This window comes from Mytilus californianus, unplaced genomic scaffold (genome assembly GCF_021869535.1).
Source record: "Mytilus californianus isolate M0D057914Y unplaced genomic scaffold, xbMytCali1.0.p SCAF_2, whole genome shotgun sequence".
In the NCBI taxonomy this organism is placed as follows: Eukaryota; Metazoa; Mollusca; class Bivalvia; order Mytilida; family Mytilidae; genus Mytilus; species Mytilus californianus.
Window position 1 is genome coordinate 18042865 of NW_026262668.1, and position 59389 is coordinate 18102253.

General features: G+C 32.9%; 3 protein-coding genes across 6 annotated transcripts; 2 read left to right on the forward strand and 1 right to left on the reverse strand.

Moving 5' to 3' along the window:
* Nucleotides 1-1307: 1307 nt before the first annotated feature.
* LOC127729395 (E3 ubiquitin-protein ligase CCNB1IP1-like) lies at nucleotides 1308-16617 on the reverse strand. Its single transcript, XM_052237219.1, has 11 exons — nucleotides 16547-16617; nucleotides 15614-15629; nucleotides 15114-15173; nucleotides 14622-14692; nucleotides 13937-14011; nucleotides 13490-13604; nucleotides 5779-5799; nucleotides 4815-4906; nucleotides 2951-3062; nucleotides 2435-2491; nucleotides 1308-1589 (listed from the first exon to the last, which is right to left on the reverse strand). Exons 1-11 carry the CDS (start codon nucleotides 16607-16609, stop codon nucleotides 1504-1506), a joined length of 768 nt encoding a protein of 255 aa, XP_052093179.1. The 5' UTR covers nucleotides 16610-16617; the 3' UTR covers nucleotides 1308-1503.
* Nucleotides 9492-33569, forward strand: LOC127729394 (RAB6-interacting golgin-like). Of its 2 annotated transcripts, XM_052237217.1 has the most exons (7): nucleotides 9492-9585; nucleotides 12319-12938; nucleotides 14135-14221; nucleotides 25734-26001; nucleotides 27588-27689; nucleotides 29080-29220; nucleotides 32198-33569. In XM_052237217.1, exons 2-7 carry the CDS (start codon nucleotides 12326-12328, stop codon nucleotides 32970-32972), a joined length of 1986 nt encoding a protein of 661 aa, XP_052093177.1. In that variant the 5' UTR covers nucleotides 9492-9585; nucleotides 12319-12325; the 3' UTR covers nucleotides 32973-33569. The 2 variants fall into 2 exon arrangements, with proteins under 2 accessions (XP_052093177.1, XP_052093178.1); XM_052237218.1 differs by lacking the exons at nucleotides 9492-9585; nucleotides 12319-12938; nucleotides 14135-14221 and adding an exon at nucleotides 24008-24137.
* Nucleotides 33570-37675: 4106 nt separating this feature from the next.
* Nucleotides 37676-58359, forward strand: LOC127729396 (uncharacterized). Of its 3 annotated transcripts, XM_052237223.1 has the most exons (4): nucleotides 37676-37791; nucleotides 39931-39979; nucleotides 51002-51931; nucleotides 54672-58359. In XM_052237223.1, the coding sequence occupies exons 3-4, from the start codon at nucleotides 51026-51028 to the stop codon at nucleotides 56028-56030; spliced, it is 2265 nt and encodes a 754-aa protein (XP_052093183.1). In that variant the 5' UTR covers nucleotides 37676-37791; nucleotides 39931-39979; nucleotides 51002-51025; the 3' UTR covers nucleotides 56031-58359. The 3 variants fall into 3 exon arrangements, with proteins under 3 accessions (XP_052093183.1, XP_052093181.1, XP_052093182.1); XM_052237221.1 differs by lacking the exons at nucleotides 37676-37791; nucleotides 39931-39979 and having other exon boundaries at nucleotides 46272-51931; XM_052237222.1 differs by lacking the exons at nucleotides 37676-37791; nucleotides 39931-39979 and having other exon boundaries at nucleotides 46272-52157; nucleotides 54672-54825.
* The last annotated feature ends 1030 nt before the right edge of the window (nucleotides 58360-59389 follow it).

A 59389-nucleotide genomic window follows, 5' to 3' on the forward strand; every position in this document is an offset into this window, starting at 1 on the left:
GCAGAAGTACATTGAAGCAAATAAGTTCAAAGGGGCGTAACTCCTAGAAAAAAAATTGAATCATAATTTCCTGTCGATATGCACACCTACATAGTATGTCCTTATTATCTACAAAGTTTCATGAAATTCTGTTGTGTGGTTTCAGAGGAGTTGTGATGACAAACTGTTGCAGTAGTACATTGAAGCAAATAAGTTCATAGGGGCGTAACTCCTAGAAAAAAAATTGAACCGTAATTTCTTGTCGATATGCACATCTACATAGTATGTCCTTATTATCTAAAAGGTTTCATGAAATTCTGTTGTGTGGTATCAGAGGAGTTGCGATGACAAACTGTTGCAGTAGTACATTAAAGTAAATAAGTTCAAAGGGGCGTAACTCCTAGAAAAAAAATTGAATCGCAATTTCCTGTCGATATGCACATCTACATAGTATGTCCTTATTATCTAAAAAGGTTTCGTGAAATTCTGTTGTGTGGTTTGAGAGGAGTTGCGATGACAAGAAACAGGACTGACGGACGGACGGGTCAAAAACATTATACCCTCCGCAACTCATTGCGTGGGGTATAATTAGGAAGATGTCGATGATGGATAGCTGAAAAATAAGAAGATGTGGTATGATTGACAACTCTCCACAAGAGGCCAAGTGGCGGGGTTAAACATGTTAGCGGACGCCCAACCCTCCCCCTTACCTGGGACAGTAGTGTAAGACCGTTTTTTTATTGGACAAGGAGAAAGAAATGCACCTCCACATACAAAGGCCATTCATACGTCAGTTGAGTCCGCGCACTTAGTTAAATAACACTTTAAAAACAATTGGTACTGACAACCGATGCTCCCTTTACCGCATATTTATGAGTGAAACCAAATATCGAGTGCCGCCTATGGTCTGTTCTGCGTACAGGGACGAAGAAATCATTTACTTTTATTGGCATTTTTACACCTGTATCAAATGCGTTCCAATCCAAATGATATACTCGAATTATCACCCCGAAACAACACGACTAAGTGAGGACTATATGTTCCTATTTTTTTTTCTTTATATATCTGATATCTACAGTCGGAGCCCTCATGAACAGAAAAAAGACTTTTCGTTGGGCCAATCTGGCAACTCGGCTAACACATGCAAAAAAAAAACAAGATGTGCAGGTGAGTTCGTATACAATTAGTTTAAATATGTTTATTTTGCAAATGCTCGGAGCTAAAAACAAATAAATATATACCCTGATCGAGGAGTTAGAACTGAGAAGCAAGACATGAAACAAGTAATAATGAAATAAAACAAACAATAATGATTTGTTTTTCTTTCTTTTAGAATACTTTAATAAACAATTGACAGTAAAAAATCGTATCACATGTCTTGTCAAACTTCTAAAGTCATTGATATGACGTTAAACACCATGGCAACATCAACGACACGAGTTCTGTTTCAAATGTGCATATTATCTCCCTTGCGTGATATTCTTGAGGTTCAGAATTTAGCATCCCATTAGTTTTAGACACGCATTATTTAGTGGGCGTGCCGAGTGGCAGAGTAAATTTATTCTGTATCGCACGGTCTGGTGTTGCTCTTGGGAACATTACAAATTTTCCTGCAAGAAAAGTGCAGACAAACATGTAATACAATGTATAAAATCTTTGATGTCTTTTGGTTCTTTGTGTCATTAGTTTTGATCTTATTGACGTATATATGAGAACTACATTTATTCTGCCTCTACTACTCGGTGGAGCAGAGGGCAGTCCTAGCTTCGCCTATAGGGTAAGAATTAAACATAAAAACAACATTTTATAAATAGCATGCGTCCGAAGTGTTTTTCTTGATTTTCTTTCATGCGTTTTTCTGGATTTACCTTAATCAGGAACGTTCAATGCTGAAATTCAGTCAAATTACATGACCTGTGGTAGCAGATTTTTGTCTTTCCCTCAGAGGAATATGAATGTGACACCATCAGACGACAACCACGCCCAGATGCGGAAATAGGACTTTGAAAAAGGGGCTCCAAAACTAGGCAACACAGAAATCTATACATTAACCATAATACAGTTGGCCAGGATCCCCTGTTCCCCCTAATCCGCATCTGACGCCTGCGCTGTGTCAAACACTATTGACCACTCGGCCAAACTGGAGTATATTAAAATTTGGCTTTGTTAATTAAGTGATGCTTTTCGTCCTCGGCCTCATCTTCTGTTGTTACACGGTGACACGTAGATACAACACCTTGCATGTCAGCTGTTTCGTCAGTCAAAGAAAAGGATGAAAATAATCTATACTATGCATGTATATGCGTGTTGTGTGTGTTACTTCTTTTAAAGCATTGTAAGGGGACCCAATACCACACATTTCAATGTAGACATTGTCTTATATGGTGATAATGCGTCCAGTAAAAGGATCAAATGTTAAATTCATTTTTAAAAGAGTAAAATTGAAAGAACTCACGTTGAACTGGCGATGATGATCTACTGCTACTTCTGCTAGACTCCTTTTGTAGAAAGCCTAAATCAACCAAATAAACAGCTTACAAATGATAATGATTGAACAATGTAGGCCATAGATCAACCAAATAAAGAAATGTCAGTAATATCCGCCTGAAGTTATACAATTTGGTATCACGAAAAGTGTACAATAATAGGTTTCAAAACCTTACTGTTTACTATTTTGTCTTTTTTTTTTCTTTATTTCCTGCATTTTTGCTTCAAATTAAAACTTTGACTCTCCCATTTGCACTATCTGGATATTGTAGGCGTGCAGAAATATAACTCCGTAAAAAGGCATGAATTCTCTCGTTCGGCATGTATGTTGTATTGAACCCGAAGTGGAATACTAGTAATGGCGATTAATTGCGGAAATTTTTGTTCGGTAATGTGTCCTTTCTTTTATGATATTTTGGTTCAGCTCCTGAAATCAATACGAAAATAGAAAATGTAAATGAAATGCAGTGTGTTGGAAACTTACCATCGCCAGATGAAAGTGGTATTGTGAAGTTCTTTGGTACATCTTTGCCATTATCTCCAGCCTCGAATACTGACGCTGAGACACTTCGTCTTCTAAGTGATTCATAGTTAGTCTAAAAAAAAATCAACCGTTTCATATCTTTTTCTGCAATGTGTAAGCGAAAACATGTATTAATCTCTTAGAAAATTTTAAATGTCCAGTCTGTACATCATGTGGTAGGTAGTCAACGATCGTGCATTGCGTTGTAAATGATCGATATAAACTTGACCAGTAGATAAATGTATTCCTGTATTAGTCCCACGTGTAAATTTTAAGATTTGTTTCTCGAAATAAGCTTACTTATCTTACCTCCTATTGATTTCTGGGGATATGATTGGTTAAAGGACTACACGTTGTGACTACATAATTATATTTGATATAGGGTGTCCCAAGAAATATGGGGTTAGTAAGGAGTTACTTCCCTTTCAAAACAAAAAAAGAAATCTGAAAGGTTTCAACAGACGAAGAAATTGATAATGAACGATTGAAATAAACTCATAAAACAAATTTAAAGCTACTAAGTTGTTATTGATGGCATTTGTTTTTGTATAGACAAATGGAAGTAGGTTCTTAATACTAAGTATTGAAGACTTAATCACTTTGATAGGCCGCTAGTCTAAATACTACATGCGAAGATAGTCGGTAAGATAAATTCGTTACACGGTGTGCTAGTGACCTAATACGATATATATGGGGTCAGTAAATTCCATATGGGGATTCGCTCTCACCCCATATATCACTAACACACCATGTAACTAATAATATGTATTTATTTATATGAAGAAATTTATATTATTTGATTTTAGGGTAGTATTTTCACAAATACATTTTTGTGTAAAAACAATTTATACTTTTTGAAGGGGATGAAACTCTAATGATTTTATTTTACAATGCAGGTAAAAATGTACAATACACCAGTACGGTTGCCCAATTTTTCCATTTTTATTTTCTGGATTTATTTTAATCGTTATCTTCTCGTATAATATTTAAAACTCCATTTTTGTCAAGTCTAGCATCTTTATACACGGTATATTATAATTTTGCACATGTATCTTCAAAACAAAGTTATCCCAAGGGTGTCTGGGGAATGGCAATATAGTCACTCTTGGTCTTCTTCAGACCGGCAGTAAAACCCTTGCCAAAGTGGGGCGTCCGTTTGGCTGTGCGGTATGTACAAGTTCGCAGTCACGTCCGGAAAGAATGGGGACGTTAAATCCGATGCCATGTGTAAAGAGAGTGCCATGCTCTCTGCACGTTAAGAACCCTTGCAACAACTCTTTGAGGGTCCGTAGGTGGCCTGTTGCAAGACATAATTTCTGTCCCCATCTAATATATCCTCATTTCCCAGTGGCAGTCCAAATTTCCCCGACCTCCATCCTGGATGGACTCTATTACAGGACCTACCTATTTACTGTTAATTTGTTCTCGTCCTGAACCGTGATGCATGAAATATTTGGCACTTGACATCAAGCAACCAACAACAAACCAATCAACTAAAACAAAGTTTAATTGTTTGGTATCTTTTATTTTGGGAATAACAAAATAAACAAATTCTTTAAATTATAAAAATTATCATACTGCGGTAAATTAATAAATAGCATTCCAATCGGATTAAAATACATAGATCTGTGTCCACAATTTGCTTACCAATGAAGCTTTGACACAGGATCTGTATTTCAATAAGATTGCGGAAAAGTTAACCAGTTTGTAAAATTTCAGCTTGTGCATTAAAACTTGACGCATATATTTAGAAGGAAAACGAACTGATGTTCATGTTTTTTATAAGGTATTCCCGTAATCTTTCATGTTATAGCAGTACCTATACCTGTAACTTCTGGTACTGTCTGCTTTTCTGTATGAGCTTCTCTGACACTTCATGAAATTTCTTGCTTGTAGAATCTAAATTTTTCTTTGCATCTAAACAAAATTTTAACAATTGGTTATAGACTGTTTTTAAAATTCATGTCTCCTTCTCCGGTTTTATGCCAGGTTTTCTTGTATACCTTGAACCAATCATGTAGTTGTTGGGAACCGCTATGGCGTATCGATGGTTTGTAATCTTTACTTTACTGACCTAACTTAGACGGATTGTGGTGTTCGATGGATAGGAGTCCCTATGCGTGATTTGTACAAAAGTACACAAAAACACCTGTATCACTCAAAGTCATGAAAAGATTTTCACGAATTGTTCGTATTGAATAAAAGTACATAGACAAGTTATTGGTATTCAAATGGTAACTAACGTTGCTCTAGTTTAACACAAACTTGTTACTTAAATGTTAATTCGCTTGTTTGGAATGACGTCTCAGCTTTCAATGACACTTGTACGTTCATTTCAAAAACACGTCTAACAGTTTCAGGGCAACAGGACTTGAACTCTTTTTTGGAGACATAATAATCATTCACCAGTCTTTATATAAATTGAATAATCTGGTTTTCTCATCTTTCTTGACCTCGGATAGAAATAAGAATCACCGTTTTCATTACTTGGTCCTATTGTATTTGATAGTTTACATTATTATCTAATTGTTTTTCAAATAAAATTGTAATTCTTTGAACTACTGGTTCATGTATATATATATATATATATATATATATATATATATATAATGTTGTTTGTGCTGTAGTTAGACCCCTCTACCAAGAAATTTGTTTTGCATGCACACGTATAAAAATTGCGGTTTTTATCCAACGCAATCATAGGTTTGAACGTTGTTTTCAATTTAGACTTGTATATATATATATATATATACATATATTTACTACTACACTTACTGATTAATGCTTACCTGAGTAAAGCTTCTTTAATGCTGATTATTTGTTAAAGAAAATGATAAAGTTCACTTTAGATGTTACTAAAACTTCATGATAAAACTCTCTTAACCAAAAACTTCAACCTTATACAGAACGGACGGACAAACAGACCGGAAAACCATATGCCCTCTTACTGTTGTATGCGGGATATAAAATTGTTGCACTGACGGTATGCAAAACCTGTATTTAAAAGAAATTTGAAATGATAACATGAAGTACAAGAAACAGTTTAGCCTTTAGATAAAGATTAACCGTTGACATAAAATAAATTTCCATGCCCCACTAAAAACAATTATATGTTGTATATAACTGTTTTGTTACGTTTTTAGTGGTTACTATTTATGTTGACATAAAAAAACCACGATAATATAAAAGGGCTATACCGGGCACAGCATGGCGAATATAATAGAATGCGACCAAAGATTTCACCAAGAACAACCAAACGGTAATAAACTCATAAAAAAAAGATGAAAAAATAACTGATTGAATAAGATATTTATTAAAAAAGAGGGAAACATGGAAATAAATCAAATTCAAATTGGATGGATTTGGGAAAATAAAAAAAAGTGTCTATGTCGGCCACTTTTCTCCCTATCTATATCCAAAAATGCAGATATAAAAAATCTGAGTGAAACAAATACAGACAGAGAGCACGGTTATTTTTCTTTGATGGATCAGTGAAACGTAATAAAAAAGTTAGCTCACTTACAAATACGACAGCACCTATAAGTATATTATTACAATGACATAAAACAAATCTTTACATGTATAATAAGTCTTTAGTGGAAGCTAGGTCTACTTGTCAAATCGTGTAAAGTAAGCTACTTGAGAAAGTCAAGACTGGAAAACAATGCTAGTTGCAATTGAGAAAGACAAAAAAAAGCCGATGACAAGACTCTCAATTGCACTCGATTAGCTTTCGATTATCGACAGAATAATGTAACAGCCACTATGTTCCGTCAGTTACTTTGTTCCGGCGGAACTTTTCAACTAGTTATTTCGTTCCGATGGAACTTTCCAACTAGTTGTTTTATTCCGAGTGCAGTCGAAAAGTTCCGGAAAAAAGTAGCTAGTTGAAAAGTCCCGGAACAATGTAGCTAGTTGAATAGTTAACCGTAACCCTAACCCTAACCTAACCCTAACCCTAACCCTAACCCTAACATAACCCTAACCCTAACCTAACCCTAACCCGAACCCTAACCCTAACCCTAACAAAGAGGAACTTTGTGACTAGTTGATAAGTTCCGTTTGACTTTGTGGCTAGTATCTTTGTTCCCCTTTGAAAAGGTTCAAAGATAATATGTTGCACTTTTACAATTCTCCAAATGGAACTTTGTGACTGGTTGATAAGTTCCGGCGTTGGAACTTTTGGGCTAGTTTGTTAGTTCCGGTTTTGACTTATTTGCCAAAGAGGAACTTTGTGGCTAGTTGATAAGTTCCTTTTGACTTTTGTAATTTGTAATCAGTATCTTGGTTTCCCTTTGAAAAGGTTCAAATATAATATGTTGCGCTTTTACTTTGCATCAATATTCTCCAAATGGAACTTTCTGCCTGGTTGATAAGTTCCGTTGGAACTTTTGGGCTAGTTTGTTAGTTCCGGTTTTGACTAATTTGGCAAAAAGGAACTTTCTAACTAGTTGATATGTTCCGTTGGAACTTTTCAACTAGTCACTTTGTTCCGGTGGAACTTTTAAACCAGAGGAAGAACAAAGTAACTAGTTAATAAGTTTCTCCGGCTAGTTAGTTCTTTCCGCCCGGAACTTTCCAACGTCGGAACAAAAGAGCATTTACAATTACACGTATCGATGTTTGCTAATTCAAATTCCATATTCAACTTTCTTGCTTCACTCAAACAGCGCAATCATGTCTATACGGACTTTGGTATCGTGTACACATGGTTCCGAGAATTGTGTTCATTTGTAACATTGCAACAATAATGAATCGCATAGTTTTTTCCAATTTTTCTAGGTGTGATTATAATAAATAACGGGCTCGAGTTGCATTTTATAGTTGTTGCGGTATTATGGGAACTTCCATGGATCCCAAATTTTGTTTAGAATAGCAAGTTTTTCTTTATTGTTCGGATGACCAGACTAAAGAAAACAAACAACCTGTACAATGCATGCAAAAGCCACATCTTCGACATATACAAACAAGAGAATGTTATATCAAATAGTTTACAGCATCTTCGTATCTTTGAAAAATAAAATAACTTAAAAACATCTGAAAAATTGAGCGAATTTCCCGTACGGTAATGGAAGGCCCTCTTTGCAATGTAAAATATAGTTACATGCACGTCATTACAGGACTCTATTTGAACATAAACATGATACTACCATCAAGAACATGCCCCCCCCCCCCCCCCCCAAAAAAAATTTAAAAAAAAAACAAAAAGAAGAAACAGATGAATTGTCTCAACTCCGTATTCTTAACGGTTTTACTAAACGGTTTGAAGAGATGAATTTAAATGTATACAACTTTAGAAAAAAAACCATTTTCGGTCCATTGGTATATTGTAAACACAGTAGCAAATGTGATTTATGATCATTTATATATAATAATATATATAAACTTACAAACAGCAGATATAGAATATTAAACTAGAGAACTCCACACACGGGAATGGGCATCAAGAAGGTCCCTCTTTTATTCGGAAAAAATATTAAATATCAGTGAAGAAATCCAGGCTGAATCCGCCCTTTCAAGAGAGGCGAACGATGCCAAAGGGACATTCAAACTCATAAGTCGAAAATAAAACCGACAACGCCATGGCTAAACTGAAAGAAAAAGACCAGCAGACAAACAATAGTACACAAAACACAACATAGAAAACTAAAGACTGAGCAACACGAACCGCACCAAAACCAGGGGGTGATCTCATGTGCTCCGGAAACTGGGTAAGCAGTTCCTGCTCCACATGTCACGGGCACCTGCCGTTGCTCATGTTAGTACAAACCCCGGTAATAAGTCTTAATTCGGTAGGTAAATTCGGAAAAGGGGTCGGGATTGTAGTTACGACATTTGGAATATATCCGCTATCATCTGTGAAACGGATATTCCATAACGTCTAAGTGGCTTTTAATAATGTCTGGATAGATCTGCGTAAAATCTTACTATCCTTACCTTTTCCCAGGCACTTGTCTCTATATATACTTTATATGTAACATATTAAAGTATGTAGGTACTTTTTTAGAGACAATTAAGTGCTTGTGTTACTAATGTTTAGATGATTCACGGTTTGTAATGTAAGGTACAATAATACTGAACTGTACATTATATACTTCTGCATTCTATTTCAAGCCGTTATTTTTATTTTCCCCAGTTGTTGTAAATCAATACAACGTTCACTTGTCGTGTTAAACAACATTTCGTGTGGTTTTGGTTAACATTAGGCTTAGTGTGGTAAACATTATGTGACAGATCTATTTTTAACATCTGCCAACTTATCACATATCTCTGACAAGACCATGTGACTCAGTAAGGCACGGAAGAGGGTAACTACATATCATTGTACATGACTATACACATTATGAAGGTACTTAATGAATCAATCGATTTAAAATCAATTTTCTTTAATGCCATTGAATAATTTTCACAGGCACATGCATTTTTACAACAAAAAATACTATTCAAACTAAATATTTTGAGTTTTGGTATTGACATCTCCCCTTCAATACACTTCTTCTTTGTAGCACATAATATCAATTCACTTGTCAACATTGGAAATATGTTTAATTTTTATTAATTCTTTGTGTATATCGACGAAAAGGAATACAGAATAGGTAAGAAAAAGTTGTTTCAAAGAAATTAAAACTGATTAAAATCTGTTCTCTAATCCAACAGAAGTGATTGTTTATCACTTAGGCACGGTGCCACGGTGAAATCAACAAAAATATTAATGATGGCTGCTGTTTTTGATGCAGAAACCGTCTACGCTGATTAATATTAAACAAAATTTTACAATTTATGAGAAAACTTTAAAATAACAAATTATAGATACGATATGGTTAACAATGTATGCATTACAAATGACTCATTGAGTGACATAATAATTATCACAACTGTGCCAACTTCAAAGTAGCCAAAATCCAATCCAAACTAAACAAATGATGAAAGTAGATCTATGTTCATGATGTTATGTGAATTTCCCTATTGGCACATATATATATATATATATCTTTTATCCACTTATTAAGTTATTTTCTTACTCCATTTTACATTGATTAGCCATATTTTAAGAGTTATCTCCCATGTCAACATTGGTAAATATCAAAATGGGACACATTAATTGGAAAAAATACATTTTGATTGGAACACTTTTTTTAGTAAATGAAAATCAAATTACATTGAAGAGAAACATTTCAATTATTGCAATTGTGGAATAGAAATTACAAAGGTGGATTTAGGGAGGGGGGAATCAGACATCTAGGAAATAATTCACCAAATATTATGATAAGTCGTACGGTAGAATATTGTTCTTGTTTTAAAAGCTTTAGAATCAAATCATCAGGAAGCTAGTGTGAAGGATTTAGACAAATTCCAGTATATAAACAGTCTTGCCCCTTTTCAAAATCCTGGATCCTCATCAGAATTACAAATCAATAAATCATATACTACATTCATCATTTCAGCAAGGCAAGAAATTGTTACATTTTTATTATATGTTAGTAAAAGTTTTGATTGATATCCAAAGTTGGCATAATATTTGTATAAAAATGAGGTATGATTGCCAATACATTTTGCTTTAATGCACAAGTATCTATTATTAGTCCAAGATAAAAAAAAAGTTATATATAAAAACATGGCTAAAAAGGACATATCTTTCAATTTTAACAGAAAGTAAGTTATTTTGGCAGTAACCATGGTAACTAGTCATGCTAGTTTAAAATAACATTTCTCTCACAAAAATTTCATAATATAATTTTTTGGTGAAAAAGGTAGTCATGCTAGTTAAAAATAACATTTCTCTCACAAAAAAATCATAATATAATTATTTTGTGAAAAAAGGTAGTCATCCTATTATATCCATTGGTGAAAGAACCTTCTGAAACGGGAGATATATATATCTAAGTTTTTTCGGTGAAAAAAGAAAATATAATGGTTTGTGTAGATATAATTCCAATATCTGTGCTTATATTTCTTTTGACAACTGAAGACTATTTCAATATTTGTCCATACACTGCTTAGTAAATACATACAAAGAATAAAGTATATTGACAATTATGAATTTTTTATAGATTTATTTCTTTTAAACTCATTCTTACATCTGATTAAAAATTCATACATTTTTCAAACCAGATGTTATGGTGAGAGACTACTTTAAAAGAAACAGTACTACAATATTCTAGTTTAGAGTCTTGAGTAGTGCTGTATAATATAAAATATTTGTAAGAAACCAATTTTGTTGATTTACATGATTCATTAAATCCATGTAATTATATATAAACTAATCCATGAAAGAATGCAGCAAATGTCAAGATGAAGAGCAGCACTAAAAGTGCTATATGTACTTCAATGATATATTGGTTGTTTTCTACTAGTTCATAAGCAATTTTCATTACCTGCACATTTACCCAGCATCCTTTCCCAACAATAACCATGATAATAATTTCTATTTGTTTTCATTGGTTGTTTGCCTAACTTCCATTACAATGATAAGTTTAAAATTTCTACAGACGTTTGGTTGAATTAATGTGAATAAGTTTGGCAACATTTACAATAATTTAAAAAATGATCAAGTTCTCATGAAAATATTTATTTTGTACATAGTTTTTTAATGGTATGAGCTATTCAATTCATTGTTATAGATTATCATGCAACTTTGTTGGGAATTGTTGGTCAAGCTTTGTAATTTTAGAACTGGAAATTTGCCGTTTTCTTGAGGATTTTCACCAATTCTGCTAAATTCAACTGCATTAATATATCATCATGAGGTCAAAATACATGTAGCAAAATAAAGGCTAAATTAACCTCTTGAGCATGTTCAGATAAATCAGGTGACCAGGGTGACAATGCACAATTATTTCAAGGATTCATAAAATAAAATTGTTTATCATTCTCACAAAACACTCACTTATCATTCATGGTCCTTTAAAACAAACTTAAATTAGGAGCATAAACAAATTTCAACTGTTTAGGCTGTTGAGAAATTTGTTTTTTAAACAGAGTTATCTCCCATAGAGGCACACAGTACACTACAAACAAGGTGATTCATTGAATTTGCTTAGTATACATGAATACTGATGATTCTTGGTAACTTTGGTCTGTAATTGTCTTATCTGTGACTGTTTGGAACTTTACATACATGTATATGTTAACAGGTTTATATTGTTGTTAGTTATGGCCTAACCAATTTAAATAATAGGGCAAGTATATTTTCTCCCACATGTTCATGAATCAGGAGAATTTATTCAATAGTCCTGTAGTTTTAGATAGTAGAATGCAAGTGTTAAGTTCATAGTTTGTCTAGTAGAAAAACATGAAAGTAAGAAGCAATTTAATATTACTTTTTGTAGTAAGACGATGAATAAAAATCAAAACTTTACAGTAAAACAAGAAGGGAAAGGATTATATTCCAGCTGTCAAGAGAAAGCTTCAGATGAAAACTATGGCACAATGTCTCAAGAAGAAATGTACATGACACCAACTGGACAGATTTTTTCACCATCTGCAGCATTTTCTATCGGAATGTATCCACACAAGGACTCAATGGAGGACACTGTTATTAGAAGAACTAGGTCACTGATACCTCATTCTGTCAAATGTCAAATTATACAACTAGCCCAGGACAATCCAAGAATCACACAAGGAGAGATTGCACAAATGTTTGGTATAGACAGAACAACTGTATCCAAAATACTAAAACGAAGACATGAATTTTTGGAGGAATCAAAACATACCACAGACTCATGTTCACCACCAAAAATAAGCAAATCTGACACTGTGGTAAATGACACTTTATGTAAGTTTATAAATCTATGGTATATAGAAGCCAAAAAGAAAAATGAACGAGTAACACAGTCCATGGTAAAAGATATGGCACAAAGCATAGCAAAAAGTTATGGAGTTTCTCATCTGTCAGCTGATAGCAAATGGTTTGAGGAATTCTTTGTAAAGCACAATATCAAAGAATCTGGTGAGTTTTAAACAAAGGCAGTATCATTTTTTTTTCTTTGTTCGAAAGTTATAGAAGAAAGTCAATAGATAACATAATTTTTGCTTATGAAAACACACTGACATTTGTCTTATAACTATGTTAATAACTATAATCATGATAATGTTCTATGTGTGGTTTTTGCATTGATGTTTTTATAAATAATATTTGCATTTCTAATATTTACAATTTCTTTTCAAACGAAACATCAAATATTTGAACTATTAAAATAGTTTTGATGCATGACAATTCTGAATTGTATTGTTGACAAATGTAAGCATTGTAAGTGTGTTTTGATATTATGACTGCAGCAAACATGTTTTTAGAGTACATGTATCAGAATAACAAATATATTGAACCATTTGTTAATTACAAACTAGAAATTTGTACTTAAAATGTATTCCGTATATGTATGCAACTCTATTTTTTAAGTAGACATGCTATTTCTTATGGTGTTTGTAAAACAATCTCTTTGTTAAGGATACAAGCTATTTCAGATTGTGTTTGTGAAACAATTCATTTTTGAAGGATACATGCTATTTCTGATTGTGTTTGTGAGACAATCTGTTCGTAATACTGTTCTAGCTGTGCACATTTATCTTTCACTTTTTCTGTCACATGTTCTTGGTATGTCATCTCCTGATGAGCCTAAAAAGTAAATGGGGACTGAAATCATTATCTAGGACTAACCAAAATTTGCATTATCATGATTTTATATTGGAAGGACTCGTAAAAGTTTTTTAATATGCGTATATGTAAACTCTTTCAATGTAATTGTACATAGTTAGTGCTGTATCCAAAATACTAACCCCCTGCATCAATCAGGTCTTCGTGCAAATCAACTGAAAACTTAACTTAACAGTAAATGAAAAAGATATTACATTTGAAATCTTTCAAATTTGGTTCACGTTTATCAATTGTTGAGTAAAAAAAAATCATTTTAACAAAATGATGAAACAAAACTGCTGATATACTCATACCTGGTAGGTCCAGAAGGATAGAGCTCGGGTACAAATCTCCATAATGACCTCTGGCTTCTGTCCAGCAAGTACCATCTAAAAATACAAATAAACAGAACAATTTGACTAAGTTTGATCTACAAAAAAAAGTCTTTAAAAAGTGGATTGATATTTGTATGAAGTTAGTATAAAAGGATTTTTTTAATATATTTGGTGCAGACATAGAAGATCTGGTGGTAAAGAAAGAAGATCCCAGTTCCAGTGATGAACTTATTCTCATAGAGCCACCATATCAGTCTGTCATTGGTATGTATTCTCTTCTGAATTGGACAACAATAAAATTAAGTCAAGTAACTCTTTAATTATCATCTGGATACCCAACTTGTGATGGATGGATGAACTGGATGTGCATCAAATATAACTCCCTCTTTGGAGGTGGTGTATAGAACAGAATTTTCATTATTGATGAAGAAGAGAAATAACTTTGAAGAAATAACAACCAAGGGCACTAAACATGCTAAATGCCATTTGTTTTATAAATTATATTCATATACAAAAAATGTATAGGAAAAGTAAGTCAGTGCGTTTATATATCCAATAAGTCAGGCTCAATGTTGCCCCTAGTCTAGAAATGTATATAAAAATAGATTTTTACAAAGACTACCAAAGACCTGTCTTTGACAATTAATTCTTTATGAATACATACAGATTTGTACTGCTCTGAAGGCTGCAGGTCAATTCTTATAATATCAAGGTTTGTAGCTAATCTAGTTTCACCTTCAATAGAACACAAAAACAAAGATTGGCAATTTTTAATGCTGCATTTGATGTTGACAGTACAACTGACCACACAAACTACCAACAATCAACTCCTTTTAAACTCTTAACCTTATTCCTCTGTGTCATTTTAAAATGAAAAGTATATATTTATTATTTAAAATCATGCTTTGAAAATATAGTTACATATCTAACATCTAAGGATTGCATTTCAATTCAAAAGACTGCAGCTGGTAAAGTCAGAAATGAGCTGTGAAAAATTATAAGTTCAAATCAGGAGTAATAACAACAAAAAAACAGGTTAAAATATTTTACGTAGTCAGTTTTCTACACAACAGGTAGTGACTTACTATTTTAAGGCATAAGTTACATGTATAATACAATTTTTTATTAATATATTGAATCAGTCTATTAAACTTACATGCTGGACATTTGTAGCATTTAGTGAATTCTTTTGTTCCATCTTCATCACAAAAAATATCTGTGTCACTAATAAGGATTATGTTTTAAAATAATTTTAAGAAAGAAGATATAATTATAAAATTGGTTTTCATAACACAAAATATTTGCACTGTTTTATCATAAAACAGCGAATAAAGAAGACACTAAAAATTATCAGTTTTTTACACCATCATATTTTCATAAAAATTTAATATATATAATTCATTGTCAAATAATAAATTTCAGACAAGTTGACCTTAGATGAATATTCTTTTTCAGTCTCTTTTGGTCATATAGCTCATGGTATGTTTAAGTAGTTATCATCCTTTGTTTTAAATTTTTGAGGTTTGAGCGTTCCTGAAGAAGGTTAATTCAGCAAAGCACTTTGGACACATGAAGCTTATCTATAAGTGTCATTTTCATTTAATAGAGCATAACTGCTTATCAATACTCAGTGGTAAAAATATTGTAAAAGGATACGCGAACAGGAAGTCACCTAAAAAAGAAAATTTCTTTAAAACAACACCACATATATATGGCAACATGCGCCAATGATTTTTTAGAAGTTTAATTTTGATTTTTTGCAACAAATAGAAGATCCGTCATGTACAGGTTATAGGAATACAATCATGTCAGCCATTCAGTGAGTATATTCTGGTGTTCATGTGTGTGCTGATGAATGGGTTGGTGCATGTAAGAAAAAGAACAATACTAAAAGAGAGAGAGAAAATTTATTTTATATTTGAATACAAGATCTGGGGTAAAGGTTATTCAGTCAGCAGCCCATCCAAGTTAAGGGTTCAATAAACTCTCCTTTGCTGGTCAAATACCCACAACATAAGGCAAGCTCTAAATCCCACACATTCTAATCATTCTTTACAGCGAAACTGTGGAAATTTGTACTTAATACTGACGAGTGCTGTCCCCTGGCTTGATACCTATGCTTAATATCGATCAGATTTGAGACATAAAATCAGTTTACATATTTAGGTGTAAAACTTTTAAGTAAATTTAAGTTCATTGTTTTATGAACATGTTCAAATATGAACATTTGATGTAATAAATGTGTACATACAACATTGTGTACAATGGCATTAAGAAAGGGAAATGAGGTATGCAAATATATTTTTACTGCCACTGAAAATGAAATTATATCATGTATATAATGCATTTTACATGTTCATTGCTAAGGCAAAGGGGCTAAAATGTTGATGTACAACAGGCTACATATGCCTTTTGGGCCTGCGAAAATGAACTTAACAAATAGGCCTTATATTGGAGCTAGTATGATTTGCCTTATGTGTCAGTTGCTAATTTTACTTTAAAATAGGATTAAACATGCTTTAGTTGGAGTTTGTATGATTTTGATTCTGTATCAATCTTTTTCTTTTGTAGTCTAGACCTAAGACTTACCCATGCAAATGTATTTAATCTTTTCCTACATTTCTTGAAATTGCAAATCAAATCAGTATCCATAATATCTTAATCTTAAAAAACAAAAAAAATAATAAAGTTTTATGACTGTATAAGTACATGATTTAAAGTACAAAACAAAAATTCAATGCAATAGACAACTTTCGAATTCGTGCACTTTCCACACATCACAATGTTTATGTTATTACGTCACAGTAAGAACCGACTCTTCGATGATGTCGTTGACGCCAATTGACCCAGGTCAGCCGTTGTAACTCATTCATAAAAAACAACTCGATATTGGTGTATAAATTACAAATACTGCTATTTCCTTCAGCAACAAAAAAAAACCTATTTATTTGACAAAAAATGTTTATTTTTCTTGTATGTCATTGTAGTCACAGGACATCAGTAATTAACATTGAAGTCTTGTTTAAATGTATTCTATGCATACTCATGTACATGAAAGAGGACTAATATTAACACATGTGCTTTTGTTCTTAATTTTATAATGAGTATGTTAGTATATCACTATAATAGTGTTTTTATACGACCGCAAAAAAATTTTGTGGTCGTATATTGGTATGACGTTGGCGTCGTCGTCGTCGTCCGGCGTCGTCGTCCGGCGTCGTCGTCCGAATACATATTGGTTTTCGCACTCTAACTTTAGTTTAAGTGAATGGATCTTTTTGAAATTTGACCATAAGGTTAAATACCACAAAAGGAAGGTTGGGATTGATTTTGGGGGTTATGGTACCAACAGTTAAGGAATTAGGGGCCAAAAAGGGGCCAAAAATGAGCATTTTCTAGTTTCCAGACAATAACTGTGGAACGGTGTATGGATCTCTCTGAAATTATACTACAAGTTTCCATACCACAAAGGGATGGTTAGGATTTGCTTTGGGGGGTTATGGCTCAAACCGTTTAGGAATTAGGGGCAAAAAAGGGGGAAAAACAAGGTTGTCCTGGTTAATGGACAAATACTTTAGTACAAAACATAATTTAAAGCAGTGTAAGGGAGATAAATCAAATACATCATTGAAATTATCTCCCTTACACTGCTTTTAAATTATGTATAAAGTAATGGTTAATGAACAATAAAGATAATCTAAAACAGTGTAAGGGAGGTAATCCAAATACAATGTTTTGGTTACTTCCCTTACACTGCTTTTAAATTATGTTTAAAGAAATGCATATTTATAAAGGAAGACCAGTAAAAATATCTGCAAATGTTTTCATCTTTTTTTTTTACAAAAAAATCCATATGAAAGATTTGACACTATATTTTTATTAATTCTATTATAAAATAGATTAAGTTAGCACTATGGTAAATTTAAATGGGTAATTATGGTTGCCAACTCCATTGGAAATTTGAATTGAGATTATGACCATATCTTGAGGGAAAGAATTTTTTTGGGGGAAAAAGGGGGGGGGGGGGATAAAAAGAAATTGTGGGGGGCCAATTTTTTCTCATTTCAGATTTCAGAAATTAAAAAGAATTATTCTTCAAATATTTTTTTTTTTTCAAATTTCAAATATTGAAAAATTTCAAGAAGTAATCTTTAATTGCACAGTATGGCGCATTAGATTTGTAAAATCTTTGATCACATTTATTTATTTGTTATGCCGAATCTAACAGTGTATTTAGATTTTTAATTTTGGGTCCAGTTTTCAAATTGGTCTACATTAATGTCCAAAGGGTCCAAAATTAAACTTTGTTTGATTTTAGCAAAAATTGAATATATGAGGTTCTTTGATATGCTGAATCTAAACATGTATTTAGATTTTTGATTTTTGGCCCAGTTTTCAAGTTGGTCCAAATTGGGGTCCAAAATTAAACTTTGTTTGATTTCAACAAAAATTGAATATATGGGGTTCTTTGATATGCTGAATCTAACCATGTATTTAGATTTTTTATTTGTGGACCCCGTTATCTAATTGGTTCATATTGAGGTCAAAAGGGTCCAAAATTAAACTTTGTTTGATTTCATCTAAAATTGAATTATTGGGGTTCTTTGATATTCCAAATCTAACCGTGTATTTAGGTTTTTAATTTTGGGTCCTGTTTTTTAAATTGGTCTACATTGAGGTCCAAAGGGTCCAAATTAAACTTAGTTTGATTTTAACAAAAATTGAATTCTTGGGGTTCTTTGATTTGCTGAATCTAAACATGTGTTTAGATTTTTGATTATGGGCCCAGTTTTCAAGTTGGTCCAAGATAGGGTCCAGTATTTAAACTTTGTTTGATTTCAACAAAAATTGAATATATGGGGTTCTTTGATATGCTGAATCTAAACATGTATTTAGATTTTTGATTATGGGCCCAGTTTTCAAGTTGGTCCAAATTGGGGTCCAAAATTAAACTTTGTTTGATTTCAACAAAAATTGAATATATGAGGTTCTTTGATATGCTGAATCTAACCATGTATTTAGATTTTTTATTTGTAGGCCCCGCTATCAAATTGGTTCATATTGAGGTCAAAAGGGTCCAAAATTAAACTTTGTTTGATTTCATCGAAAATTGAATTATTGGGGTTCTTTGATATGCCAAATCTAACCGTGTTTTTAGATTTTTAATTTGGGTCCCGTTTTTTAAATTGGTCTTCATTGAGGTCCAAAGGGTCCAAAATTAAACTTAGTTTGATTTTAACAAAAATTGAATTCTTGGGGTTCTTTGATATGCTGAATCTAAACATGTGTTTAGATTTTTGATTATGGGCCCAGTTTTCAAGTTGGTTCAAGTTGGGGTCCAAAATTATACTTTTTTTGATTTCAACAAAAATTGAATATATGGGGTTCTTTGATATGCTGAATCTAACCATGAATTTAGATTTTTTATTTGTGGGCCCCGCTATCAAATTGGTTCATATTGAGGTCAAAAGGGTCCAAATTAAACTTTGTTTGATTTCATCAAAAATTGAATTATTGGGGTTCTTTGATATTCCAAATCTAACCGTGTATTTAGATTTTTAATTTTAAGTCCCGTTTTTTAAATTGGTCTACATTAAGGTCCAAAGGGTCCAAAATTAAACTTAGTTTGATTTTAGCAAAAATTGAATTCTTGGGGTTCTTTGATATGCTGAATCTAAACATGTGTTTAGATTTTTGATTATGGGCCCAGTTTTCAAGTTTGTCCAAGTTGGGGTCCAAAATTAAACTTTGTTTGATTTTAACAAAAATTGAATATATGGGGTTCTTTGATATGCTGAATCTAACCATGTATTTTGATTTTGGACATTGGACCATAATAGGTAAATTAAAAAAATTCAAGTTCTTAGACCACATTCTTTCTGTGTCAGAAACCTATGCTGTGTCAAATATTTAATAACAATCCAAATTCAGAGCTGTATCAAGCTTGAATGTTGTGTCCATACTTGCCCCAACTGTTCAGGGTTCGACCTCTGCGGTCGTATCAAGCTGCGCCCCAGCGAAGCATTTTATTAAAAATAGTCTAATAAGATATTATAATCAGCAATCTGACTCACAACTACAAAAAATCATATCTGGAGCTGTGGACAGTAAACTGATGCTTTTCTGTAATATTTTTGTTCCAAATTTTGTTCCCTTCTATCTTCAAACCAATCTTAATACCAAAAATATAAAAACTAAAATTACACAACTATGTATCAGTGCCACAGGCACTTGTCTCTGAATTTTTTTTCCCTATATACCTTAATATAACACATGTAATTTAAAGGTATAAATAGGATTTTTTTTCAGAGGCAAGTGCCTGTGATCAGTGCTCAGTGTTTAAATATAGAACAGGGTAAATATATTAAACCCTAATTCAAAGTGGAGAACGTTTTTGCAAATTTTGCACTGAAGTAGAGACAGAAGAACATTTTTATACAATCGCAAAAAAATTTGCGGTGGTATATGGTATCACGTCGTCGGCATCAGCGTCGTCTGAAGACATTTGGTTTCTGGACAATAACTTCAGTATAAGTAAATAGAAATCTATGAAATTTAAACACAAGGTTTAAAACCACAAAAGGAAGGTTGGGATTGATTTTGGGGGTTATGGTCCCAACAGTTTAGGATTTAGGGGCCAAAAAGGGGCCCAAATAAGCATTTTTCTAGTTTCAAGACTATAACTTGTGGAACAGAGTATGGAAAGTTGTCAGCTAGTTCTAGTATGAATTATTTTTTAGCTGTTCCTAGAAACATCAAATACTGTGATGGCTCCTGACTTGGGACAGGCGCAAAAATGCGGCGGGGTTAAACATGTTTTTTGAGATCTCAACCCTTCCTCTATACCTCTAGCCAATGTAGAAAAAACAAACGTACAACAGTACGCACAGTAAAACTCAGTTTAAGAGAAGTCCAAGTCTGATGTCAGAATAGGAAACAAAATAAAATAAACAAAATGACCATTATACATACTACTAGCAGTTACTGACATGCCAGCTCCAGACCTCAATTAAACTGATTGAAAGATTATGTCTTCATCATATGAATATCAGGCACAATCCCTCCTGTTAGGGGTTTGTTTATTTGTGATCAATATCATTTGTTTGGGTTTTTTTAAGCATTAAGAGTTACCTCCCTTACAATGGTTTTGTTATAAAGAAATGTTGTATTGTCTTGAGGTGATTAGCTGTCAATTTATTTTTATACGACCGGATTGATTTTGGGGGTTATGGTCCCAACAGTTTAGGATTTAGGGGCCAAAAAGGGGCCCAAATAAGCATTTTTCTAGTTTCAAGACTATAACTTGTGGAACAGGGTATGGATCTCTCTGAAATTATACCACAAGTTTCCATACCACAAAGGGATGGTTAGGATTGACTTTGGGGGGTTATGGCTCAAACCGTTTAGGAATTAGGGGCAAAAAAGGGGGAAAAACAAGGGTTTCCTGGTAAATGGACAATCTAAAAGCAGTGTAAGGGAGGTAATCCAAATACATTTAAAGTATTGAAGAAAAAAATTTGGATTACCTCCCTTACATTGCTTTTAAATTATGTATAAAGATGTTGTATTGTCTTGAGGTTATTAGCTGGCAATTAATTTTTAGAAGTTACTATTAAAGGAATATTAATTTTAGCCATGATTATGTATGTCGTTTTCTATTTTATGACTTTTATGATGTATTTAAATTGGTAATTATGGATGCAAACTCCATTGGAAATATGAATTAAGATTATGACCATATCTTGAGGGAAAGAATTTTTGTTTTTGGAAAAGGGGGGGGGATTGGGGGAGTGAGAAAAAAATTGGGGGGTAAAAAAGAAATTGGGGGGGGGGGGGGGGCAATTTTTTCTCATTTCAAAAAATAAAAAGAAAATTTCTTCAAATATTTTTTTTTTGCAAAATAAAAGGGGGGAGGGGGTCAATACGCAACAGCACAGTGTATTGCACAAAAGCAAAAAATTGAATATAAAATCAAATCATATAACCAATTCTAAGTTCTTTGACTACAGTTATTCTGTGTCAGAAACCTATTATGTGTCAAATATTTAATTACAATCCAAATTCAACCTGTATCAAGGGCGAATATTGTGTCCATTTTTGCCCCAACTGTTCAGGGTTGGACCTCTGCAGTTGTATCCAGGTGTGCTTGGCGAAGCAATTTATTTGATTTCTTGTCATAAACATAAAGATATAAAGCAAACTCTTTTTCAATGTTATGGTTTAGATTTGAAAGATTCACATAATAATTATTTTTCAGCAGAGACATATATTATATACTATCTATATGTCTCTGTTTTCAGTTTCTAAACTTTTAAATCCACAAAATATTAGTAAATGTAATTATTTATACAAATTCGTTAGAGATGCATTGGAAAAAAGAAACAATTCTTAAAATTAATTATTATATACTACATGTAAAACTTTGAAATGTTGTTTTGTAAATTATCATATGATTTGTAACGGAGAACACTATCTACTATTAGTTATTAGTCCCCTACCGACGAAGTCGAAGGGGACTTTAGGTTTGCACTCAGTCTGTCTGTCTGTCCTGCTGTCAGTCCGGCAAATCAGCTTTCCACACTTTTTTTCTTCGTTCTTGAAGATATTGATTTGATATTTGGCATATAGTTTTATCATGACAAGTTATAGATCAAGTTCAAATCTTGTTCCGGTCTGATGATTTAATCCAGAGTTATGGACCATAACTCTGGACCATATCTAATGTTAGGGTACTATGTTAAACCATATTTCTGTACAAAGGGAGATAACTAATTTTTTAAAAGACATTCTTTGTTCAATTATTTGAAGAATTTTTTGGTAGGTTTGTTAGTAATAGTTATTTAGTATAAACTAATTTTCTGAATGCTATATATATATAAAAAAAGAATATGAAGAGAAATCTATTAATTAGATAATAATCTATTTTTATTATGCATATATTTCAATACATTACATTGTGTAGATAAAAGTTGTTGACATTTTATAGATAAGTTACAAATCTATAATAGTTTGTGACAAATGAGAGAAAAAATATTTGGAACTATTAATTACATTTGATTATAATTTGAAAATAGATATACACTGCATTACATTATATCTAATTTTAGAGAACTATTAATCATATCTAATGTTTTTTTCATCATGCTTATGGTATTTATTGATAATTGGTATATAGTTTTATCATGACAACTTACAGATCAAGTTCAAATTTTTGTTTCTGTCTAATAATTTTGTGCAGAGTTATGGTCCTTGGACTTGAAAAATTCACTCATATATATTAATCAGTTTTCCACACTGTTTTTAGTCATGCTTGAAGATATTGGGAATTTGGTTTTTCAATTATAGTACTTTAATAAGGGGACGAAGTCCCCTATTACAGTAGAAAAATCAAACAAAAAAAAACAAAAAAAAAATCAAATTTTAAAATTTTCCCGCAATAAAATCATTCTACTAATTAACTCAAAATCATTAACTTTTTATTTTCTAACTTTTTTTTTTCCCACATTTGCGAAGAAATCTCCTTCCTCCTTCTTGTCTCGTTTTTTATGAGACTTTGAGTAAAATATATATTTCAGTCTAGTAAAATATAGGAAGGAGCACAATAACAATTTCATTTTTAATAATTTTTTATATGAAAAAACGTTACCTGATGATAGCGTTTCTTTGTTTACATTGAAAATGACGTCATAACTTACATGAAGTCACAATTAAAATCCCTAAAAACAGGACCAAAATAGGAAACGTTACGATATTTCCTTTTCTATTTTGAACAGATTTTGAAGTTAAAATCTGTTTGAATTGAAAAAATAATTCATAATATGACATATGGACTTTGTCCCCATTCACAGGTAATGCCTGCCTCATATTATGTCTTCATTTCGTAAACTTGAGTTAGAAATATAATTGTTTCAGCTTTAAACCTCAACTTCTCAAGATATTATAAAAATCAATCACTCTTGAACATGAAATCGTCTGCTTTAGTATAGATCAGTGTTTGGGGAGTTTTTGAAAGAAGAAGTATTTTACCCATCTTTAAAGCGTTCGTATGATTTCGGGAAACAAATTTTTCAAAGGTCAAGGTTAGCAAATATGTCAGGGTGGGCTGGCTTTACGGATGAAGATTTGAAACGTGTCAGAAAGTTAAAAGTTGAAAAAAGTGATGAAGACAACTCTAGCAAAAGTATGTTGTCAATTTTTCCACAAAATTCTGCCACACATCCAACAACAAAACTAATATGTGTTCAATCACCTGCTTATCTTCATCCGTTCATTTTGGGACAACCTCCATCTCAGAGTGGAATATGTACATAACATGCATAATGTCATTAAATATATATAAATATAAGTTGTCAATCATAACCAACACTGTACAGTTTTTATGCCCCCGCCGTATTGGAGGGGGCATTAATTTCTCAAGCTTTTATGTACACGTACATACACATCAGAGTCATGCCCACATCACCATTACGGTCCACAGACCTGCCAACTTTTGAAAATCTCCATGGGGGATTTAGTGCGAGACCAGATTTTTAAGGGTTACAATTTTTGAGGTGTTTCTGTGTGCACTGTTTATTACTCTTGAAATAGTCTCATATTTCTTCTTTTTTCGTGTGGTATACTGATGATGAGCTAATAAGCCTTGATTTCTTTTATTTGCATGATTCTTGTACTTTTTAATTGGTAATATAACTTAATAGAGAAAAATGGCCTAAAAAAAATAAAGGATACAAAGTGAAGACCCCCTTTTCCCCCTCCAAAGATCTTCTTATGATCCAAATGAGAAAATCACTCCAGACACAGAATCCTGAAAGGGATTAGCTGCCCACATTATCATACCCTATTGTATTAATTAGATATAAGAAGTTATGGTATGAGTGCCAATGAGACAATTATCCATCCAAGTCACAATTTATAAAAGTAAACCATTATAGGTCAAAGTACGGTCTTCAACACTGAGCCTTGGCTCACATCGCACAGCAAGCTATAAATGGCCCCAAAAATTACTAGTGTAAAACCATTCAAACTGGAAAACCAACGGTATAATCTATATAAAAAACGTGAAACGATAAACGCTTGTGAACCACATCAACAAATGACAACTACTGAACATCAGATTCCTGACTTAGGACAGGTGCAAACAATTGCAGCGGGTTTAAACGTTTTACAGGTACCAAACCTTCACCCTTATCTGAAACAATAGTGTAACATCACAACATAGAAAGACACACTATAAAATATCAATTGAAATGGCTTAGCTCAATCAAAAGACATATTAACACAAGTGAACATACACCCTGAACGAATAAATTTGATCTATGTCAGATACAATGTAAATACAAAATCAATAAAATAAGGGATGAATAATTAAAGTAACAGTATTATACCGCTGTGAAATGTTAAACAATTTCAGAAAAACAACAATAACCTTAAACAAAAATCCGCCATTAACTCTATTTAGGAAATTTGTTTATCAACTACGTTACCTCAACATGGTGCATTATATGCCTTCTGCACCATTCTTTATATAATTTTCTTTCTGAATGAAGATCCTCATTCATGTCATCATAATAAAATATGATGATGATTGGAAAATAAATTATCATTGATTGTATTTTTGGCTAAATGTATCTTGAAACTGGTTCAGTGTTTATCTTTCCTGACAAATTCCATTCTCTTGTTTACAGCTTTAAGGATTGAATATTGTAGCCATTCAAAACATGTTCAAGCCAATCATGTCAGTATCTTTTTTTACAACAATATTTTTTTTTATCTACAGATTTCCGAGAATCACCACCAAGAGTAGCCAGTTTTGGTAAGAGACCAGGAAACAGAGCTTCTCACACTGCCACATCACATTCACAGTATGGCCAAAACAGACAGTCTGTTTCAACAAGTCCTACATCTACTGTTACTAGTTCAGCCTCCCGACTGGGAACAGGAAATAAAATACCCAGGGTTCAAACAGAGACTGCAGACACCACAAGAGATGATTTATTAGATACCAGAAAGGAAATAGAGGAACTGGAAACAAATGAAGCAATAAGGTAAATTTTCCTCTGCTGATATGTCTTAACCCAATGCATTTTTAAATTTTAATATATATTAAATTATTTCAGCTTTAACAACCACATGGTCTTCCTGGGTTAAATCCCTAGCTTGGTCAAACCAAAGATTTTAAAGTTAGTGTTTGTTTCTTCTCCACTAAGCATGCAGAAGTAAGGAGTAAGAGCAAATACTTGTTGACTTAGTCAGAATTACATGTTTGGGTAGGGTAGTCCTGAGGACAATTAATTACCTTGTGAGCTAGCAAGTTAAATTCCTGCTTAGCATGTAGGTCTAGAGTACAAAGTAATGTTCATATTCATAAATATATTGCAATGGTATGGTCTTGTCCTGACTATGCATTTAATTTGCCACTGGGCATTAAACAGCCATCCATTATTCATTATCATCCTGTTCTAACACATGAAAATTGTACTAATTCAGATATTTAGAAACAAGTGTACAATAAAACATGGTTGGCACCTTCAAACATGTTTTACCTCACCATCTTCTTTATGTGCCTGTCCCAAGTCAGGAGTCAGTAGTTCAGTGGTTGTTGTTGATTCATGTCTGTCATATTGTTTTTATATAACTACAAAAAAATTGCGTTCATATAATGCTATCACGTCGTCGTCCAAAGACATTTGGTTTCCAGACAATAACTTGAGTTTAAGTTTATGGATCTCTATGAAATTTATGTAAAAGGTTCAATACCACAAAAGGAGGGTTGGGATTATTTTTGGGGATGATGGTCCCAACCATTTAGGAATTAGGGGCCCAAAACAAGCATGTTTCTAGTTTCAGGACAATGACTTGTGTATAAGTATTTTGATTGCTCTGAAATTGTACCACAAGATTTTTTTGGGGGGTCAATTTTTTTCCTCAAGATTTAAGAAATTATAAATTTTCCAAAAAAAAATTAGGGGTCACAATTTATTTTGCTAATTCTTTGTATATAGACTGAAAACAGATTTACTAAGCATTGTGCAACAGCACAGTGTATTGCACAACAGCAAGAAATCTTCAATTGAATATAAATTCAAATCATATAACCAATTTCAAGTTCTTTGACTACATTTATTCTGTGTCAGAAACCTATAATGCGTAAAATTTTTAATTGCAATCCAAATTGAGACCTGTATCAAGCTTGAATATTGTGTTCATTTTTGCCCCAACTGTTCAGGGTTGGACCTCTGCGGTCGTATACAGCTGCGCTTGGTGAAGCAGTTTATTTATGAATTGTTTTGTTATAAATTAGACCGTTAGTTTTCTCAGTTGAATCGTTTCGCATCTTTCATGTCAGGGTCTTTTAAAGAGTACTATATGGTTGGGTTTTCTCATTATTGAAGGCCATATGGTTGCCTATAATTGCTTATATCCACTTCATTTGAACTTTGGTGGATAGTTGTCTCATTTTCAATCATACTACATCTTCATATTTTTATGTTTTTATCACAAAATAAATGTACTTTAAAAAGACTTTATTATTCTTTTAATGTGTGAAAGTTACTTTTAAAAATGTTTATTTGAATTAATGAGTTTGTGAATTACATTTTTTTATGAGTTTGAATTTAATGTTATTTTGCAGAAGGGAAATGGGAAATCTAGACAAATTCAGAGAACAACAGAAGGTGATGGAGGAAGTAAACAAGCAAAGAAAAGCATTGTTATCTAAAACTTTGTCTGAAAGGTAAATGATTTGTTCAGGTACCCAACTAATTAATTTAATTTATATACAGGTATACTTGTATCACAAATAAGAGAAGTAAATTTTAAAGTTTACCTTCCCTCTTTCTTACTTAGTGGATAAAAATATATTTAATTGAGAGCAGTAAAACTTCAGTTTCTGGACAAACAAAAATCTTATATGGTGCTATGTATACAACTGTTAAAATTTAAATACATAATTAGGCTCTCTCTTATTTCTATGATTGCATGATTCATATTAACTGTTTTCTAAAGGAATACAAATAAAATGTTAATCTAATGAAATCTATGAATCTTAAATAGAGTGTGATACTTGCATTTTTGATTGGTCAGTATGAATAGAATGAGTACTTTTACAAATGCACCACCAAAAACTTTAAAAGGCAATTTCCTTGATATTGACTGAAGAGAAAATGTGATTTGAAAAAGGTATTGCTAATAACATCAGATAGATTGGAATATGGCTGTGAAATTGTGTGTAATTTGCATCATTTGGGTACCATGTATGTAACGATAGAACAGCCCTAAACCAAAACGTACATTTTGCAGCTAAATCAAATGTCAGTTCTATATGTAATACCTACTAGAAAAAAAGAGTTTTCTCATTTGTAAAGTGAACTATAAATTCTTTATTTACTTAAAAAAATGAAAAGAAAACTGTTGTCTGCTCTATGGTCGGGTTGTTGTCTCTTTGACACATTCCCCATTTCCATTCTTAATTTTATGGTTCTACAGGCATCGTTATTTTTCCTACTCTGTGATTCAATTTGCTAGTATTGACATTTGTTCTTGCCAGTAGTGAACAGTTTTGACCTATATTGATTAAATCCTCTATTGAATAGTTGCATCATTGGTAATAATACCACACTCATGGTGAAACATAACATTAACACAAAAACCTGGTTTCAATTAGTTACGGTAATCTATTGTTTTTAATACACACTCAGATATTTGTCAACATACATCTTTTTGAAACTTTTTATTTTACTGAAGGCCTCACATGAGGCATGATAGTAAAAACAAACAATATAAATAAAACATAATGCATATTACATTTTAAAGTAAACATCTATAATCTATAATTGAATTTATTTTTGAGTTATCTCCCTTACATCAGGTGGCTGAATACTAGATATGGATTTAAAAAATCATTTTTGGGAAAAGGGTACAAATAAATATAAAGTTTAGATCATATAGAAATTAAATTCATATATCAATGTCGTATTTCATGTATACATATCATTTTTAACCTTTAGAAAAATTGTAAATTAAGCAAAGGAACTAGACAATAAAAGTCAACAACAATCAGACATCGGTGTTACCCATGCTAAAAATATAACAGGAGTCTCAACTATTTTGTTATATTTTTTCAGGCAAAAAAAAGCACAAGAGGAAGCAAGAAAACTGGCACATATACAGAGAGAATTGATGATCTTAGATAACCTGTTAACAGCAGATGTTAATGTGATAAGAAGTCGTATTGAAATTGCCAGCAGGGAGTTTCTGGATGCACAGTTAGTATTTATACAGATAAATATATCTTAGGGTTGGGATAAGCCTGCCTTATGCTGTGTTTAGCTAAATTTAGACTTTTTTAATTGGTTCAAGATAGGAAAGAAAAGATGCACTAAAAGTAGCTGCCAGTTTTTATACGCCCGTTTACGGGACTATGGTATACCGTTGTCCGTCTGTCCATCTGTCGTCAACATGTTGGACAATAACTCAAAAACGCTTTAACCAATTTGCATGAAACTTTGGTGAATTTGTTATATTTATTGATGTGAGCTCCCTTTTGATTTTTATGAAGTTTGGATTAAATGTTTCTGAGTTATGGGGTTTTATTCATTAAAAAAGGGTGATTTTCCAGTTTTCGGACAATAACTCAAAAGTTCTTTGAGCAGTTTTCAGGAAACTTAGGTGACTTGTTTATATCTATTAAAATAATCTCCATTTAGTTTTTATAAATTTCTGATATGACATTGAGGAGTTATGGAACTTTATTCTTTGTAAAAGCGGCAGGCGTACCATGCGCTCATGGCACAGCTCTTTATATGTGCTATCTGTTGATATAGAAATAAGAATTAGAGATGTGTTATGATTGCAATGAAACAATAATCCACAAGAGACCAAAGGAAATGTTAAAAGAGGGAAAAAAAAACAGCCTGATATTTGTTCAAAACAATAATCCCCCCAAAAAAACGAAACATGAAAGGCAGCAACCAACCGTATCCACTTGATAGCAGGCATTTAACAAGTGACAGGCACTTATACCAAGGACACAAAGCACTGATCTCAGAAGCTGGCAGATTACTGATAGCTATAAAACCCTAATTTTAACTTGTGAATAAATCAGGTTTCCCTAGAATAGAATACCAATAAGTTCACCTCTAACTGAGATATTGAGTTTGCTTTTATAGTTTTTGTCTCGCCTGCTTTTCCGGCGACAATGTTAACAATTGTTAAGTTTTCTGCTTAAGTTAGTTTGATAGGAACTACTTGTGATAGATCATTGATATTTAATATAAAGTTGCATTTTTATCAGAACATATCAGTTTGACGACTATTTTGAGTCCCTGCCCCCTAGAACATGATCCATTGACTTTGAATTAATAAGCAATTTTCAATGTTAAGTTTACAGCTTAAGTTATTTTGAAAGAATCTACTTGTGATAGATCAATGATATTTTGTATGAAGTTGCATTACTATCAGTACATATCAGTTTGATGACTTTTTTGAGGCCTTGCCCCCTAGGACATGGTCCAGTGACTTTGAAATAATTAGCAATTTTCAATGTTAAGTTTGCTTCAGTTTGTTTGATAGGATCTACTTGTGATAGATCAATGATATTTTGTATGAAGTTGCATGACTATCAGTTCATATCTGTTTGATGACTATTTTGAGGCCCTGCCCTGCCCCTAGGTCATGGTCCAGTGACTTTGAAATAATTAGCAATTTTCAATGTTAAGTTTTTCTGCTTAAGTTTTATATTGTTAGGAACTATTTACAATATACATTGATATTTTTAACCGGATTTTCGAAGGAGTTGTCTTTTTTTTTTTTGTCATGTGTGTTTTGAAGGTAGAATCTACCGTAGATGTTGCAGTTGTTATGTGGTATTCTATTTTTGTTGTGTGTGTTAATGTTAAATTTTGACTTGATCCTGTTTGGGTGTCCAGATTTGCAAATAGCATTTTCATTAGATAATAATCTATTTTTATTAAAGGATTTATTTCATTACATTACATTACATTGTGTAGATAAAGTTGTTGACATTGATAGATAAGTTGCAGATAAGATATCAGTTTGTGACAAATGAAAAAAAAATATTGGGAACTATTAATTATATTTGATTATAATTTGATAACATACTGTAAATTCAGAAATTATTGCGATGTTTTTATTATTGCGAAAAATGCGACAGGGTTATAATCGCAATAATTTAAACTCGCATTTTGAAATTTTTTATATGAATTAAACAGGATTTTTCTCAATATCGCAAAAATTAAAATCGTATTTTAGTCTAAAATGACAAAATCGCAATAATAAATGCACGCAATAATTTCTGAATTTACAGTATCTAATTTTAGATTTGCATTACTGGTTCATAAAAACAAGTTTGAGTTATTTCCCTTCGAACATAAATTGTTTTTATTAATAAGTATTTCATCAAAAATTGAATTTTTGGGGTTCTTTGATAAGCTGATTCTAACAATGTACTTAGATTTTGGATATTGGGCCATAATAGGTAAATGTCGAATTTCAAATTTTTCAGTTCTTTGACCACATTTATTTTGTGTCACAAAATTTTTATGTTGTATCAAATATTCAATCACAATCCAAATTCAGAGCTGTTTTAAGCTTAACTGTTGTGTCCATACTTGCTCAACTGTTCAGGGTTCGACCTCTGCAGGAAAATCCGGTTTGCTGTCACTCTGACAGCCTCTTGTCTATAAAGTTACATTACTGTCTGAACATCTCAGTTTGTCGACCATTTTCAGACCCTGATCATGGTCCAGTGACTGAATTAATAAGCAATGTTGCTGTCCATCAGATTGTCTTTTTCTGAATTTTATGCCGATAGGCAAGACATATCTCTGTGTCAACAGTTTACAATATATGTGTATTGTTAAGTTCAGGTAAATTCCATATTAAAAGAAATTTTGCTAAGGCTGTTCCAAAATTTATCAGGTGGGAAGATAGGAGGCACTCAAAAAATAATTAAATATGGGCAGTTGCATTTTCTTTTAAATTTTGTAAGAATTTAAAGTAAAATAAACATTTTTATTTATAAGTGGTCGGGGTCTTTTAAAGGTGTCTCCCATCCCCCACCAACACCATGTGTTTAATTCCGGAACAGCCTGTACTTCAATTATTTTAAACTGTAGCCCTGATAATTAAGATTTGACGGAGATTATGCTATATTAACTTATTTGTATATCTTGCAATTAATTTGCAGCCAAATCATCATAATTGACCTATTTTATTTTACAGAAAAAGATATGAAAGAGCAGAAAAAGAGTTTGTGGATGCTAAAGTTGATCTTCAGAAGAAATCTGAACAGAAAGAATCGTTGACAGAACATCTTTACACAATTATACATCAAAATGAACTTAGAAAGTCTAATAAATTATCAGAACTGATGAAGGAACTAGAAATGGAACAAAATAATGAATCTCAGGTTCTCCCCACTTTACCCCCTCTGTCGTCATTTAATACAATGTCATCCGGAGATACCATACACTCCCCAAAGTCACCCCCACATTCAACAACTACAACAAACCAACCATCGGAAAATGTGAATCAAGACCAAGTAGGTTCAACAAATCTTTCTTCACAAAATGTGAATCTGTCTGCAGCAACTGAAAATGTGAATACATTGAAAGATGTGAAGGAAGGGGAAAATGTACAATCTAGTCATGAAAATCTGGAGCAAAACTTTCAGAGTGACAAAAAAACTGTTGATGTTTTGATAAACAATGAAAAAGTGAATGAAAGACAGACTGCACAGTGCTTACCTACAAATGAACTGTCAGAAAAAGAACATGAGAAGGATAAAAGTGCAATATTGACAACCAATGAAAAAATTCAGAGTATTGATACTACAATAAACCTTACTGATTCTTCTGAAGACTCAGGTAAAAATACTGCCCAGAATCTCATATCTATATCACCTATAAATATTGGTGGTGTGACTGACAGTCAAAACAGTGAAGACTTACCTGGTACCTGGTCATTAGATGTTGTACAAAAAGACAATGGGCATTGAAACCTGGTATCAGGTCATTAGATGTTGTAAGGGCATTGAAATGTAATCATTATTTAGGTTGTTTTATTGCTGGTTATTTGTAAAACAAATAGAGGATTTGATAACTGCTATTATAATTTGTAAAATAGAATGGATACTTTATTAGCAAATTGTATAAATGAATTCTTAGTTGGAATTGTCTCTTGATCATGAAAACTCATTTACCAGATAAAGGATTTATTTACAATCACATTTGTAAAGAAGTATGATTTGTCCACCGACAGTTTTTTAAGGGCTCTGATACAATATTTTAATTAAAATTCTATAAGATTGATCTTTGACAAATGAGTTAAAAAAAAAACACATGCTAATGGTAGCCAGACTAACCCTAATTATTGAGATCCAGACAAAGAGGTTCAAACTAGACAATTTTCTTTGTTAGTTGAAGCAGTTGATTGTCAAGTTAGAATTAAAGGTACAAAAGTATATTGGGTGAATGTGCACTGGAAGTGTGTTTCACTGTGATACATTACACTTCACAGAGTGTTGTAGCTTGTTTTATAATGTTCTTTGCATTTCTGAGGGCATTTTATTTTCTGAACAAAGAATTTGATATACATGTATAAGTTATAAGTATTTTAGAACTTCTGTTATAAAAAAGTGAGTATACTTAACTGTTAACCAACCAATTGCCGCAACTTTCGTGTGTAGAAAAATTTAAATCTTTTGTGAATATGATCAATTTGGGTCTTCTCTCATATAAATACATCAAGCAAATCAGAAAATCACGAAAATAAATTTCTAAAAGGTATTGGGGAAAATAAGTTGGTTTACAGCATTTCCTCAAATTTTGTCATCTTACATGATGAAATATTCCTAGAAGGATAGCGTATACATATTCTTTCAGGAATTAGAACAACATCAGTATATAGTTTCAAGCAAATGGCCAATTACTTGCAAATGTATAAGGCTATGGTCAGATTATCATACATGATTATGAAAAACAGAATTTTAAAGTTGTTAATCACATGAACTGACTATTAAATTTCAGGTCCTGAATATTATATAATACAACATATTTGCGATATTCATGAAATGTTGGGCCATATTATTTTCATTGTTGCTGACTGTCAAATATATGTATGACTAATTTGCATTGTAGGTCATATTGTCATAAAAATGAAAACGACAGCATGGCCATAGTTAAATTTCTTAGTGCTATGAGGGTTATTGATAAATATATATTAAAGTTTATATATTTTGTGATTGTTTTGATTTATTTATCTATATCTGACTTTAGTCATATACTTACATTATATTAATAATTTTACTGTACAAGGTTCTAGAAAAATAAAATATTTAAAATTTTTAGATGATACCAATAAGTTTTACCTTCTTCATCTGTTAGATTATCTTATGATTTGTTACTGTACTTTTTGGGTAAAGATTGCATGAAATGTAATCAAAACCCTATGGTACTGTGTGACATCATGTCTTCCAAGGTTTATCACAACCTTTGATAGTTCAAACAAAACAGTGCAGTGAAGTGATCATTACTTAAGCGATCCTATCCAGCCAATGTCATGCAATTTATTGATATGTTATACTTTGATATTCAAGTTACAATATGATGTATTCCATACTTGTCAAGAAAACACTTTTCTATTGAAAATATCATAAGTAATGCATGGTGTATGAATCTTTTATAAATATAAGTTCAACTACAAATGTACAATCATGAACAAAGGAAGATAACTCCAACTCAAATTTTAATTTGCCTAGCAAAATACAATCCAATGTTTTATTAAAATCTCATAAAATAGACTAAAGGATTTGTAAAGTAAAGTAAAGACTGGTTTGTGTGGGAGTTGCGGTAGATGGAGAGAAATTTGTGAAAGCATGAATAGTAAACATAATAAGATCTACAATTAAGTCAACATGGATGAAATTGTCAATGGAATCCTTATAGGAGTTATTGTCCTAACAAATGTTGTTTACCCATTTTTGTCTCGCCTTGACTGAGTCAAAAAGCGAGACATAGGTATGCTGTTTCTGGCGGCGGCAGCGGCGTCTACAATGTATTAGTTTGTGATTAGGTCAGATTATGGGGAACCACTAGTGGTAGGTCAATGATATTTGGTATGCAGTTGTATAAGCATTGGCATATCTCGTTTCCATGGAAAATATTTGGCCCACTCCCTCAGTCATGGTCTATTGACTTTGAAACTTTGCTTACCGGTAGTTTATATGTATTAGTTTGTGATTAGGTCAGTTTATAGGGAACCACTAGTGGTAGGTCAATGGTATTTGGGATGCAGTTGTATTAGCATTGGCACATCTCATTTCTATGGAGATTGTTAAGCCCTGTACCTTCAGTCATGGTTCATTGACTTTGAATATTTGCATAACTTACATGTTAAAAGTATTGCTATTTTAGTTTCAACATTTGCATTATCAAAATAACAAAAAGGCGAGACATATCTCTGTGTTAACAGTTTATTGTATGAACTATAGTAGATAAAGAGAAACTGTATATAGCAAAAATGTTCATCAAAATTAGATCTACTAATAAGTCACATTGCTGAAATCGTCAGTTGACCCCTTATAAGAGTTATTGTTCTTGGAAGATGGTTTTTGACATTGTAGCAAAAATAGTCATAGATACAGAGAAATTATAAAAAGGTAAAGATATAAAGCACTATAAGATCTACAAATAAGGCAATCTAATTACAATATTGATCTCTCATTTCGTTATCCTCATTCTTATATATACGAGCACGCGAGTTAAGATAGATCTGAATTTTAATCAGATTGCTAATAAGGCAACATGGCCGAAAGTGTCAACTGACTCCTTATTGGAATTATTGCCCTTGAATGACCTTTTTCACCCTTTCTATTTTATAATCAGAAACTGTGATTGATAGAGAACAACAATAAATAGAAAAATAAGATCCTCAAATAAATCCACATGGTTTAACCCGTCAAATGACCCCTTAGAAGAGTTGGTGCTCTTGAAAGATGATTATTTTTCTCATTTTGCGGAAATTATAATAAGAGATGGACAACGGACTCTTTAAGAGCTATTTCACATGAATGGTGATTTTTACTCAATATTTTTCATTTTTATCACAAACTATTTTGTATGGAGAGAAACTTTAAGATGCAAAAAATATCAGCTTAATGATATCTTCAAGTATTCATTGGCATTTTGTGTGATTTTTTTTCTTCAAATCCTTTACTTTTGAAAATTTCCAAAAATGTAATTTGCCGGTTAGATCTACAAAAATGTCCCTATACATAAGATTTACAAATAAGCAAACATAACTGATTGCAAAAAACAAGTAGAATATATATAAAAATTGCATATTTTTCAGGTGAGCGATCCAGGCTCTATGCCATTTTTCCCATGATGAGAAGAGATTAAAGGTCCAGGTTAGGTATCTGTGTTATGAGAAAAAGTTGTGACTTCAGATCTTGTTCACGAAAATAATGATAGATACACTCAAAACTTGTGGACTATTTTCTCGTGATCAGATAAAGCTTGGTTAATATGATATAATGTCCTAGGTCAAAAGTAAAAGTGTCCTCGTAGCGTTACGGGGAAACGCCCATAAATTTTGTTATATTGTTAAAAGATGCTCTTGACAACCGGTTCTTGACATCATGATAGATAATCTATCAACTCTTCCACCGGTAAGAAATTCAAGATTACTGCCAGAATTGATATGTTTATGGTTACATTAGAAATGTCTTCCACAATACGCGTGTTCTCGTGTTTCAAATAAATCATGATATGCTGACCAAGATGATCACTCAATTCAAAGCAAAGATCGGTGCGAAGCTATAGATGGAACGGCGGACCAGTTTAAGATGCTGGAACGATCTCTGATAACTGCTGTAATTTACACTATGTTGGTATGAAAACGCCTCAAGTCATCAAAAGCAAATGAGCTGTTCTTTAACTTGAACCAATAGATGCATAATTCCAAGATAAGAATAAAGAACTTTTATTCAAAATATGAAATGTAGCACACACAATAGTTAAGAACAAGCATGCAGCATGCTCATATGAAAATTATGAGGATATAGTATTGATAAGCAAAATTATATAGTAATTCCGAACAATTCTCATTCATCAAGGAATCTACCAACATATTGGAAAATGTCTTTGCTAGAACAGTTCAATTTTAAAAAAATCAGAAAAACTATAAACCACTTTTGCTTTCGATGAGATCAACTAAAATAGCTACCCTCTCTTTCCATTACATTGACTAATTTTAATTAGAAAGTGTGTGTCATCTTCAATTTCATTTAGAAATCAATGTTTGCATAATTCTTCATTTAAGTAACTATGGTACATGTTGTTGCATATTAATCTGCTACATTTAAGACCATTTAACTAAAAGAAAATAGAATAGTCAAATTCGAAATTAGTCATCAGAAATAAATATCATTTGAAAAGTTTTTAGCCGTCAACATTTGCATAGGTAATCGTCGAGCTCCCGACCAGACCCTCAAATAGGATGAAGCTATTTGATGTAACATACCTATAAATACTGATTAGGTGTTGTACACAAACTAATGATAAAAGTGAAATATTTGTGTAAATGTAAACAAAAATTGAAATTCACTGTATAGAGCATCATAAATATATAACGAACAATAGACAACTTTCATCGTTACACTGAAGCAGTAATTGTACAAGTGGCTGTAGTTTTGTGTAACCATGGCAACGCAATTTTACTAGTATCATCAACATTCTGTGCTCTATTATGGAGGATATATTTACACATCATTTTGTACTCGGATGCGGATTACATTTTACAAGGCTCTTCGATGGGTAAGGATTTCGAGTTTTTTTTATATTTGTGATTGTATATTGTTTTATATAGATAAAACAAATTTTAATGATATAATGCTGTAGAGATTTTTGAATCAGCATGATCCATTCCTTTGATGTGAGCCATTTATCAGGTTGATGATAGCGTATACATTATCTTCACATTTTAATATAACTTGGCACATTAGATTGCGGTAATATATTGGGCTCGTTGTAAGTCTATCCTACTGTTTACTGATGAAATGTTCTAATAGTATTTTCATGATTTACATTTTAAACTTGATTCAACATCGATGTAAAATGTCACCCTGAGTGCATGACTCCCCCCTCTAAAAAATGTAAGGTCGAATGAAAGGAAATGTATAGGTTGAACGTCATGTAGACAGCAATCCAACGACATTTTCTAGGGATTGTAAGTGATCGTGTTCACGAAATCCTGAATTCTCATGGGTAAAACTCATAACCTAAACTGCAATAACAATCGTTACCCAGAGTCATATTCAAGTGACGATTCGCACCTTCAGTTTTCATTTTGCAATTTTTATTTTGCACTATGTTTATTTTCAATGAGGCTTGGCCGAGACTCCTAAATTTGACAATGACAAATATGAAGGATAAAATAATGAAAAATATGTAGTTCTGATTAGGGTCAATCCAACTATAAAATTTCTAGATCCCAGCTGTTTGCTTGAAAATATCTGAAAATCATTTGGTTAATATAATTCTCAGAAGTGATTTATTTTATTCTTCAACATTGTTAATGAGTTTTATGTAGATGTAAAAGCAATAGGGTTTATACATCAATGTTTTGACAAAGGACTCCTTCTCATACAACCTCCTTGTTTTGACCTGGGACTATTATACTATATTAATTTATCAATGGCAGATCCAGAAGGGGGCACTGACTGCCATAAGAGGGGCCCGCTCCAGTCATGCTTCAGTGGTTCCTAAATAATCAACCAAATTTTTCCCACAAAAGGGGGGGGGGGGGGGGGGGCGGACAATCCGCCTCTGTTTATGTCCCAGTTTTGACAGCGTTAGTTTCTGTATTTATGGGGATTTTTTTTTCTTGAGAATCTTTTGTCCGTTAAGGACAACATTTAATCCTTGTAAAATGTGTCGTAAAATGCATTTATTCAACCCATTCCTATTACTCAATGGTGTATTTTCATATTTATATCCCCCTTTTTTCCGCCTAAATGGCAAAGTAATGGTTACCATATGGCTGATTTGAAATCAGTTATGACAATGATTAGCTGTGTGTTAATCAGCTGACCCAGGATGATGTGTTGACTGTTTATCTTCGGTAATATTAATCAAGCAGACAAATGTAAACATTATGTTGGGATTATGCAATTAATGTAAACAAAGTTGATGATGCTAAATTCATTCTTAAGTGGGTCATAATTAACATGGAGAGCCTGGAGACGGAGAGGAATTCTATATACACAGCTAGACATTCCAAATACCCCCAAAACACGTTTCATTTTACATTCTTCTAAATTGTTTTTGTTCTTTGATTACATGAGGGTGTGTTAGGTTTACAGAATAGAGAATAATAGGCAAAAAAATATAGAATAGAGAAAAATGGGCAAAAAAAAATAAAGAATATAGAATAATGGGGTGCTAAAATATAAAGAAAAACTGCAAAAATTAAAGAATTGGGTAAAAATATTCTGATTACAGAAAAGAATAATGTCCAGAATACAGTTATCAAGAAATCTATATTGCAGATACTATTGTATCTTCGAAGTTATCCAAATTTATTGATGTACGCAAAATTCTTATACGGCTCTTTATCATCCTATCGAGGGTTGTAGGGGTATTTATTGTTCCAATAAAGGACCCGTGATGGTTAACATGACATTAACACATATCAATACATTATGATTTTGAAAACATTTTTACATTGAAATGAAATAATAAATGTTCATATATATCATCATTGTTGAGAGAGAAAAATCAGGATTTTGTGCCCAGTCTCCATATGCATGTTCATTGGACCCCCCCCCCCCCCCCCCCTTATATTGTATTGTCTATTCCTACATAACTGCCGTGCGACTATATATTGTCCAATCTCTTAAAATGTGTAGAATTATTGAAAATACCTTGATGGAATTTTCCTCTTTTTTATTTCAGACTACAGAAAGAATGTTTGAGGGTCACCTGTACTTTTACTTTGAACTAAGTATGTATGATTAAAACATTTATACATGTAATCATGAGCCGCTAATAGGGAAAGGGTCTCTTCATTCAGCCTTCGGTTTAAGTCGGTTAAAAAGTATATGTGCCATATTATGGCCGTAAATTTGATTAATTTGGAAATATTGCGTTATTTTTCCTGCCTGTCTTTTCCCATCCCTAACTACACCACTTCCAAAAATTGAATTCCACTGCCATGCAAACGTTTCCTTTCCGGTTTAAAAAAGCTATGCTTAATACATAAAAATAACCAACATATCGCTTATATAATATTGCTGTAGAAGTCACAACATTCCTATATGTATACGACAAATTCCCGAAATTGGTGCTAATTTCCTATGCAATCAATGTACCAGTTACTTTAGTCATTAGATCACAGCTTAAATTAACATATATTTTCCATTTTGATTAAGTATTAACACGGGTAGTTACCTCGTCATATCGAAAAGCGTTTAGTACAGTGATTTTGTCATAGTTTGGTTAAGATGAACATGGTTGTGTTAAGTGTTTTTGATGACAAACAGTGTCAAAATATAAACATTCGAATAGTTTGTTAAAGGAACTAATGACAACAAATTCAAGCTGGTAAGTATCTTTGTTTATAGCTAATATGTTAGTACATCAAAATATGTATCATATAGTTATTAATTTGACACAGAATAATGCTTGCGTATATCAAAATTTAAAAGTTGTGATTCGTTTCTAATGCTTAAAGAAAAGTGGTTTGTTTACTGTCTGCTACATCACATATTTCGTTTTGATATAAAACTGCCGTCAATTTTCCCGAAAAACGGCCCCTAGTGCACACAATTTGAGATTACAGAATATTCGGTGTCATGGTTTGGTTCATTCGTGTCATGGTTTATTTCATGTTGAACATGGTTCAGTTATGTGATTCTATTCGTGAATGAAGGAAGAGTAACGATCAAAATAAACAGACATTATATATATTGAAATACTCTTTTTTAAATCGTTTTATTTAGAATACAAAAGGACATATATACGCACATTCAATGTAGTATTATATATATTAAGTACATGCGGTCTGATTGCCAATGAGATAACTATCCACCCGAGACCAACATTAGATGTAAGCAACTATATGTCGTCGTACGGCCTTCAACAATGAACAAAATCCATACCTTTTAGCAAGCTATAAAAGGCTCCGACAAAATTATATGTAAAAAAAATTTAAATGAGAAAGCCAATGTATTATACAATATTGCAAAAACATAATCATTTTTATTCGTTCGTAATAATAATTGATAAAAGTGGACATTAAATCGGCTTCATTCTAATTCTGAATTGTGATTTTTCATATATTTAAATTCTGAACTTGTGTGTATTTTTTTTTTTTTTTTAATTTTACTAATAGTTTTTACAAATTTTACAAGTGATGCCGCTCACGATATCATCGACAGAGTCAATCTTGGACATACGGAGAAAATAATCTATGTGAAACAGAAGCAGCGCTTTCTGTTTTTGTAATTATTATCTCAAAAGTTATTTTAAAAGAGCAGTGACTATTTGAACTATAAAAGCAAAATAACAAAAATACGGGACTTTGAAGAAAATTCTAAACGGAAAGTCCCTAATCAAATGGCAAAACCAAAAACTGAAACACATCAAACGAAAAGATAACAACTGTCATATTCCTGACTTGGTACATACATTTTTTTCTGTAGAAAATGGTGGATTAAACCTGGTTTTATAGCCAGCTTAACCTCTCACATGTATGACAGTCGCATACAATTCCATTATATTGAGGACGATGTGTGAACAAAACAAACAGACCTGATAGGTAAAAATGTCAAAAAATAAGGGTACAGCAGGCAACATTGTGTTATAATCTTAGTCACTATAAAAACAAAACAAATATTTCAACAAAGAAAAACAAAAAGGCATATAGACAAAGCACATAAGCAAAAACGAAAGACAAGAATACAAAAATTTACCATAGCACAATAACACAATGACGGGATGTATAATTACCGAGCCACGTCAAATGGATTGGGCCAAAAATAGACTAAACAGTTAAAGTAATAATTTACAAAGACAAATAAAAGAGTACCATAACACGTCATTAAGGTGACAAACAACGTCAGTACTTAGAATGCTTACTTAAAGACCATCGTTTATTATTTGTGAAGTTGAAAAGGAATATTTAACCACAAGGTCTTCCGATGAACTTTTTTGGAAAAAGAACGAGACGTTCTTTGACATACCACTGGTTCATCAACTTTATGCTCAGACACTGGTGACGGTTTACAAAGTCTGAGTATAATCTGCAAGCTCTTGAATATCGAATGAGTTGGGAAATGTATATCCCATATGCAGGAGAAGTTGGTATATTGCTACTAAGATTGGAGAAACTGATAATATTAAAATTAAAATCGTCTCGTTTGTCATAGATTCTGGTACTAAGATGACCGATCATGTCAAATTCGAGGTATAAGTCTAAAAATGAGGCAGAGGAAGCCGTGTCTGTTGTTCCTTTAATTTCTAGTTCTTGGGGATATATTAATGGAATTCAATCAGAAAAGTCTGGATTGTTAATGGAAAGAACAATATATATGAATGTGAAATTAAATAATCTCGCTTCTTTGATCTTCTTGTTTTTTTACAAATGTCTGAAGGAACTCCGACTAATATGAAGATAAGAAGAGGTCGCTGCCGCACAGTTCGCTCCCATAGAAATACCTACAATTTGGTGACAAAGTCTACCTCCAAATTCAACAAATATTTTGTCAATAAGAAACTCCAGCATACTGCTCACTTGTTCCTCTGTGTAGCATGTTTTATTTTGTTGTTCACTATTAACAAAATATGCCGTATGGTATCCAAAAGTAATAAATGTATAGCGTGCGCTACCATTTTTATGTTGAAAAGCATTGTAGATTTAAATTATTTCTTTTAGACGATTTTTCAATTACACATAGGGAATGGTGGTACACAGGGTTGAAAATTTAAACGTTTTGATAGAACTAATTTCAGAGAAATATCGAGATTTACATTTATTCAGAAGTTCTTTAAGAGTTTTTTTTTAAATCCATAGATGGTTAATACCACTACGCGAGTAAACAGTTTCACGGTATTTCTGAAAACCCTCTTTCATTGCGGAAAGAATCTTTGTCAATCTAATGGACAATTCTTTCGTCAAACATGTAGATGAGCTGGCAATGTACGGCCGTTTGTATGGAATTTTGTGAAGCTGAGGTATCCAATACAAACAAGGTAAGTCCTCCGATTTCCTGCTCAAAGTAATGTTCATTGAAGCTATTAAGGACTTATGAATCACCAAAATCTCATTCTTGTCAAATGATGTTTTTGTATGTTGGATTACATGAGTGCTCATTTATTCCTAATTCTTTTACAAGACACTCGTAGTAATACGATTTGCATACAAATACAAGTCACAAACAGTAAAATTGTTTAATGTACGCTTTGCCAATTACAGCATCTAATTTTGGTTTTAAATGCTTTTTTCTTCTTAGTCAGTTGGTAAATTATGTAACTTGGTTGAATTACAAGCGTTTTTAAACAAACTATCAATATTGAGCTGAAACACATACATATTAATTTGGATCTAAACCATGACAAACTTGATCAAAACCATGACGAATTTCTAGACACTTAACCGAACCATGTCATAACTTAACCAAACCATAGCAATTTCGATAGTTTGCTTATTCTGCGTTATTTTCTTGAAAATACCAATTACAATGTAGATCGTTTGACTAACAATGCAAATTAAAACATCTTATTTGCTTTTTATTTGCTCGTTTGAATAGAACTGAGGCAATCATTCGGGGAAGTAACTTAACACAACCATGTTCATCTTAACCAAACTATGACAAAATCACTGTACTAAACGCTTCTCGATATGACGAGGTTACTACCCGTGATTAATAAGATTTAGTTCTGGTTCGTGGCTGTACATTCCAATGACACATTTAGCCTTAACTGAGTAGGTTCGTATTATAAAATGATTGTACAAAATGAGACAAGATCTCGTCGAGTGAATAATCTAATCTTCTTTTCAAGCTAAATATATTTCTGATATCCATTTATCTGTTGAAAAGTAAATAAACCTGTTTACTTATATTATCTATTGGTGCATATGAACAATACACAAGTAAACAAAGTTTATCTGTTTCCGTGTATCCAACTTTGTGTGAGGCTATAAAGATTTAATCTAGTGTCAAATTCAAATGACATTTTGAATGTTACACATATCTGAAATGTAAATAATATAGCCTTTGGCCGGACTTATATTGGTAAAATTGTCCTTGCAAATGTAAATCTCCGTTTACAAAAGTCGTTTTGTCAAATTAACGTTAGTTTCAGATTCCTTTATGTTCGTACGTTTGCCAGAAAAATTGGGATATTGTTATTGTCCCAGTCTATCCATCCTTACTGGTGCACATATAAAGCGAAGTTTTATGATTGTTAAAGTGTAATTAATTTTCATTTTAAGTTGTGTAATGTACATACATGATTTCTTAATCATTTGTAGATTGCATCCAAGTTTGCAATTTTATTGATTTAATTTTATAGATTTTTAACGTATAAATCAGCAAACATAAATACAACTATGTGATTGCACAGGGAAAACTGTCATTCCTAATAGCAGCAATCTATCTTCTTTTAAAATTACATCTACTTGCATCTGCTAAATCTTGCATTGGTTACAGTCTTTTTTTTTCTGCGATATATACAAAACAAGTATACATATGAGATATATGTACATTTTCGGGAAATATCCAATTTTCTTGTTTCGTAGCGAGTACAAAAAATTTGGTATTTCCAACAATGTACACATATTGTTTTTATTCTGCAAATTACGCCCGGCACTATAAGGTTAAGTTGTTTAAATCCAAATAGTTGCCTCTGATTTTTCATAGAAAATAACATAGTTTAAACGCGGAACGCGTAGAGGACTCTAAAATGAACTGTCACAAAAAAAGAAATGTCATTACAGTTTTCTCAATATAGAAGCGGAGTAACAGTAGACATTTTAATATAACAAAATTTTATTTGTGTACCTATCATTTGTACAATAGTTTTCTGATTGCAGGATAAAAAAAAAATAACGAATCTAGATGGAAAACTTTAAAGTGATTTTTTTCGTAGATCCCACCGTGAAATCATCTAGATAAAATATTTCATTTTATATAGTTTGATCAGAACATATTTTGCTGGTAATTCTACCCGTTTTCTGTTATCAGGAATTTGTTTTCATTTAATTAGTGAATGTTATCAGTCTATAAATCCTTTCTTGCTACCATCATCGTTTCTTATCACCTATAAATGTAAATCGTGTTAACGATCAGATTCCCGTCATCCCCTGGGATCTCCTTAGATATTAACGATGTTAAAACCATTATCACGGCGGACGTTGTAGAAGATCATAGAAGTGTTGAGTTGATGAGGACATGCGCGTAACACCTTCTCATACTGTGTCTGCAATGTACTATCGATATGCAATTGTTACAGTCCGACTTTGGCGGTGGGTGAATTATGCATAGCAAAAGACGCTCGCCTGGTCTCGCTCCTTTTGGAGTTCCTGCGATTCCCTCAGTTTTTGTTTCCTTCCTTGATTAGAATATTCATCGATTTATGAGATTTGAATATCGGTATACTTTTGTTGTCTCAATTTGTCTACTTCTTATGAAGCGTTCCATGCTTATACATTCCTTGTGAATTTACCTCCAAAGTTGTTGAAATATTAAGAGAACGGTATAAAATCTGATTCATTGTTTGTAAACTTGACCAACAACATCCTTACTTCGAGAAATTGTGTGCATAAATTAGTCCTAGAAAGTTACAATGCTACAAATAAGGATAAGGAACTGTAAATATAAGTACAAAAAAAGTAACACCCCATTGTGTAGGCCAAACTATATATGTAACCCCTCAACATTTAGGTGTTATTTCAAAAAATCGTCTCGTGAGTGAAGCGCACGAGACTGGTACTAGGGGTCAATAGTTCAGTTCTCTTTTTCACCTCAAAAGTTTTTCACGCAATACCTGAAGTATACGTATTGATTTTGAACACATTGGATGTAGAATGTCTCGCTCTTTTCTCCATCCCAGCTGATGTGTCATATTGACTTATATAGTAAAATCCTATGATTTGTCGTTGTCTTTTGTTATCCGATTATACAGTAAGTATATATACCTATAAATCGATGTATTAACAGGTGTTGCATTGCATCGGGTTTCCTTGGTAAAATCGATTTAAATGTAGATTTTTTTTCATTGAGTAATATATAATGTATAGGAGTAAGTTGACAGGGAAGTAACAGATCTATATTAAGCTCATTAAGCAACATATTTTACCATGTAATGGACGATCGCTGATTGTACCATTAGAGAGAAACATAACTCAATGAGAACATTTTTTGCCAGTGAAACATTCGAAATGGCAAACGACTCGGACATTTAGTATAAAGCAATGAATCAAACAAACATGTATGACACACCTGAATACTATTGACTTCGGATAATTGAATTATTATGTTTTAAAAGAGAGTTGTCCTTTACTTACTTCATCGATGAAAAACCGAAGGATGAATCAGTAGAAGGCATAGCGAAATACGAAACTTGAATACTGGCAGTATGAATGATTTTTTTATTCCTATCCGATTCTTCGCACGTGTTATGCATGTGAGGTGCACATAGATAACAAAGGAACGATAATAGATGTGACAAGTAATGATATACTTTTTCATTAACGTATGAGTCATAAATATAAGTTATGCGAAACATTAACATTTCGATAGGGTAACAGGGCGACACTGGCATAAACGTATTCTGTTTGATAACGGATATAAACATTTATTATTCACAAAAAAAAAAAAAAAAATTTCGATTACATTTGTAGCCGGAATAAACCTTACGAGAGGCGTTAGGATTACTACTTGGAAAAGACATACAGATAGAAAATGGACATTTTAATTGTCATCTGATACATTTCGAATTTCGATATCAACAAGTGTGCATAATTTTATAAGTTCGCCTAGTACGGACAATTTACTGATAACGCCTCCTTCCAACTGCAATTATGAATAGTTCTCCTCCTACCAACCGCGAGTTCTCTTCATTTTCGATACCCAGTGGTCAAATGAACATGTGGCAGTTCACATTTGGAGCTGAAAAATACTGACCATTTATTTATGAAGAGAAAATATACAGATGATCATATTTATTAGATAGATTGGAATATCGGTATCCATAAATAATAATGGGCTGTTAATTGGATACCGTAAATGTTATTATAGTGACAAAAGACATTAAATGAAATTACGGATAGGTCAGTGAGGTGACAAATTGACTTCTGTAAACAAATTACTGTAATTGTATACAAAACGTCAATATTTCTATACAGAATGTTTATATGTTAATTACACGGGAGATTTAAAGTCCAAAAATATTCGACATGCGACACGCCCAATGATCCGTAGAAGATTACGCCACATGACTGCAGTACACCTTTATGATTGGTCATTTATTGATTTAGGAATTTCACCGTGAGCTAAATTTGTCGTCTATACAGTTGTGTGGGATTTACCTGTGTGTTTTTGTTTACCTGTAAAAAGTAAAAATGGCGACACATCAAAAATAACCTTCAGATTTATGAATTATGCTCACAATATGGATTATTTATGAATGTGAAAAATTAAGGAATAATTGTTATGGATTTTCATTTATGAAAGGTATAGTAAACAATACACCTGTTCGACATACCGCTAAATTCAGGTAGTCGTTATCATCTATGGAAGGCTCTGGATCGCTTCCGGACGGGGCATTTGAAAGATTTGTTACTTCAGCCCTCGCAGCTATAATAACTATCGTATTCTCCTGGCGACTTCTTGCAGAAGGTCAGGAATTGACAGACGGAGATATCCGCACAAGATTCCCCAGAGCATTAGAAGGGGTAAGATCACACAATTCTGACGATAAAGAAAAACAAGAATCTGCTGAATTACCCATTGATGAAAATATAAGCTCGGTAGAAAACAGCGGATTGACCTGTTCTCAAAAATATGCTACTCTAGACAGTGAAAAAAATTTAAAGAAAGATGCAGACGAAACTCCTACATGGGGAGACTATAGTTGGGAGGAGGATATGTATGATACAGTTCACACTCGACGAACTGTAAAAGATTTTACATTAAAAAGAACTTCAGACTCCTCGTCGTCTGACGATATGGATCCCGATATTCAGTTAAGTCCTATACCCGCATCCCACGAAATGCTTGAGAAATTGTATATGAATCAAGAATACCGAAGTATAGTCGACGACGGACAAACCGATAGTAGTAGTAGTTCCGACGAAGATGAAATGATCGAAGGTATTTACGAGCCACCTAATATAGAAGAGGATATGTTTTATTCCAGTGGTGGGTTAGAACCTATCATGGAAGAGGATTCAGACGATTTTAGTGACGATGAAAAGGATGATATTGTTGAAAATGAAAACATAACATTTGAGGTTCCTACCGACAATGAGCCCGAAGGAACAAGACAAGATCTTGTCAAACATCAAAGTGATAAAAATTTAACTTGTACAAGTGACATATTATGTCAAGCTGATTTAACAGACGATCATCAAACTTTACTAGATAATTACATAGATGAATGTTTCGATCAGTGTGACGAAGAAAATGTCGACGATTATGATTCGGATAAAAGTTCCGACAGTACTGACAGTTTGCCACCATCGCCGATTATTCGAACTCGTGCTATTGATGAAGAATATGCAAACTTATCTGACGAGTCTTGTAGTAGTGGCTCTGTTATTACCGTTGTAAGCGTCAAATCTTATTCGAGCGACACCCCTGAAATTCAGGTGGTCGAGGAATCAAACACGCCGACGTCTTTCATCTATTCCGACAACGATACGAGTATATCCGACAATCTGAATGGAAAAGATATAATCGCTTTTATACATGGAAGTGATGAAAACCCAACAAATAATTATGATCTTAATAAAACACCAGAAAATGACGTATTGGAAAAGGAAATTGAAAGTTCGAATACACCAACAAATTTAAATTACGAGGATTTTATAAAAGACATAAAAGCTGTGAGCGAAACTAACATTGAAAACGATCAAGAGACACATGCCGATGAGCGAAAATATGAAACAGACGCTATAATATCAGAGCAAGTACCAAATCATGTTGTGGAAGAATTAATTTATCAAACCACATTTGCAAATCAAAAAACAGAATTGCACATTTCTGATAACAGTCAGTTTGATCAAACACCAGATAAAAAATTCGAAGATAGATTCGATGATGACGTCGGACCACGTGAATACAATCCATACGAAGATGATTTTGCAGAATTTGACTATTGTGATTCAGATGACGATTCGTTTTATCTTGTTGTTGGTGAAACAAACAATTTGCCTGATTTCACAACATTCAACAAAGCAGATAACGGTAACTTGCGTAATTTCGATACATTTGAAAATCTGGACTCTATCGGATTAGCTTCTCCTTCACTTCAAAGTCCTTGTGAATCTGGATTATCAGATGACGGCAGATTTATATTTTCACGGACAGAAGAAATTGGTACCGAATACAGAACGCGAGTATACGTTAAAGAAAGGGAACCTGGGCCGATTACAAGTAACATTACCTCACACGAGGCGGAGGCGAATATTAAAGATGTGCGAGTTGTAGATCCTGAGGTAGAAAATAAAAACTCTTACAACGAAAGCAAATTACGAAATCACGAAGACTTTACTGAGAGTGATCCTATAATTTCAGATTTAGAGAATATTGAACTCTTCATAGACGAGAGTAATTTTACGGAAAATTGCAGCTTGGAGAAAACTGAACAGAAACTTATTGATTCTAAAGAGGATACACAACCAAATGAAACTTTACCTTCTGATTCAAGTTCAGACATTAATAATTCACAGTCTCATTTACTGAATGAAGCCTGTGGAATCGATTCATCAATAAATTCGGGTCTCATATCAAGTAACGTGTCATTAAAGAATGAAGCAAAAGATATAAACGGAAACAGTAGAATGGAAAGTGAACAAAAGTTTAACGAGGCCGGTCAAGAAAATATCGAACGTTCTGAGTTCATAACTGTAAGTCAGTATTCAGAGACGAACGCTTCACCAGATCAAAATGTTTTAGTTAATGTTTTAGCAAATGATAAATTAGAAAATGACAAATTGCAAGAAAAAGAGGAATTTGAAAAATCGTTAGAGCCTTGCATAGAAATTTTATCCAGAGCACACGATTCAGGGATTGATTTAGACTCAGAACAGAGTAAATCTAATAGCACAGAAGAATGTAACAAAAGTCCTCTACAAAACAACAAATTTCAAATTTTTGACCTTTTGCATTCCGTTAAAGGACAAATTGACAGATCATCGGCTGTCAAACCGTCTTTTTTCAAAGGAGGAACCAAAGCTAAAATTCAACAACAAAAGCAACGAAGCAAATCATATGTGTCTGTTTTACAGCAGCCAATGTCTCCGGAAGATACTCGAAGCGTAGCGGTTGTGCTTCCGGAAAAAGCGTTAAAATTGCCGAAGTCAAGACAGCTAATTATTGCTTCTAGACAAAAATTTCTTAGTGAACAGAATCTGTTTTCAGATAAAACGCAAGAACAATTTCACCAACATAAAACTTCATTTGAGGAAGTCGCACAACGGAAACCGAGATACGTAAGAAGGGGAAACAGTCTGCCAAGGTCATCAAGAACCCATAAAAGTTACGACAAACTAGACTTTAACTCATTAAATTCTTCTAGGAGTTCTGTAGAAAAACCTGATATTTGTGCATTACATGAAAATTGCATGTTTAATCCCCAAAAGCATCAAGAAATTTTGGATCGGACACTCTCTATTGATAATTTAGAATCAAGTCTAATGAGTTATGGATCTGTTACTTCCCTCGTTGAAACTGATATTGATTCGGGTGAAACAACTGAATATCAAATATTTACTGATTTTGAACATGATTTTGAATTTCAGTTCCCGTTGCAGAGAACAGCAAGCATGAGTGAGTTAGGATCATTATCAAAGACAAAGACCAAGAAAGAAATTAAAAGTCGTTTTAGTGATCGTAATGTTCCAAAATCAAAAAGTTTATGTACTCTAGAGACTAATATTGACGATGAAAACGATGAAACCCCACGACCGGGAACACTTGGACGCGTTCCGTCAGTACACGAATTACGAGTTACAAAATCTTTGCAAAAGCTTAATATCCCTGACTGGTATAAGAAATCAAGCGTCTCAAGAAGCGGAAGTACATGGAGCTTGTATAGTTCACCGCGCAAAGATTCGATTTCGTCATCATCATATGCATACCCACCTAGTATTACCTCGTCACCCTGCCCGTCAGTAAGCTTTGGTTCAAATTCTGTCGTTATCAGAACTCGCGTTACGCCTTCAAGCGCTAAATTATTTCGAACGCCGAAATTACAAACCACTCCAGAAAAATCGCCAACACCGATAAGTGTTCAATTACCAAGTGAAAAACTAAGGCAAAAAGACAAGCCTAAGGATCTGATGCCAATACCGATTGTGCCTTTTTCAAAACTGCGTCTTATGTTTGAAGAAAGTTCACGAAAAAGATTGCCTACAGCGCTAGCAACTAGCCCGTCGCCAACATCCACTACTGCAAAAAGTATCGAGTCTCCGACAACTCCGATATCGCCGTCTTCTGTTACTTCTATTACTTCGCAAATAAAATCAACAGCAGCGCCTGAAATATTAGCTACAAAACCAATTATTCCCGCGAAACCAATACTGAAGAAGACGACAGAAAATAAAAACGTCGGACGTGTCGAACCCGAACCACGCCAGACAGTACCAGTAAGTGTTCAGCCGATGTCGACGTCACCTCGCAGTGGACGACGCGTAGAGACAACTTTCAATGGAACTGTCGGACAAGCGGAGGTACGTAAATCGAAAGAAACGACATTTGAAGGGGACAAACCAGTCCAAGTCGTAAGACCGAAAGTACAGGATCAAAAAGTAACCCCTCAAATATCAAATACAGCAGAAAATCAAACGGAGCATAATTCAAAATCTGGCAGGTATAGTAGTCTATCGAAGAGCCTAAAATCAGCATTTCGACGACCTCAGAAACCCTCAACTGTAGAACCTGGTGGAAGCAAAGTCGGTAAGACCTTTAAAATCCAATATTATTATCCAACGACTACTGCCATCATAACATGTCTGCATGTTTATAATATTTGTAAAACTAACACTGGATTACATATCTGTAGCAATATTTACAATATTTAGGTTCAGTCTGTGGTTAAATATTATTTTTAAACATCAATAACTAAATGTCAAACCTTCATGAAGTTTGGACAGATGTTTATGACCAAACGACCGTATATGAAGAGCAAAATTCGAAAAACTATATTTTTTTAATTTATCTGTATTTTACTGATAAATAGACTTCGTTTTGAAGTTAACATTAAACTATAGTCTAAGGTTAAAGTTTTTAGTCATCAATAACTTAATTTTTCAAACCTCCGTGGAATTTTAAATGCATTGGACAGAAGCTTTTTTATGATCAAAGCGAAAATATTTTTCTCATTTTCCGTATTTTACTGACAAATCGACTTTCTGGCAGTTAACATGCAGATACATGTAATGTCTAGGGTTAAAGTTGAGTGAGAGGTTTTTGCCCAAAGACAATGCACGTGAGAGGTTAAACCGTTTTTTTCCCACAAAGACAATGCACGTGAGAGGTTTTTTCCCCAAAGACAATGCACGTGAGAGTTTTTTTCCCCAAAGAAAATGCACGTGAGAGGTTTTCTTCCAAAGACAATGCATGTAAATGTATACAACGTGTCAAACTTCATTTGTTAAAACTTTCGTTTTTGCGATTTCATAAACTCGGTCTCCCGTCTCAGTGCTGGGTGTCAGACGCAAATTAGATAACTTTTAAACTTTTTTCATTCTATTCCATGTATTTGTAACTTTTAAGTAAAAAGTCAAATAGGTTTTAAATGGATCCAAGTCCTGTGACCTGTGCTATCCGGGGTAAATTACTGCATTATGTTAATATTACTTTAAGGGGGGATCTAGATAACATTTTTCCTATAAAAGAGAGCAAAATTGATACTTGTAAACACGGAGGCCATTCGAAAATGTTTTTTTTTTTAATAGATTAAAAAGTCATAGATACTGATGATTTTCCAGTTGAATGGTGTCGGTTAAAGTTTTCAGTTTGAGGCGTCACAAGAATTCCGTGTTAAAGAGTTCGGGGGTAAAAAGTTACATTTGTACAATAAATTATATACGATCTTCAACAATGGGCCATTATACAAATACTGAATATCTATAAAGAATTAAAGATAAATGTTCTTAAGTTACAGAAATAACTATAGCTGAACTACTTTGAACGGGATAAATATGTTTAATATGTTTGTACTTAGACGGCTAATGTGCCATTTTAAACTGTACGAAGAAATTCTGAAATCAATCATACAAACACATTGACATGTACTCCGATTAAAAAGGGATCGCCAAACCTACCCTTTAACAGTCATTGCATGCTAGTTTTATATCTGAAACATCACATGTCTGAAACATCACATATATCTGAAATATCACATATGTCTGAAAAATGTCCCCACATTATTGCAAAATATCAAATTTTAGTTAAATGTTCCTCAATATGTTTAAAGTTAAAAGTTTATTATGAATGTTAAACAGCATGGATTGATTGATTATTAGTTGCTTTACGTGCAGTGGCAAATATTTCATGCATGTTCAGGACGATAAAGTGCATGGATGACAAAGTCATTGTCTCAAAGAATTATTAATTATGGCAACAGTTTGTTGGTCCTATTGATTTTCTGATTTCGTTTATTAGACTATATTCCCACAACCAAATGACCTTGTAAATAAACTCATCAAAGATGTCAAAATAACCACTATCATTTTAAAAACAACCGAAATGATGACGAGAGTCGTTCGTTTGGCTATGCGCTATATATACTATATACAGACTCACGTCGGGTTAAGAATAGGACGTTTATCCCAATGCCTTGTGTATTTGGAGTGTTCATGATCCCTACTAAAAACACAACCTTTAAATAACTTCAAGGATTCCGTGTTCAAACTTTTCCAAGTGGCAGTCTATTCATTTTCCATGCACTCTTCATTCCGGTCAACCAACTTTGTAGAACATTTGTGGTTGATTTTTTGGTTTACTTTTTGCTTATCCAAATAATTTATCATAAATATTTGCCACTGGGAGTTAAGCATCTGACATACCCGTTTGACGATTATAATCATTGTTAACTTTAGTTTAGACAGCTTTACAGGATACTAGCAGGGGCGGATCCAGGATTTTGAAAGGGGGCGTAATTCCATAAAAATGAAGTAATAAGCCGATCGTAACGAAGCGAAAAAAAATTTGGACGATTTTTTGCTAAAAATTATATAATTTCCAATCAAAAGGGGGAGGGGCGTACGCCCTCTACGCTCCCCCGCCCAGAATCCGCCACTGACAAGTAATAAACAGGCACTACTCTCTGAAAAAATACCAATATACCTTGTTATTAAGGTACATATGTATATTACATCCAACTGAACCATGCAGTTGATGAACAGTTTTAAAGGAAGATTTATAAGTTTTCACCGAAATTGTTATACATTTGTTATTTTTTTTCAGAAACCACAGTATAACAGGAGTTTTGATGATGTTGTAAGTAAAATAGTGAAAGAATGTCCCATTTTCACCGGTAGTTCTCAACATTCCGATATGGTAGAAAACCTGCTTACAGTGGACACGCCCAATATACATTGTCATAAAACATACACTGGAATACACAATGAAAGAGACAACGAAAGTTTACATAAGAAATGTAAATCCTTGGAGGATGTTATAGATGGATTATTAGCCATAGAGAAGAGGTGTAGATCCTCGGACGATATATTATCTAGACGGAATAGTGTCCCGTATTCACGAGAACTTGACCATGATTCAGAAATATACAACAAACATAATACATTTAGTTCTAACTCTCATAATGAAATCAAACCATTGGTTAAGAATAATGATCATTTCAACATTGTCCGACAAACTGTATTTTGTGAAAACTGCCGGGAAGTGACTTATCTACAAGATGCTAAGGACTATTACATAACTTGTCATTTTTGTTCAACATACTACTGTAGCCGTCTTTGTCGAGGAGAGGATTGGTATATTCACAAGTGTTCATGCATATACGGAAGGATATCGGATTTGTGTAAGCGAGTTATTAAATTTTGTAACAAAAATCCAGATATGCAGTTTCACCTCTCTCAAATAGCGCGAATAGGATTCTCGGAAAAAGGAAAAGGTTGTGTAAAATTGACGTTCCGTGAAAGTTGGTCAGGTGAAAGTTTTTGTAACTTTGGACATTCATACTTACAAGAGCAACCTACTTATATAACTCAACAATGTTTTAGAGACGACGTACATGTTAGTCAGGCTTTCGCAGAATTAAATACAGCCGTGAAAAACTATAATCCTAATCTAAAGTATGTCATACTCGTTTCAGTTTCCAATCCGACACAAAGTTCGTTTAATAAAAGTGGAAATTATTCCTCCGTTCAAAGATGTGCCAAATTGAGACTTTGTCCAATTATTATGCATCCCAAGCCGGAAATGGATTTACAGTCTGTTTTGATCTTACATTTTGTAACGACAGTCAATAGATACTCATCTTCAAGTCAAATGGATGATAGACATGCCCGTGAGATATGCTTTATAAACATTCAAAGAATATTGCGTGAGAGAGGGGTCATTTTGCGTCATTGTTATCCGAAAATTTATAGAAAACTGATTGATTTTGTTGCAGACGGTAAACGTTTTTCTCCGATAACATTTTATCCTTTTGATACAAAGAAGAAAAAACATTATGTATGTATTATCATACCAGAATCGGATCCGGAAATAGAGTGGGTTCGGGATCAATATTTATGTAGTGAAAATGGTGTGATGGAGACGTTACACGAAGATTTTATTTATAATAGAAATGATACTTAGAATCAACTGTTTACCTCCTTGTTGAGTATACATATTAGTGCCAATATAAGTTTTGTAAGAGGTGCAATTTTTCCACATTATTGTATGTTTTATTTCATTTGTCTTCTTGAAATATTTGGCACGACATGTTAACTTTTTTTTATCATATTTCCTGCATTGACACACATATTTATAAAGAGGGTGGTAAAGGGGGGTGCTTGCACGGAAAAAACGTGAAATAAGACATAATTTCTGTCATGAACGTTGCACGAAAAATAAAGACTGTTGTGAACCTTTTGTGACTGAGTCACTGTCTTCTTGTATATATAAACTCTCTGTTTTACTTGTTATTCCCGATTTAGTATACACATTTATGATGTAAATGGTTTACGGCTTTGAAATAAGTATTTCTTGACGATCCCTGCCAAGTATTTGAATTTTATTTGAAAAATACCGAGCACGCAGAATAAGCATTTGAAAATCACGATGCACGTAAAGTTAAATAAGCAGAACACGTTGAACGAGGCACCTGTCTTGCACGACTGAACGTTAAATAAAAAAGTAAAAACACGTTGAACGTGAAATAAAAAACGGCGATCACGTTGCACGAAAATAACCCTTTACCACCCTCTATAAAGGTTGCACAGACTCCAAATTTCAAATATTTCCAATGAGATAGGAGGTAACTGTTTGATTGTTACATTCTAATATGAAAAAAAAACATGAAAATGAAAACATATTAAATTTTTATAGTCCCGATTATATATACATATAATAATAGTTATAAATTCTTAAAGAAGATAGAGAAGCCACAGTTAGGTAAAGTAACTTATTCTCCCCCGAGGAACATGGCAGAGAGAGTTTGTGATGTCCCCTGCGTCCAATCTATAAAAACAACAATAACATGGGTTTAAAACTTATCAACATAATAATTTCTTATATTTTTATTTGGATCGTCATATCATATTAACTCATGTTTAAAAATAGCCCAATTTTCTTCTCCGCATTATTGTACTGCAGTGTCGTCCATTTTACAGCTTTTCTTGTTGTCTCCCCTTTAAGTGCAATCAAGGTGCCACCTTAAAAAACATTAAGATTTTATGAAATGAACATTGAACTTTGTCTTTACATGAACATTGTATTTTATTTGATAAAAAAAGCGGAAAATATATTTTTAAGATGTTTAAACTGATTATTTTTCTATACATTATACAGTAACATATACTTGGTAACGTTTTCTATACATTATACAGTAAAATACTTGGTAACGTTAGTTGCGTACATGCAGATTCTCCATTACTCTTATTAATTTTTTTTAAAAGGAGACCATTTTATTACATTTATTTATTAAATAATAGATATGGACATGGTTCTTGTATACTTTATTTATTTATTACAAACCTTACAACATGCTTTTTATATTGCCTTTAAACTTTGACAATGATGTATGTATAGCTGGGACAACTTATTATGTTCAATAAGAATTTCTTGTTTATTAATCAGTGAGGCCCTTCGTCGAGTTTTGAGTACCAAATTTTAAGGCTTATTGCTTCAAGATTATTAATATTTGATTATTTTCCAAAAATATTGTAGTAACAGGGATTCCATTATAAAGCTTCACTGTATGCTTGTTTTACCAAGATATACCACAAGTTGGTTGCTTAAGGGAGTATTTAAATACTTTACATATATGTTTATCACATTGTTTGGTATTATTACAGCAAAAGTTGCGAGTTTGTGATTACTATTGAGGGGCCTTATCATCAGTGAAATGTACTTTATTATAAAGGAACTGGATGTATTAATATAAATAAGTGAAACTGGGGAAAACAAGGAGATCGAAATCAACAATTTACTTATCATCTTAATGCAACTACATGTAATAACAACATTATTTTTTTACTCATTCTGTATAATTAAATCTGACAAAAATATATAGAATCTGTCTGATTATATCTTGCAAAAATATTTTGATTCTGTTTGATTAAATCTGATTAATAAATATTGAATCTGATAAAAATATCGGATAATTACTATACACGTGTTCAGTTTTAAATTTCAGGTAAAACTTGTTAAATTGTGTTTTGTATTTTTTTGCATATTGTGCTTGTGTTGTTCAAAGTCTCTTTCAAAGAGATACCTACGTTAGTATTATTACCCCTTAAATATGCAAGTTCAGCATTTTGCTCAGTTGTGAAAGAAATAGGCTAAATGTTATATTTGTATCATGTATGTATATATTTCCAGTAAACAATATTTATTTTCTGTAATGAAAACATTTATATGTTCCATTGTTTTAAAAGAAATACCGTAAAACTGATCATATTCTAAATAAATTGTTACATACATACATGAACTGTTGTTAACACATCAAAGCTTTTGCACCCCAACACATGATGTTTGAAAGCTTCGGTCTGTTCCTATCGGTCTCGTCTTTCCAAGCACACACCTTACGTTTTTCATGTAATGATGAAGATTATAGCAACCTTTGACTTTGACTTTGAAAATATAAATAAAAGGAACTGGGGGGTACACGTCAATGAGACAGCAACACAAGTACAAAGTTAAAAAAAAAAGGCATCTTAATTCTACAGAGCAAATCATAGTCTTCCACAAAAAGAGTTGTATGCTAATGCATGCATGTGGAACTAGAATAAGTTATGCCTCTTTTTGACGTAGTAGGTTTAACCCTGCCAAGTAGATCTTTACTTGATCTGATGATACATGTTCAGTAGAAGATGAATATTTTATTCCAATGATAGGCCCCAAGTGACATAAACATTTGACATGTCAATAACATCATTAATTTGTGATTAATTTAATAAAACAATGCTCATAAGAAATTATATTTTGGAACTGAGTGAAACCTCGATGGCATGTCGATGTGGTGGTCGAATCTGTCTTTCAGTTATGCCACCACCACGAATAGTCTTGCATGAAACTTTTACAATTTAGTAGATAAAAAAATGTAGAAATTCATAAACTTTTATGGAGGTATGACTTGGTAAGCAGGTAAGCGTTCAGTCACTGCATGTGTAATTAGCGGAGCAGGTAAGTGTTCAGACTAAGTGTAACTAGCAGAGCAGGTGAAAAGCGTTCGGTCTCTGTTTAACTAGCGGAGCAGTTAAGTGTTCAGTCTCTCTGTAAAATAAAGGAGCAGTTAAAATCGTTCATTAGCGGTGCAGGTAAACCTTCATTCACTGTGTATCTAGCGGAGCAGGTACGCGTCCAGACTGTAACTAGCGGAACAGGTAAGTGTTTAGTCTTTGTGCAACTAGCGGACCAGGTAAAAAGCGTTAAATCTCTCTCTAATTAGCGGAGCATGTAAAAAGCGTTCAGTCTCTATGTAATTAGCGGAGAAAGTAAAAAGCGTTCAGTTT

What these genes read in the sequence shown, in the direction of transcription:
- LOC127729396 (XM_052237221.1), top strand. Translation starts at nt 47,771, where the DNA reads ATGGAAGGCTCTGGATCGCTTCCGGACGGGGCATTTGAAAGATTTGTT. An exon ending in GAACTGTCGGACAAGCGGAG is followed by an intron (nt 51,932 to 54,671) that starts GTACGTAAATCG and finishes ATTTTTTTTCAG; the next exon opens with AAACCACAGTATAACAGGAG.
- LOC127729394 (XM_052237217.1), top strand. Translation starts at nt 12,326, where the DNA reads ATGAATAAAAATCAAAACTTTACAGTAAAACAAGAAGGGAAAGGATTA. An exon ending in GAAACAAATGAAGCAATAAG is followed by an intron (nt 26,002 to 27,587) that starts GTAAATTTTCCT and finishes GTTATTTTGCAG; the next exon opens with AAGGGAAATGGGAAATCTAG. An exon ending in AGGGAGTTTCTGGATGCACA is followed by an intron (nt 29,221 to 32,197) that starts GTTAGTATTTAT and finishes TTTATTTTACAG; the next exon opens with AAAAAGATATGAAAGAGCAG.
- LOC127729395 (XM_052237219.1), bottom strand. Translation starts at nt 16,609, where the DNA reads ATGGATACTGATTTGATTTGCAATTTCAAGAAATGTAGGAAAAGATTA. An exon ending in ATTAAAGAAGCTTTACTCAG is followed by an intron (nt 4,907 to 5,778) that starts GTAAGCATTAAT and finishes AATTTTGTTTAG; the next exon opens with ATGCAAAGAAAAATTTAGAT. An exon ending in ACCACTTTCATCTGGCGATG is followed by an intron (nt 2,492 to 2,950) that starts GTAAGTTTCCAA and finishes TGGTTGATTTAG; the next exon opens with GCTTTCTACAAAAGGAGTCT.